Source organism: Artemia sp. Qi Xiang Cuo, chromosome 8, assembly GCF_049724085.1.
Source record: "Artemia sp. Qi Xiang Cuo chromosome 8, ASM4972408v1, whole genome shotgun sequence".
NCBI lineage: Eukaryota > Metazoa > Arthropoda > Branchiopoda > Anostraca > Artemiidae > Artemia > Artemia sp. Qi Xiang Cuo.
Window position 1 is genome coordinate 69,886,584 of NC_142801.1, and position 72,089 is coordinate 69,958,672.

Genomic DNA, 72,089 nt, shown 5'->3' on the forward strand with positions numbered 1-72,089 from the left:
AATATATTGGAAAACTAATAAGTGACAAAACCATTTTCTCCTTAAAAATCTAAAAACAACATCAGTACCCCCTCACTTAGAAAATCATGAAGTTTTTAGGGCAGTGTAATAACTACGCGCAGAGGCGTTTTTCATTGACAAATGTAGATTGTTGAGTCTATTTCTTGTATAAAGTTTGTCATATCATATTTTATTATGATACCGTATCCTAGACCCAGCGAATATTGGTTTACACCAGCCAAGGGTGTACCCAGAATTTTTGTTCGGGGTGATGTTTTTTCCCGCTGGGGTTACATTGTTTAATTTGTTTATAAGCATGTTTGTTAGATTCTTCCGATTCGGAATTTTTTTTCGGGTAGAAGTCAAACTCGGAACCCCCCTCCCCATCCTCCCTGGATACGACCTTGATGCCACTATATATACGGAGATAAAAAAGGAGAAATGGAGAAAAAAGCAGAGAAATAATCATAAACAACGAATAAAATAGACTACGTCACGAAGGAAAGAGAGAAGTGAGCAAAAAAAAGGTAAACAGAACCTACCGAGGCTCAGGCAAAGGTACATTGGGATACAAGCCAACTTATTCAAGTAAAAATCAGAAGAAAAGGATTGATCATACAAAATTGTTTCAACTTATAAGCAACTGATATGAGGACGCCTAAACAAGTTTTACATTTTCAGGATTCAGTCGTGTTAAAAAATATTTTTTGAAATTAATTTTTTTTTTAAATTCACTTTACTGATCCATCTAAAAAAAAGTCCCTATAGGCGTAGCATTTTTTTAGTTTTATGCAAATTCACAGTACAAAAAAAGAAAAGAAAACATGGCCGTAACTTACTTCTGGCTTTCTCATTTTTATTACTTTCTATAAATCAAAAATATTAACCTGCTTCACGAAATTATCTGCTGGCAAGATTCTGAAATACTAGCTAGGACACAAGGGAAATCCTTGTGTGACTGGAGGAATAGCGGTTTCGAGTTAGTCATTTCCACCTTCAAAGAAACAAAATTTGAAGATTCAAGTTCAAAAATGCACTCATTTAAAAACGCTCCTTCTTCTATTCTGATCTTCCAAAAGTTTACAATTTCATTCAATTATGATGCAGGGGTCTTTCATTTCAGTCTGTGTGAGTAGATTTCCTATCTTAGTATCAAAAAATATATACATATCTCGCCTCGATTATATAAAACAACTCTTTAAACAAAGAAAAAAAAATTGGGCTCATTCCCCAGGATTTTCCGCTTGAGCATTGTGTGGTTGGTTTTCTGAACGACGAATATCTCCTCTCTTGTTTTTATTATCAGCACTTAAAGTTTCGTGGCACAAAGGACATTTATCCTGAACGTACAACCACTTTCTCAGGCATACACCATGAAAATAATGTCTACACCGGGTAATTTTAGCGGTTTCCATATCATGAAAACAAATCGCACATGCATCACCACGCCTCTGTAATTCCTCGCTACTTGCCTCTGGTAAACTTGCGATTTTGTCAACGGCTGTTTTTCTTCTTACAAAGACTTTCCATCCTGAACGCGCTTCACACCAAATATTAAAATAAGCGTGAATACAGATCATGGCAGCTCGAATACAACCGCCGGATTCAAATATCATTATAAACGCTCCATTCAGAAATAATAAAATCCCGAATATGAATTCAATTGCGTTGCCTGTGGATTTCACCCAGTAGACATAATCATCTAGATCTTCCCAATAGTCATCATGTCTCGCATCAAGTAGAAATAAACCATAAATTGTTAAAGATATGAACACTTTGATAATAACTTCAACATTGAATGCTGTAACAGCGAATATCCATGTACTGAACTGGTGAGATATGTGTAAAACGTAAATCATGTAAGCAGGAAAAATAATCAAAAATAGACAGACTATCCAAGACCGAGCATGCCGTTGAAATGACGGATTCCTCGATGTACACAGAGACATTAATACCGGATTCAATGTAGAATGTATGAAATGTAACATACATGTTAATAGTAAACAAGAATTCCGGAAGAGTCGGACAATTCGCTTTTTGGGGGGCAGCGTTGTCAAACCATTTTGCATAGCTAATAGAACAAAAAGTATTGCCGAAATAGTTCCAAATGAATCCTCTTCTTCCGTAACAAGCAAAACAGATTGGAAAAAGCTACATATTTTTCCTGACACATAGGAGTAAACACTAGACATTCCTAAAACAGCCAAATTTGTATCACAACCGGTTGCCAAAATGGATTCTAACAGTGGCGTAAACATACCAGTTGGGTTTGATGAGAATTCGGAATACTGCGCTCGAGTAAATAGGTATGTATTGATAAGCATTCGTAGTACCCAAAAAGATCTGAATAAATTAGGCACATCCAGTCGATGCCATTCCGTTTCGATAAATGTATTCCAGCCAAAATTTTGCACCATCCTTTTTCCGTAGTGAAATCTTTCAAGAATTATATCCATAATAGTTTCAGAACTTAAATATGTAATTGCAATTAGGAACAAAAATGGTATTAAAGATGCATAAACTGCTGCATGCTCTCTCAAAGCGGCTGATATTGGCAACGCTGCAAAAACTACAGGAATCGCAAAGCTGGAGACAATCGATTTTTTCACTGAATTGTTTTTCACGATCCCTTGCGCCTCCCAAAAACACTTTCCTAACACTAACTGCTGCACTAAATAGTAGAAAATAATTTGAAAATGTTTTGACAATTGAGAAAAATTCAATTGGAGTAAATTCTCATAAATATTGGCTGTTTCAAGGTCACTATTCAAAGCATAACGATTCACTTTGTGGGAATAAAACATTATAATAACTGAGGCCATGAACCGGTAGAGGCTTAGCAGCTGCTTTGTCCATAAGGTCAGAATTCCCAAAAAGATGGACGTACCTAATAATATATGAACATTAAAATACTATTTTCTAAATATAAATAGAACTAATTTTAGACTAAGAGGTCAAATAAGAGAATTAATGAAATATAAATAAACACTTCGAGAATATATTCAGACCTGAATAACTCCGCTCCATGAAAATATTTCTTGGGAAGAGGGGTGAGAAATGTCAAACATAAAGCTTAGGATTATAATTGTCACATTTTAAAGGGAATTTCAAAGAATGAATATTGTCTTAGGGATGCCACCCACCCATTAATTATTTGAAGGGTCACTCTGGGCCAAAATAAGTCCTTTTTAAGGCTTCATTCCAAAACCAACCAACGTTATTCAAAACAAACTTATTTTCTTTTTTTAAAAATTTTTATTTGACACTACGATAAGGCTATTAGATGAGAGATTCAAAGAAACGATTTTACGTTTTCGGATGAAAGTAATATATACAAAAAGGAAGTAAAGTGTTAACCCCAAAATAGGATTCCCCCCTTTTTTTACTATTGATGGGACGATGCTACAATTCCAAATTCCGGTTCTAACTCCTATTACACCTCAATGCCCCGATTCCGACTCGATTTTAAAAATACAATTTTTTACGATATTGATAACAAACACAAGACTTCTGAAGACGATATCATCTAATCAAGTTAATATTCAATGGATTGCTGATACAAAAATTTAAAATGATAACACGAAAATTATCTCAAAAGCTAATCACTTGTTAAAGGGCTGAGGTTCGCTTTCATCAATAATACAGCTAGGAAGACCCCAAGGCCTGTAATTTTTGGTTTCTGTTATATTCAAAAATCTACTTGCTTTTTGTGCTAAAATGGGCTGTGCCTCCTAGCTTTATTATTGATTTACATTTTTTTTGCATTCAGCCACTGCAATTGATTCCATTTATAAGTTAATTGTATTTCAAGTAAAAGTTAAAATACCAGAGGGGGTTGAGTAGACCCCCCGGAGCGTAATTTGATATGGGGCAGTTGTCTTCAAAATATTGTCAAAACTAAGAAAGGCTTACATAATTCAAGAATCCACAGATACAGATCAGTTTTCTTCAGTATACTTTTGCCTTTATGGTACTATATGGCTCATTTTCACTTGACTTGGAAAATTGGCTCAAACTTTGCCCCCCCCCCCTCAGAGAAGAACAATTTGTAGAATCGTATCAAAAGGCCAACTCTCACGTAGGCGACAACTGAACTACTCATCACCCCCCCCCCCCGCCGTCTTCGTTCAAACTATTTATTTAAGAAAAAGGTGGATTTCTTCATCTAGCTGGATGTATACCAAAAACAAAAATCCATCTTAACAGACCTCTCAATTTACGTGGAAAATTATGATGAAAATCAGACAGAAAAAAATCAATGGTGTACGCTACCTGGTCTACAAAATGTTTTATTTGAATAGAGATTATTGCCACTTTATTGCACACCCTTAGTGCATACAAGCAACACAACGTCTTCTCAGCGCTTTGCTATGGTTCTGAAACTTGGCACATAGACCCAAGGCCGTGCCCGGGATTTTTTTTCGGAGGGGGTTTTCCTCAAAAAATTTTCGGGGGGGGGGGGAGTTACACAAAAAACCTCAAAAAACGCTTACAAAATTTGTTTATATCCATTTTTGTTACGTATTTACGAGTCAGACAAACATTTCGGGGGGGGGGGGGGAGGGGGTTCAAAACTCCCTAACCCCCCCGCTGGGTTCGGCCTTGCATAGACCAAATGCTTGAAAAGAAACTTATCGAGTTCAAAAACATGTATTTAAGGCGCATTCTAATTATCCACTGGTCCAAAAAGTAACAAACGCTACTATACGAAAGAAGACATCTCAGCCACTGATAAGTGATAACCAAAGTGATCAAATATAGGAAGTGGAAATATCTCGGGCATGTGATGCACATGCCCAAAACTCGAATACCTAAGGTCGTCCTTTAGTGGCAGCCACATGATACCAGAAGAAGAGGACGCCCCAAAAACACCCTACGACGCAGCTACCGGGCTGACCTCACCAACCTCAATCCAATCCGAATGGGAAGATGTCTGGGCAGCTGCAGCGATGAGAGATGACTGGCAACTCTTCTTGGATGCCCTAAGCGCCTCTGGAGGCACAGGAGGATCTAAGGCGAGACAAGTGCATACAAGCAAAAAAAAAAAGAAAGATGACCCAGCCTTTTGATGTCGGTTGACTGAAAGCACAAGTGCAACTCTCGTCCTCGTAAAAATTGGCCCTAAGCCAATAATGGCCCTAAACAATCTTTCTATTTTTCTTCAGCAAGATTTTCCCAGCGCTTTTCAGAAAGTTTAAGTTCCTTTTCATCAATGATATATCTACGAAAACAAAACACACGAGACTGTGACCCGCTAAAGGGCTATATTTTTGCACTCATTTATCAGTACATTCATTTGCTTCCTCCGCTGAAACAGGCTGCTTCTGTAGGAACAGGCTCAACGATTTACGTGTTTTTTCTTTTTTGTATTCAACAACTTTAATTAATTCTGAATTTAAATTAATTGTATTTTAATTAGAAGTTAAGGTACCAGCGAGAATGGGGCAACCCCCCCCCCCCCATTTCGAGTTTTCTAGTCTTTGAGCTAGAGATCCGGAAACACTAACAGAAACTGATCTCAGCAACAACAAGTATTTTTTCTTCTTTTTTTCCATCGGGAATTTTAACAGAACTTCATGATCGTTGAACTAGAGAATATGTCAGAACAAACAAATATTTGCTAAAATTTAAATTCCAATTAAATTCCTAAGTTTATTTGGATTCAACTTTAAACAGTCTCAAAGTAAGCACAGTATTTTGTTCTAATTTTTCTTTTACGAAACCTTTATGCTTACCAAAAACTGTTCCAAAATTTTATAAAAATAGTAGCAAAAATAAATATATAAAACCTAAAACAATTCTTTAAGTAACTAAAAAGTTGGGACTAGGTTATAGTAGGTAACACCCTACCTTATAAAAATGGGCACAAATGTGCACTTTTGCCCGTATTGCAAAATGGATAAAGCAAAAGTAAAACAGAGATAAAGAAAACAGATACACCAGGAAAATGTATGATAAATGAAAACAAGTATCATTTCAATAATGTGTTGCCAAGTGACTTTCGAATGTTTGCTCACAGTTTCGAATTGCACAATTATGGCCACAGTGCCTAAGAATAATAAAACAATCTTCGCTGTTTCGCAATACATTGCTATCAGGTGTCTGTTTAAAACATCCGATTCATAAACTAAAATTTATTTAGCGATTTTATTATTATTTTGCAAGTCTAGAGCTATTCTCGAGTAAAGGGTTACTCACTAAAAAATTTGATGTACACCAAGAGAAAAGGAGCTGTGCTGGAGGCAAGCGAGAGGCAGGGTCTGAGTAGTACGTGGTTGGAGAAGTGGAAGTCACAGTAGAAGCAACAGTAGGAATGGATGCTTTCAGCACAGCTACAATTCTATTGGTGCTAGTGTATCATAGCTACCACACTGTTGTTCTTGATCTGTTGTAAAATCGGTTTCTCTGTGTCTCAGAGATAATTAGCTTAGCCTATGTGAGATAAACTACTATGCAGGTATATTTTAATTAAATATTTAATATATAGGGTTGGTTAGGATAGGTATTTAATAAAATGCGTTCTGGGCAGCCTGCTTTCCATAATTCTCTGCTGTAGTTTTCATAATTTTGTAAATAAAGTATTATATTTTCATCATATTTTGGAATATTTCATTATGATTAACTTAAAATTGGTATAATACATAAGTACCATTCTATTTTTGCTGGTAGGATATTTTTAGTAAAGCTAAATTCCCTAATTTCATATTGTAACTCAATTTATTACATCTTATTAATTTTTAATTATCAATATTTAATTATTTAGAATTGTCCTCTAAATGACGCCTCAATAGTCACGATTTAAAAGAGGCCCAGCATATTTATATTCAAAGCTGAAGCGGGATGGGATAGAGGGATTGTACCGACTTTAGGCGTTCATTTGAACACAGTAAAAATTCTTGCGTTCTGATTTCAATAAAGTTTAACATGTCCAACTTCCTACAAATGCACAATGTGCATTCAAAAAATACATTTATAGCAACACCCATTCAATTTGTATCCCCCGGAACTGAACAGAAGAATCGGCTCAAATTTTGTATCACGGGTTCGTAACCAATGGAACCATCTTCCAGAGGATGTTGTACATTCCGGAAGTTTTGGAGAATGTAACAGCTCAATACCCAATAGCTATTTTCACCAGTATGAATATGAGAATCCTAGGTTTAGTTTTGAAAACGGCCCTGAGGTGTCGTCGTTTTTTCTTTTTGTTGCATTGGTATTTTATCATATTAGATACTGCAAGTGCTTTTAAATATATTTGTATTTATGCGCGAGAACTTTCTACATTGTGACAATAATAAATAAATAAATAACAACTGTGTTTTGAAATAGGCTATTTGCACAATGTGATACTTTGTCTCCGGGGCTGCACGTCTTGCACATTTTTTTTTTGTGAAGATGGCTATCTGCAAACGTTTATTGCATACCATGAGGACCAAAAGAAGTCAGCAGCTGGGCAATTTCTGACCCATTGTCACTCCAAAGCACACTGGATCTCATAATCTGCAATTAAATAAGCCCTCTTCCAAATTTTTAAAACAATCAATTCTAAATAATGAGACAGAGAAAAAAAGAAAACAAAATAGGAGATACATAACTCTTTACCAAGTCTAAGCTATTATACTATTGCTAAGAGCATGATAAGAGTAACAAGCTATTTGCAACTTACTTTAGCACCAGGTATGATTAATTTCTTTAGGGAAAAGTGTTATTTGTTGTGGCTACTCCAAGCATTCTCCAAACATTTTCTTGGGAGAGAAACCGCTGTTTCTTTTTCTGTTGGGGGGGGGGACATTTGTTGATACTTTACATTTTTTATGATTAACTCATAAGTCTTTAAAAATGTATATTACTTCACTGGATAACAAGAGAATAATAGTGCATTCCATTGGTCATTTTTCTTAACTATTTTTAAGGTGAGATTCAAATTCTTTGAAATTCAGGAGCTAAACTTATGAATATCCACCTTATTACACAAAACCTTACCCTTACCTTATACACCTTAATACAATTTACACCTTAATGTACCTTATTACAATTGTCAGATATTGAAATAATCATCACCTTGTAATAATGCAATCAGTTTGACCAAAGCAGCAGGTACTGAAAACATCCACTCTGACACGCCTGACCAATCATCTGGCTCTGTGACAGTTGCATTTAAACTGATATCTACAATATCATCAACGAAATCAGCAGTAAAAGCATCAAAATCTGCCTCTTTATGAATGGGAAGAATGTACGGAATTCCAAGGTCGAATGAAAGAAGAATATCTATTGCAAACAATGGTGGCAACCTCAGCAGAATTCCGAGGAAGTTGGATAGTGGATAAACAAGGTCAGGATGAACCTCCATTTCTAAAAATAATACAATTAAGAATTTTTATAAGAACACTAGATCACAGTAACATTACATTATGCCTTATTCTCCTCTCTCTAGTTTTTGAAAATATCTTTTTGTATTTTCATTGAAAAAAAAGCAAGAAAACTTACCCTCCCCATAGATTTTGATAAATTGGCGCCACTGCGACCCAATGAAACAATAAAAAAATAGTGTCCAAAAGTACTCTTTTCTTTTTTAATTTTGAACATCTACCCATTAAAAATACTCCAATACCAGTAGAGGCTCGAGGAAGCGGAGGGGGGGGGGCTTACTTGGGTACAATTTAATTTGTGCACTTCTTACCCTGGATTTATACAAACCAGACAGTCAAAGGAAGTAGCCCTTTGTGGGGCTAAGTAAATAATTGGAGGAACCCGAGCAGGGCCAAGGGGGCCAAGCCCCCTTCCCTTAACATCATGCATGTTTTATTTACATATCTGTCAACACTTTACTATCCAGAAATTACTTTGGCAATGATCCTCTATGACTAAATTTTAGCAATCAATAATTAGCTGGATTAATAATTTAAGCAAACTTTTAATTATTATTTTTTTACACTGGGAGTCCCTTGGCCCAGTGTTTTACAGATGTTAGTTTCACGTCGATTGGAAAAAATAGCTTTTAGGCCACCCCAACCCATTTTTTTTTTTTTTTTTTTGTATATTGGGGTTTCCTTTATTTAAGGACTTTTGGTTGCAAGTTTCAAGCCATTTGGGAAAACAGTGATTTTCACCCCTTTTGGGCTCTATTTTCAGGCAAGACAACATTCTTTTAAGTTGTTTCTTGGTACATTGAGATGTCTTTCGTCCAAAGACTTAGAAAAAAAGGAAAAAAAAAAAGAAATCAGCCAAGTCAAGACAGCTACGGTCCTCTATGTCATGCATGGAACACCAACTTGAATTGAAAATAGTCAGCAATGAAGAATATTTGCACTACCAAAACCAACCAACAGGGTAAGACAACCTTTATAATAATAAACCCTCTAAACTCTTAAACACCTTGAAGAGGGATAGACAACCTACATTTAAAGAAAACCCCATGGTATCTGGAAAAGAGGTCAAGCTATGTCTGCCAAAAATAATCAATTGCATAATATTCAGACTGAAGGGGAATCTCTGCTTTGCTACAATGTGGTTTATGTATCCAACAGTGACCACCTCAATAACCACCTTTTCACCATTATATAATCGACTAGAAAATACAAATAATTAGAGTAAAGAACACATCCACACGACCAGAATGAGAGACTCTTGGATGAACCAAAGAATTCTCAATCTATGATGGAAACCAAAAATTCTAGACTATCCACTGTCTGTGAATCCATACCAAGACATCATACAACAGAAACACTACTTAATCATAACTGAATCAGTTGACTGTTAACCAAATCAGACAGTCAAAGCTATATTACTCTTGTAACATAAGAAAGCTATCATTCTCATATGAAGATGAATACTTCTTGCATGTGTATTGTAGTTACAGTTTCATTCTGAAGTGGTGTTTGTGCATATGCTTACATGTATATCTGTCATAAGTAGTGTTTTGCTCATAAGCTTACTAAGCATTACTTTTATATGTGCTTTTTTATATTACTGTGCGAAGCTTAGGCCTACTTGTGATATGTACTTGCTCAGTCAAGTTGCTTATCTCTTATAGATACCTGGTTTGAAACCAAGCATCTTGTTTGTAATTAATTGTACCCAGCTTATCATTACACAGATAACAAAACCCGTGGTCAGCCACTTTTCTTTTGCAAGGACCTTGTGCTCTCAAAACAATCAGGATGGGACTTACAGCGTGGCTCTAGTGGGGGCAATGTCTCCACAAGTACCAGTACCCAGCTGTAATAGCAAGAGAGACCATGCTGCCTTTCCATAATGCAAATAATGGCTGATGAGCTGTCATCAGCAAAGCACAGATGACTTACAATAAAATATGTGCCAATATGTATGCAGTTTAATACAAGCAAATTAAAAATCACGAATTCCCTAAACTCTGGTAAAGATGAGACCAAAGTAACTCATTAAAGAGTGGTGTCCACCAAGATTTGGAAGCCACCTGCAAAACCATAGGGATAATATAACCAAGGCTTTAAATTCTAACAGTGTTCCTAATTCGTTTGATTCTGCTCTAAGCAGCCATATTTTCTAATGTTTTACTAAACTTGCTTCCTCTGTCTGTCTCTCATCTGATTTGGCTCAAAATTTGTATATAGCTTTGCTTTACGTAACATTTTAATATTTTGCTATGCTTGAATCTCAAAAATACTTAATAGTCCTGTACTTTAAAAATTTAAGAAAATTGTAGCCCAAGTGTACCTTTGCCACTGCGGATGTGGGCGTTTCTAATAGACAACACACTCAAGCATTCATTGGACAAGCATTCTATCCTTTAAGCTATTTTCACATAGGAGCAGTGAGCCTGGATATTCATTGCACACTAAATATACTATGAAGGCCTATTGAAGAACTAAGTACGCACAATTTACAAAATTTAAGACCAAAAAGAGTTAAAAACAGTTAAATAAATACTTTATAAAAAAAAAAAATATTAAAAAAACATGTTTTACGGTACTTCGGCATTAACCGTACTCTTTTCCTGCTTTGATAGGTTAATGACTATATTGTATCCTGTTATCTGTATACGTTGTTCCATCAGAGGGATAGTAGTCCTTTCAGGTTTCACTTCACAGAAGGCATAAATGCCTGAAGTACCTGATGTACAACACACGTGATTTCTTGAAACTTGAAAGTTAGTCAGTCAACATTGCTGAAGATAACCCTAAGGCAACTAGTCTTCCCATTGCTTTTACTGTTGGAGGGGGTTGATGATCTTTCATAACTTGGTAAATCAATGTATTGTTCAGATGTAGCACTGTAAAAACTGTTGTCCGACTCCCTGCCAGAGAAACTATCATTTACATGTAATAATGCACTAGAAGGGAAACTATGTACAGGTTTTGGCTGCCCACTTAAAGTTCTGTCTGAGTTGGAGGGGCAGGAGGTAGAAAGTTTTCTGATACTATTTTGACAGCCTGAATCACAATATGTCTCACCATTTGCTTGCCAAGCTTGGATCTCTTCATACAGCTTGGGTCTTTTAGTCTAGTCTGCTTTGGATATGTTGTTTCTGGACAAAATTCTGCCAGTTCTTCTTGTTTCATATGACTTCTGGAGAATGTGTTTCAAGGTTTACAATAGAAAAAAATGATAGGTGAGTTTGAGTTAGTTGTTAGCTAAGTGACAGGGATTTATCATGGATGTTTGGGAGGTTATACTCTTGGAACTGATACTGCTGAATAAACTGTCCATCATCTGATTGTGCCAGCACTCCAAACACAGCAAGGTTCAGCTTGTGTCTATGTCTTCAACTATCAACTGCTTCATTTTGCTCTCTAAATGGCAATTGATAGAGAGGTAGTAGAAATTAAACTTAAATTAAGTAATAATACTTTAAATAGAAATTTGGGGGGTATTCACTCAACATATTATACATAAATCTCATTAAAAATGACTTTAAAAATTACATTGTAAGATCAATAGTTAATACCAATAGTCCTGTATCAGAGACCTTTTAGGTTAGCAGCCAAAAGCGAGAATCAAATAAAAACATGTTCTTGATTTGTTTTTTATCAGAATCAATTGTCTTGTTTTGTGTTTTTTCTTCAGTCCTGGTTGAATTTCCTTGAAGTTGTGATTCTAGGACTGTTTTAATTTTTAAATTTAGTTTTAATAACCTTGTGTATTTTATTCTACATTTATCTGTTCTTTACTGATGAGAGCTCTTAGATATAGAGCCATATTCAGTTAGATATATTTTCACTGCCTTAGAATAATTCTTCATTGTTTTAACTTTTATTCTTTGTAGTAGCCAGCTAAGTATGACAATGAAAAACAAACAAAATTAAAGTTGCATAGCCTATGCTGAATCTGTTCTAATCAATGTCCATGATAGTAATTTTTTTGAAAAGTCACTGAGGTACTGACCCAGTGATACACTGTAGAAGATATTTGATGGAGAGGTGTAACTGAAGCCTACCTGGTAACAGAGACAAAAAGATAAGTATGGCCCCAAGAAACCGTACCATTCTCAAGTAGCTAAAAGCCAACACTGCTGCACAAAATACAAATTCAGATAAAGTATGAAATATGGTTGGGTATGATAAGTAGGATCAAACTCTAAGCAAGATACTCTTATGCAGATCTGGCATTAGTTGCCAGCTGGGAGGGATGAAATGCCCAACTCATACTTCTATGGCTTATTGTTCTGATCTCTGTAAAGTCTTGACTTGAAAAATACAGTAGTGGGTTACTACTGCTGCTACTCTTTTGTCTTGCAGGCTGTTTTACTCTTTACAATATACCCAGTTAAAGAATTTTGGCCAAAATGGATTGATCAATTTTAAGATAAAGAAGAGGTTTGGCCCCTGGACCAATTTTGGAAAAGTTTTATTCAAATACCATAAGTCAGCTACCTCTAAATATCAGCTAGGCTACCAAAAAGTCCACCGTCTAGATCTCTACTGAACAAGACAGGGCTGGTGAAATAGTATCTAGCAGGTAACTCACAACTTTGAGTAAATATTAAAGAAAGTAGTAGCTGAAAAGTCAAACTGTCTTTATTTAATCTCAAAACCTGTTTTTATTTTTAAGTACGCTAGATATTGTCTTGGCATCAAAAACTTTTTCTGAACTAAACACTATAATTGCAAAATAGTAATATCAATCTACTCTCCACTCAACACTTTTTCCAAATATAGCAGTTGCTACAATAGCAATTGTTAGATTATCTTTTCTGAACTAAATGATGTGATAACAAAATAAGAATACCAATCAATTGGCCATTCAAAACACAATTTTGTCATTATAGTATTTAACCCTGCTTTCTAGAGCTATGAGAGAAAGGTTGAAATGGCTAGGACAAATTCTGCATATGAGGGATGCCACCTTGCTGAAGATAATCCTTGTTGGTCAACTAACTAGGGTCAAACAAAAAGCAGATTGTCCCAAATTGGGCTGGGAGGATGTCATAAGGAAAAATTTAAGGGGAATTGGGAATTCTTGGGAGGGTGCAAAGAGGGAGGGTTTAAATAGATTGGGATGGAGGAGAATCATGTGTAGCTGTGTTGGTCTTAGGCAGCTTGGTGTTGTTAGTGGTGGTAGTAGGCTAATTACAATAGAAAAAAAGTAGGCTGAGTAATCTTGGTGCAAGATTCTTTTTTCCAAACTAAACACTACAGTAACAAAAAATTAATCAACTTCCCCAATATTAAACTGTCCTCCCAGATGCTACCTATCTCCTCTACTTCTGATAATATTTTCAAAAGGCTAAAGAAGTTTGATGTAAATAAAGCAGCCAGCCACGAAAACCTACCCCCATGGTTTCTTAAAAAATCTGTCCATTTCTAGTGCTGTTTCACTTACTTTTTACATGTCAAGTTAAAAAAAAGAGCTGCCCCAAGTTTGAATGGAAGCACACATTAAACCAATCTATATGAAACAAAATAACAGTTCTGCTGAAATTACAGACCAATTAATCTAACCTCTGCAACCTCCAAACAATAGAAAGCATTATCAATGATGCTTCTGATCTACTTAGAGAATAAGAAATTACTTATTGACTCTCAACATGGTTTGTAAGGGCAGGTCAACTGGAAAAAAAAATTAATTCAGTTATATGACATGATAAATGAACTTTTGAGAACTGGTAGAAATTATCCTACATGATCAGACAAAAGCATTTGATGAAGTAGAACAGTCATTCCTAAATCTGAAATTGAGACTCTATTAAGCAGTGGAAGATCTGAGAAGCTTATGGTGTATGATGATGCTTGCAATATTATCTACTCAACCCTCTCCAGTTATTAGTGGTGTTCCACAAGGGACCATTCTAGGATAAGCTCTGCTCAGCATATACATAATTGATTGCACAGTCAACCTGAGCCCCTCACCTCATATGCTGACATTTCTAAACGATCTGGCGCTGTTGAGACTGAAAAGGGAACCTTCCCACCTACAACAAGATTTAGACATACTAGCCACATGGTCCTCCATTTTATCTCCATTTTTATCTATGCAATTTAATAGCCCAAAATTTGAAGTTTTGCATCTTGGGCACAAAAGCCTCACCATAGTTACTACAACAGAGATGATGAGCCTAAAAAACAACCGAAGAGAAGGACCTTGAAGTTACAATTATTAACAAAGTGAAATTTCATAGAAACACATGAGCCAAAGTAAGAAGCCCTTCTTCATTTTATTGTCTTTTTTCCCTTCTACTGGCTGCAGATCCATTTTTTTCGTGAGATTTTTCTCTCTTTGTCTTGTTATGACTTGCAAGTTGTTGAACATATGAGTATAAGTTCACTTTTCTCCCCACCCCTCTCTGGTGCCACAGGTCTCCAGAAGTCAGCAACACAAGCATCAGGACTTCTATGCAGTTCACTCTAAGACTACCAAATCTTTCAAGGAGGATGTCAATTCTCCAAGGGGAAAAATCTTTCAAGGGGATGCTACCAAACCTTGATGCACTCACATCCCTAGCAAGATTCTCTACAGGAGTTTCAACACTGCCATATCTTGCTGGTCATGCAATTTAAGGTAATAAAATAAAGAAGGAATAATAATTAATAGAATAGAATAATGAATATATATATATATATATATATATATATATATATATATATATATATATATATATATATATATATATATATATATATATATATATATGAAAATATTGAATAAGAAAAGAATCATGTTACTAAAACACATTTGAATGTATAGAATCAAGTGAAGTCTATATTTATGAGGGAGGGAGGGGGGGGGGTAATGTAATGTAATACACTTTTAGGTATGACATGAGTAAATATTTATGATTGTTTCAAGGTATGTTACTTTTCAGATTTTCTTATTACTATTTTCTATTAAGGAACATGATGCTATAATAAACTTTTAGTGGTTGACCATGTCTAAAGAAAATACATTAAGAAGATAAAAGTACTACCATTAGCTTCCGTATTTTAAGTTCTTTCTAATCATCATGGTTGCTTTTCTGATAATGTAAACCCTGATGGTCCCATATATAGCCATAAATAATATATTTATTTGTTATTTTGGTATAAGGCTAGAATGGGGGTTATTGAGAAGGAACATGTCAAGAAATCAATTCTTACTTTGTAATGTGCAGCAAAGTTGTAGTTAACAAATTTTGAGAGTGATTCCATTAATCTTTACCCCTATCCCCCTCTTAATTTGTAAATATATACCTTAAATTATACACTTCTCTTGCATTCTGCCATGCATCACTCATGTTTCAACTCATGTGTCCATAAATTGGAATCAACATTAGCAAAATTAAGAAACAGAAAATGCCTGGGCTATATATAATCTGGGTACTTGTTAATTATACAGAACACACCCAAGAAGTGAAGTTAGGTAAATCCCAATGAAATATACCACAATATGATGAAAATGTATAGGCCTACTTTGTTAACAAAATTATGGAAACTATGACATAGAATTATGGAAATTAACCTAACTAAAATACTAGCTATATATTAAATAAATAACTAAAATATACCTGCAACATAGTTTTTCCACTGAGCCTAAGCTAATTGTCTCCAAGTAAAGGCAGCTAAACCAGTTTTTCTCAGATCTTACATATAAAAGTTCTTGAGTGTGTTCTGGATAATTAGCAAGTACCATAATTTGGGTTAAATATTTGAACGTTAGTGAGAGGGGGTAAAGTATAGTGGAAGCATATTCCTAATTTTACTACAATACATCTGCATATCATGAAGTAAGAATTGTTTTCTTAACATGTTCCCTTCTCAACAGCCCAACTTCTACACTTATACTGTTAATTTCCATTTTGCAGTATATCTTGTCTTGTTAGAAAACCTGTTTATCACATTATTGACCAGATTGAAAACAAACCTGGTTCTGTCTAAGTAATGCCAATAGAATTGTTAGATAAAAATATCATTTTAAATTCCAAATATAATGGACACAGCAAGATAAGTCTGATTAACAGGAACATACTGTATGTTGTACAGTAAGAATTTTAGTTGTTTAAGTGTTTTCGTTTACTTTTGTATATATTCTAGGGCTATATCTGGGATCACTAGGGGGAGGGGTGTTTCACTGTCAGAGAAGAAACAATGAAATTTGGAAAGAGCATAAAAAAAGGAATCCAATAGTACTACTTCCATTTAATTGACATGTTTCCTTTAGAAGTGGTTAACCACTAATATATTACTGGTGTCATATTAAAGGTCTCTTTAATTGCTCAAAACAAAATTTGTGAAGCAAGAAGTTATAATATTTTGAAAGAGCATTAAAAAAAGGAATCCATTTGTATAACTTCGATTTAATTGACATGTTTCCCGTCGAAGTGGTTAACCACTAATATCTTACTGGTGTCACTTTAAAGGTCTCTTTAATGGCTCAAAACAAAATTTGTGAAGCAAGCAGTTATAATATTTTGAAAGAGCCATTAAAAAAATGAATCCATTAGTATAACTTCGATTTAATTGACATGTTTCCTTTCGAAGTGGTTAACCACTAATATCTTACTGGTGTCACTTTAAAGGTCTCTTTAATGGCTCAAAACAAAATTTGTGGATAAATAATTTATAATATATGGAAAGATCATTAAAAAAAGGAATCCAATTGTATAACTTCGATTTAATTGACATGTTTCCCGTCGAAGTGGTTAACCACTAATATCTTACTGGTGTCACTTTAAAGGTCTAATTAATGGATAAAAACAAAAGTTTTGAATCAAGCCGTTATAATATTTGGAAAGAGCATAAAAAATTTACGACAAAAGTACTAATTAAATTTTACTGAAATGTTTCCTTTCTAAGTGGTTAACAACTAATATATTACTGATGTCACTTTAAAGGTCTCTTTAATGGCTCAAAACAAAATTTGTGAAGCAAGCAGTTATATAATCAGTGAAATAGCAAAAAAAAATGAATACATTTTTATTACTTCCATTTAATTGACATGTTTCATTTATAAGTGGTTAACAACTAATATCTTACTGATGTCACTTAATTGGTCTCTTTAATTGGCTCCAAACAAAATTTGTAAAGCAAGCAGATGTAATATTTGGAAAGAGAATAAAAAATAAATCCATTTTTACTACTTTCATTTAATTGAAATATTTCCCTTCTAAGGGGTTAACCACTAATATATTATTGGTGTCACATTAAAGATCTCTTTAATGGCTCAAAACAAAATTTTTGAAGCAAGCAGTTATAATATTTTGAAAGAGCAAAAAAAAAAATCCAATAGTACTACTTCCATTTAACTGACATGTTTCCTTTAGGAAAGGAAACATGTCAATTAAATTGAAGTAGTAAAATTGAATTCCTTTTTTCATGCTCTTTCCAAATATTATAACTGCTTGCTTCACAAATTTTGTTTTGAGCCATTTTTTTTTTTGTTTTGTTTGAGTGGTTAAGCACTAATATATTACTGGTGTCACTTTAAAGGTCTCTTTAATGGCTCAAAACAAAATTTGTGAAGCAAGCAGTTATAATATTTGGAAAGAGCATAAAAAAAGGAATTCAATTTTACTACTTCCATTTAATTGACAGGTTTCCTTTAGAAGTGGTTAACCACTAATATCTTAATGATGTCACTTAATAGGTCTCTGTAATGGCTCAAAACAAAATTTGTAAAGCAAACAGTTATAATATTTGGAAAGAGCATAAAAAAGGAATCCAATTTTACTACTTCCATTTAATTGACATGTTTCCTTTAGAAGTGGTTAACCACTAATATCTTACTGGTGTCACTTTAAAGGTCTCTTTAATGGCTCAAAACAAAATTTTTGAAGCAAGCAGTTATAATATTTGGAAAGAGCATAAAAAAAGGAATCCAATAGTACTACTTCCATTTAACTGACATGTTTCCTTTAGTAAAGGAAATCTGAAAAATTAAATGTATGTGCAATAATTGAGTCCTTTTTTCATGCACGGTCCAAATTTTCTCACTTTGTGCGAAACAAAGTTATAAGAGTTCAACAAAATAGGAATCGAATTATTAATCATTGAGCGACTTGGATTAAAAAAATAATCCATGGCAACAGAAAAAACAATTCTACTTAGTCAACTGGTACTCCTTTTTTTATGCACATTACAACTATAAAAACGTTTTGATTCACAGTGGTTAACCACTAATATATTTCTGGTGTCACATTAAAGGTCTCTTTAATGGCTCAAAACAAAATTTGTGAAGCAAGCAGTTATAATATTTTGAAAGAGCATTAAAAAAAGGAATCCATTTGTATAACTTCTATTTAATTGACATGTTTCCCGTCGAAGTGGTTAACAACTAATATCTTACTGGTGTCACTTTAAAGGTCTCTTTAATGGCTCAAAACAAAATTTGTGAAGCAAGCCGTTATAATATTTGGAAAGAGCATAAAAAATGGAATCCAATAGTACTACTTCCATTTAAATGACAGGTTTCATTTAGAAGTGGTTAACCACTAATATCTTACTGGTGTCAATTTAGATGTCTAAATTCTTGAAAAACAAAAAATGCGTTTATCAATATTTTTTTTTATTTTGATCGTGGCTGAAAAAAGGAATTAATTTGTATTAACACATTATAATTTTAAGGATTCATTTATTATATTTGATAAAAACAATGATTAAATGTTAAAGTAATAATGTAAAATATATTGAAACATTCACTCATTATTACGAACAAATAGGTAATATTGTGATAGAGAATAAAAAAAGGAATCATAATGTAAAAAGTCATTTTTATTTTAAGGTGTACTTGCTAATGTTATATCAAAAATTATATTAATGATTTCACAATAGATGTTTATTTATTTGATAATATAAAAATTTTTTTCGCACGAAGGAGTCAAATATGTACAGAGCATAAAAAAAGTAATCAAATTTTAATACTTCGATTTAACTGACATGTGTACTTTAAAAGTGGTTTACCACTAATATCTCACTGGTGTCAAATTAAATGTATCTTTATTTGCTCAAAACAATCTTCGTGAAGAACGAAGTTATAATAGTTTGAACTATAATGAAAAATGTAAATAATGTTTACTAATACCATTTAATTTACTGTTTTTCTTTATAAGTGGTGAACCACTAATATCTTACTGTTGTCACTTTAAAGGTCTCTTTAATGACTCAAAACAAAATATGTGAAGCAAGCAGTTATAATATTTGTAAAGAGAATAAAAAATTAATCAAATATTAATACTTCAATTGAACTGACATGTTTCATTTATAAGTGGTTAACCACTAGTATTTCACTTTTGTCACTTTAAATGTCTCTTTAATGTCTCAAAACAAAATTCTTGAAGCAAGCAGTTCTAATATTTTTAACGATAATGAAAAAAGGAATAAAATTTTACTACTTTCATTTAATTGACAGGTTTCCTTTAGTAGTGTTGAAACACTAATATATTACTGTTGTCAGTTAATAGGTCACTTTAATTGGCTACAAACAAAATTTATAAAGCAAACAGTTGTAATATTTGGAAAGAGCATAAAAAATAAATCCAATTTTAATAATTTCATTTTATTTAAATTTTTAATTTATAAGGTGATAACAACTAATATATGTTTGATGTCACTTTAAAGGTCTATTTAATTACTCAAAACAAAATTTTTGAAGAACTCCGTTATAATATTTGGAAAGAGAATAAAAAAAGGAAACAAAAAGAAATAATACAATTTAACTGACATGTGTCATTTAAATTTGGTTAACAACTAATATATTACTGGTGTCACATTAAAGGTCTCTTTAATTGCTCAAAACAAAATTTGTGAAGCAAGCAGTTATAATATTTTGAAAGAGCATTAAAAAAAAGGAATCCATTAGTATTACTTCGATTTAATTGACATGTTTCCCTTCGAAGTGGTTAACCACTAATATCTTACTGGTGTCACTTTAAAGGTCTAATTAATGGCTCAAAAAATTATTGTTGAATCAATCTTGTATTATTAATTGATAGTTCCAAAAAAAAGGAATAAACAAGAACTCAGAAAATTTAACTGACATGTTTAATTATTAAGTTTTTATCAACAAGTATACGACTGATGTCCATTTACAGTTCTAAGTAGTGTATAAAAAAAATAAACTTGTATCAAGCAGTTTATAAATTTTTAAAGATAAATAAAAATGTAAACCAATAGTACGAATAAAATTAAAATTACATGTTTAATTTATAAGTGGTTAACAAATATTATCCAACTGATTTAACTTTTAGGTTCTAATTAGTGGCTCAAAACAAAATTTTTGAAGCAAGCAGTTATAATATTTGGAAAGAGAATAAAAAATGAAATACAATTGTACTACTTACATTTAATTGACATATGTCCTTTAGAAGTGGTTAACCCCTAATATCTTACTGGTGTCACTTTAATTATCTATTTATTGGCTCAAAACAAAATTTGTGAAGCAAGAAGTTGTAATATTTGGAAAGAGCAGAAAAAATGAATCCAATCTTGCTACTTTAATTTAATTGAAATGTTTACTTTATAAGGGTTTAACAACTAATATATTATTGCTGTCACATTCAATTTCTATTTAATTGCTCAAAAAAAAATTCTTGAATCAATCATTTATAATTATTTGAAATATCATAAAAAATGGAATCCATTATTATTAATACCATTTAATTGAAATGTTTCCTTTATAAGTGGTTAACCACTAATATCTTACTGATGTCAGTTAATAGGTCACTTTAATGGCTCAAAACAAACTTTTTAAAGCAAAAAGTTGTAATATTTGGAAAGAGCATAAAAAATAAATCCAATCTTACTACTTTCCTTTAATTGAAATGTTTCCTTTAGAAGTGGTTAACCACTAATATATTATTGGTGTCACATTAAAGGTCTCTTTAATGACTCAAAACAAAATTTTTGAAGCAAGCCGTTATAATATTTGGAAAGAGCATAAAAAAGGAGTCCAATTGTACTTCTTCCATTTAACTGACATGTTTCCTTTAGAAGTGGTTAACCACTATTATATTACTGTTGTCACATTAAAGGTCTCTTTAATGGCTCAAAACAAAATTTGTGAAGAAAGAAGTTATAATATTTGGAAAGAGAATGAAAAACGAATTCAATTTTACTACGTACATTTAACTGACATGTTTACTTTATAAGTTTTTAACCTATAATATATGACGTATTTCACTTTACATGTATAATTAATTTAAAAAAAAACAATTTGTGAATATAAAATATATAATATAATGACAGATAAAACCAAGTAAAAAAATTAGTAAAAATAAACTTTAACTTTCCTTTGTACGGGCTTATATTGTTAAAAATATTATCTCACGGGGTTCTATTTCTTTGTATCTTTAAATTATCAATACACTATTTTTTAATAAATAAGTGCTAATATTTGTAACGAGAAAGAAAAATTTAATAAATGTTTAATCATACAATTTAAATGACATGTTTTATTTAGAAGTGGTTAACCACTAATATCTTACTGATGTCACTTTAAAGGTCTCTTTAATGGCTCAAAACAAAATTTATGAAGCAAGCAGTTGTAATATTTGGAAAGAGCATAAAAAAGGAATCCAATATTACTAATTACATTTAATTGACATGTTTCCTTTAGAATTGGTTAACAACTAGTATCTTACTGGTGTCACATTAAAGGTCTCTTTAATGGCTCAAAACAAAATTTGTGAAGCAAGCAGTTATAATATTTGGAAAGAGCATTAAAAAAAGGAATCCATTAGTACTACTTCGATTTAATTGACATTTGTCCTTTAGAAGTGTTTAACAAATTATATAGTTATGATGTCAATTTAAATGTCTATTTAATGGCTCAAAACAATATTTTTGAATCAATCCTTTATAATATTTGTACATATAATAAAAAAAGTAATAAAATAGTAATACTTCAATATAAATGACATGTGTCATTAATAAGTGTTTAACAACTAATATCTTACTGATGTCACTTTAAAGTTATCTTTAATGGCTCAAAACAAAATTTGTTAAGCAAGAACTTATAATATTTGGAAAGAGCATAAAAAAGGAATAAAATAGTAATAATTCAATTTGACTGACATGTTTAATTTATACGTGGTTAACCACTAAAATCTTACTGATGTAACTATAAGTGTTTATTTAGTTGCTAAAAACAAAATATTTGAAGAAAAAAGTAATAATATTTGTAAACATAATAAAAAAGGAGTCCAATTATAAGACTTCCAGTTAACAGACATGGGTCCTTTATAAGTTGTTAAACAATAAAATCTCAATTGTGACACATTATTTTTCTATTTAATTTATAAAAACAAAATGTGTTAATAAATAATTGATTAGATTATTATATAGACTGCAAATTTTAATAAATGTGTATTAATACAATTAAATGTAAAGTTTTAATTTATAATTGTTGAACAACAATTATATTAATGATGTCAATAAGTAGGTCTCTATAATGTCTCCAAACAAAATATATAAATAAAGCAGTTGTAATATTTGTAAACAGAAAAAAAAATGAATCAAATTTTAAAACTTCCATTTAAATGACATGTTTACTTTATAAGTGGTTAACCACTATTATATCACTGGTGTCACTTTAAAGGTCTCTTTAATGGCTCAAAACAAAATTTGTGAAGCAAGCAGTTATAATATTTGGAAAGAGCATAAAAAAAGGAATTCAATTTTACTACTTCCATTTAATTGACAGGTTTCCTTTAGAAGTGGTGAACCACTAATATCTAACTGATGTCACTTTAATGTTCTCTTTAATGTATCCAACCAATATTTTTGAACAACGCAGATGTAATATTTGTAAAGAGAATAAAAAATTAATACAATTTTAAATAGTAAAATTTAGTTTAAGTTTTACTTTCGAAGTTGTTAACAAATAATATATTACTGGTGTCTCTTTATAGGTTTCTTTAATGGCTCAAAACAAAATTTTTGTAGCAATCAGTTATAATATTGGGACAGATCATAAAAAAAGGAATCCAATATTACTTCGTCCATTTAACTGACATGTTTACTTTAGAAGTGGTTAACAAATAATATCGGACTGATGTCACTATAAGGGTTTCTTTAGTGTATAAAAAAAAAATTTTTTAAGATTGATGTTATATTATTTTTAAAGAGAATAATAAAGGAGTCAAAATTTACTACTTACATTTAATTGAACGGTGTAATTTAGAAGTTTTTAAACAATAATATATCTCTGGTGTCAATTTATATTTCTATATAATTTCACAAATAAAACTTGTTGTATAAATCATTTATTATCTTTTTAAATATAAAGAAAATTTTTATAAAAAATAACTCAGAAAAAATTCATTAATGTTAACATTAATAATATTTAAAAAAAACGATGAATAATTGTTTCAATATCAAGTTAAATTTATTTGATCAAAAAAAAATATTTGAAGAAATAAGTTGTAAAATTTGGAAACAGCATAAAAAATAAATCCAATCTTACTACTTTCATTTAATTGACATGTTTCCTTTAGAATTGGTTAACCACTAATATATTACTGGTGTCACTTTAAAGGTCTCTTTAATGACTCAAAACAAAATTTGTGAAGCAAGCAGTTATAAAATTTGGAAAGAGTATAAAAAAGGAATCCAATTTTACTACTTCCATTTAATTGACATGTTTCCTTTAGAAGTGGTTAACCACTAATATCTTACTGGTGTCACTTTAAAGGTCTATTTAGTGGCTCAAAACAAAATTCTTGAAGCAAGCAGTTATAATATTTGGAAACAGTGAAAAAAATGAATACAATAGTACTACTTATATTTAATTGACATGTGTCCTTTATAAGTGTTTAACCCCTAATATCTAAATAGTGTAACTTTAAATGTCTATTTAGTGGCTCAAAACAAAATTCGTTAAGCAAGCAGTTGTAATATTTTGAAACAGCATAAAAAAGGAATCCACTAGTACTACTTATATTTAATTGAAATGTGTCCTTTAGAAGTGGTGAACCCCTAATATCTAACTGGTGTCACATTAATTGTCTATTTAATGTCTCAATACACAATTTTTGAAGCAATAAGTGATAATATTTTTAACGAGCATAAAAAATGAATAAAATCTTAAAACTTCCATATACTTTACTTGTTTCATTTATTATTGTTTCACAACTAATATATTACTGTTGTCACTTTGAGGGTCTATTTAGTGGCTCAAAACAAAATTTGTGAAGCAATAAGTTATAATCTTTGTATACATAATAAAAAATGAATAACAACTAAAAAATTAAATTTAAATTACATTTTTACTTTATAATTGTTTAACAACTAATATCTATCTTGTGTAACTTTAAATTTCTATTTAATGTCTCAAAACAAAATTTTTGAAGCAAGAAGTAATAATATTTGGAAAGAGCATAAAAAAGGAATCAAATAGTACTACGTCCATTTAACTGACATGTGTCCTTTAGAAGTGGTTAACCACTAATATCTTACTGATGTCAGTTAATAGGTCTCTTTAGTGGCTCAAAACAAAATTTGTAAAGCAAAAATTTGTAAAATTTGTAAACAGCATAAAAAAGGAATAAAATCTTACTAATTCAATTTAATTGAAATATTTCCTTTAGAAGTGGTTAACCACTAATATATAACTGTTGTCACATTGATGGTCTATTTAGTGGCTAAAAACAAAAGTTGTGAAGAAATTAGTTGTAAAATTTGGAAACAGAGTAAAAAAGGAATCCGATAGTAATACTTCCATTTAATTGACATTTGTCCTTTAGAAGGGTTTAACACCTAATATATAACTGTTGTCACTTTAAATGTATATTTAATGGCTGAAAACAAAATTCTTGAAGCAAGTCTTTATAATATTTGGAAAGAGCATGAAAAAAGGAATCCAATTAGTACTACTTACATTTAACTGACATGTTTCCTTTATAAGTGGTTAACCAATAATATCTTTCTGTTGTCACTTTGAGGGTCTCATTAGTTGATAAAAACAAAAATCGTGAATCAACAATTTATAATATTTTGAAACATCGTAAAAAATGAATCCAATAGTAATACTTACATTTAATTGAAATGTGTTCTTTATACGTGGTTAACCCCTAATATCTAACTATTGTCACTTTAAATGTCTATTTAGTGGCTCAAAACAAAATTCTTGAAGCAAGCAGTTATTATCTTTGGAAACATAATAAAACAGGTATCCAATAGTACTACTTACATTTAATTGAACTGTGTCAGTTATAAGTGGTGATAACCTAATATCTAACTTGTGTCACTTTATATGTCTATTTAATGGCTCAAAAAAATATTTGTGAAGCAAGCAGTTGTAATATTTGGAAAGAGTATAAAAAATGAATCCAATCTTGCTACTTTCATTTAATTGAAATTTTTCCTTTAGAAGTGGTTAACCACTAATATCTTACTGGTGTCATTTTAAAGGTCTCTTTAATGGCTCAAAACAAAATTTGTGAAGCAAGCAGTAATAATATTTGGAAAGAGCATAAAAAAGGAAATCCAATATTACTAATTACATTTAATTTTCAGTTGTCATTTAGTCGTGGTGAACCACTAATATCTTACTGATGTAACTTTATAGGTCTCTTTAATGGCTCCAAACAAAATTTATGAATAACGCAGTTATAATATTTGGAAAGAAAATAAAAAAGGAATACAATTTTACTACTTCCATTTAATTGACATGTTTCCTTTATAAGTGGTTAAACAATAATATCCTACTGATGTCACTTTGAGGGTCTAATTAGTGGCTCAAAACAAAATTCTTGAAGAACGAAGTGTTAATATTTGGAAACAACATAAAAAAGGAATAAAATAGTAATACTTACATTTAATTGAAATTTGTCATTTAGACGTGGTGAAACACTCATATCTAACTATTGTCACTTTAATGGTCTATATAATGTCTTAAAACAAAATTTGTGAAGCAAGCAGATATAATATTTGGAAAGAGCATAAAAAAGGAATACAATAGTACTACTTCCATTTAATTGACATGTGTCCTTTAGAAGTGGTTAACCACTAATATCCTACTGCTGTCGCTTTCAAGGTCTCTTTAATGGCACAAAACAAAATTTGTGAAGCAAGCAGGTATAATATTTGGAAAGAGCATAAAAAAGGAATACAATTTTACTAGTTCCATTTAATTGACATGTTTACTTTATAATTTGTTAACCACTAATATCTTAGAGATGTCACTATCAAGGTCTATTTTATGGCACAAAACAATATTTTTGAATCAATAAGTTATTATATTTTTTAATATAATTAAAAAATTAAATAAATATAACAAATTCAAATTAATTGCAAGATGAACTTTTTAATTGTTTAAACCCTAATATATAAATGTTGTCACTTTAAATATCTATTTAATTACTCAAAAGAAAATTTTTGAAGCAAGCAGTTGTAATATTTGGAAAGAGCATAAAAAATGAATCAAATCTTGCTAATTCCATTTAACTTACATGTTTCCTTTTGACGTTTTTTACTTATATGATATTACTTGTTTCAATATAGATTTCTCTATTAGGTATCCAAACAAAAGTTGTGATGAAAGCATATATAAAATAATTAAACAGAGTAAAAAAGGAATACAATTATTACAAATACATATTACTTTTACGGTTTCATTACTAATATTTGAAAAAAACGTATATTACTGGTGTCACTTTAAAGGTCTCTTTAATGGCTCAAAACAAAATTTGTGAAGCAAGCAGTTATAATATTTGGAAAGAGCATAAAAAAGTAATCCAATAGTACTACTTCCATTTAATTGACTTGTTTCCTTTAGAAGTGGTTAACCACTAATATCTTACTGTTGTCACTTTAAAGGTCTCTTTAATGGCTAAAAACAAAATTTGTGAAGCAAGCAGTTATAATATTTGGAAAGAGCGTAAAAAAAGGAATTCATTAGTACTACTTCCATTTAATTGACATGTTTCCTTTAGAAGTGGTTAACCACTAATATCTTACTGATGTCACTTAATAGGTCTCTGGTGTCACTTTAAAGGTCTCTTTAATGGCTCAAAACAAAATTTGTGAAGCAAGCAGTTATAATATTTGGAAAGAGCATAAAAAAGGAATCCAATAGTACTACTTCCATTTAATTGACCTGTTTCCTTTAGAAGTGGTTAACAACTAATATCTTACTGGTGTCAATTTAATTGTATCTTTAATGTATAAAAAAAAAATTTTTTACGCAAGCAGTTATAATATTTTTTAACATCATAAAAAATGAATCAAATATTACTAAGTACAATTATCTGACCGGTTTAATTTAGAATTGTTGAACAACTAATATCTTACTGGTGTCACTTTAAAGGTCTCTTTAATGGCTCCAAACAAAATGTATGAAGCAAGCAGTTATAATATTTGTAAAGAGCATAAAAAATGAATACAATTTTACTACGTCCAATTAACTGACATGTTTTCTTTATAAGTGGTTAACAACTAATATCTTACTGATGTCAGTTAATAGGTCACTTTAATTGGCTCAAAACAAAATTTTTAAAGCAAGAAGTTGTAATATTTGGAAAGAGCATAAAAAATAAATCCAATTTTGCTACTTTTATTTAATTGACAGGTTTCCTTTAGAAGTGGTTAACCACTAATATCTTACTGATGTCACTTTGAAGGTCTCTTTAATGACTCAAAACAAAATTTGTGAAGCAAGCAGTTATAATATTTGGAAACAGCATAAAAAAGGAATCCAATTGTACTACTTCCATTTAACTGACATGTTTCCTTTAGAAGTGGTTAACCACTAATATATTATTGGTGTCACTTTAAAGGTCTCTTTAATGGCTCAAAACAAAATTTTTGAAGCAAGCAGTTATAATATTTGGAAAGATCATAAAAAAGTAATCCAATAGTACTACTTCCATTTAATTGACATGTTTCCTTTAGAAGTGGTTAACCACTAATATCTTACTGTTGTCACTTTAAAGTTCTATTTAATGGCTAAAAACACAATTTGTGAAGCAAGCAGTTATAATATTTGGAAACAGCGTAAAAAAGGAATCCAATAGTACTACTTCCATTTAATTGACATGTGTCCTTTAGAAGTGGTTAACCACTAATATCTTACTGATGTCACTTTAAAGGTCTCTTTAATGGCCGAGAACAAAATGTGTGAAGCAAGAAGTTATAATATTTGGAAAGAGCATAAAAAAGGAATCCAATTGTACTACTTCCATTTAACTGACAGTTTTAGTTGATATTTTTTTAAACACAAATATATAACTTATTTCAATTTGAGTGTATCTTTAGTGGCTCAAATAATAAATCGTTAAGCAAAATTTAATTATATATGTAAACATAGTAAAAAAGGAATAAAATAGTAATAATTACATATTATTTTATGGTGTCATTAATAATTTGTGCAACCAACAATTATTAACGGTTAAACTATAATTGTAAAGTTATTTGAACCATAATCCATTCATGATGCAAGCTGCAGTAATATTTTGAAAGAGCGTAAAAAAAGGAATACAATATTACTACTTCCATTTAATTGAAATATTTCCTTTATAAGGGGTTAACACCTCATATCTTACTGATGTCACTTTAAAGGTCTATTTAGTGGCTCAAAACAAAATTTGTTAAGCAAGCTGTTATAATATTTGGAAACAGAAGAAAAAAGGAATACAATAGTACTACTTACATGTATGTGAAATGGGTACTTTATAAGTGGTTAACACCTAATATATAACTGGTGTCACTTTATATATCTATTTAATGACTCAAAACAAAATTTGTGAAGCAAACATTTGTAAAATTTGTAAAGAGTATAAAAAATAAATCCAATCTTGATACTTCTATTTAATTGAAATGTGTACTTTATAAGTTGTTAACCCCTAATATATAATTGATGTCACTTTAAAGGTCTCTTTAATGGCTCAAAACAAAATTTGTGAAGCAAGCAGTTATAATATTTGGAAAGAGCATAAAAAAGGAATCCAATATTAATACTTCCATTTAACTGACTTGTTTCCTTTAGAAGTTGTTAACAAATAATATATTACTGATGTCACTTTAAAGGTCTATTTAATGGCTCAAAACAAAATTTGTGAAGCAAAAAGTTATAATATTTGGAAAGAGCATAAAAAAGGAATCCAATAGTACTACTTCAATTTAATTGACATGTTTCATTTAGAAGTGGTTAACCACAAATATCTTACTGGTGTCACTTTAAAGGTCTCTTTAATGGCTCAAAACAAAATTTGTTAAGAAGCAGTTATAATATTTGGAAACAGCGTAAAAAAGGAATCCAATAGTACTACTTCAATTTAATTGACATGTTTCCTTTAGAAGTGGTTAACCACTAATATCTTACTGATGTCACTTTAAAGGTCTCTTTAATGGCTCAAAACAAAATTTGTGAAGCAAGCAGTTATAATATTTGGAAAGAGCATAAAAAATAAATACAATTTTAATACTTTCATTTAACTGACATGTTTTATTTATAAGTGGTTAACCACTAATATCTTACTGATGTCACTTAATAGGTCTCTTTAATGGCTCAAAACAAAATTTTTAAAGCAAGCATTTGTAATATTTGGAAAGAGAATAAAAAAGAAATCCAATTTTACTACTTTTATTTAATTGACATGTTTCCTTTAGAAGTGGTTAACCACTAATATCTTACTGGTGTCACTTTGAAGGTCTCTTTAATGTCTCAAAACAAATTTGTAAAGCAAACAGTTGTAATATTTTGAAAGATCATAAAAAAGGAATCAAATATTACTACATCCAGTTAATTGACATGTTTAATATATAAGTGGTTAACAACTAATATCTTACTGGTGTCACTTTAAAGGTCTCTTTAATGACTCAAAACAAAATTTTTGAAGCAAGTACTTATAAAATTTTGAAAGAGCATAAAAAAGTAGTCCAATAGTACTACTTCAATTTAATTTAAATGTATCCTGTATAAGTGGTTAACCACTAATATCTAACTGGTGTCACTTTAAAGGTCTATTTAATGGCTTAAAACAAAATTTGTGAAGCAAGCAGTTATAATATTTCGAAACAGCATAAAAAAGGAATCAAATAGTACTACTTCAATTTAATTGACATGTGTCCTTTAGAAGTGGTTAACCACTAATATCTTACTGATGTCACTTTCAAGGTCTCTTTAATGGCTCAAAACAAAATTGATGTAGATAGATGCTGTTATAAATTTAAAGATCGTAAAAAAGGAATCAAATTGTACTAATTCCATTTTATTTTATGATGTCACTGCTTATGTTAGTTAAAAATAGAAAGTACTGATTACACAATGAATGTCAAATGAATTGAACAAAAAAAAATTCTTTTCGCACACCGTAATAAAAAATTTAAACTTCATAAAAAGGAATAACAATTAAAAAATAACAGTATTTTTACAGTTTAAATTTAGTCTTTTTTAAAACCAAGTATACCACTGGTGTCACATTAAGGGTCTCTTTAGTGGCTCAAAAAAAAAATTGTAAAGCAAGAAGTTGTAAAATTTGTACACAGCATAAAAAATGAATACAATCTTACTACGTCCATTTAATTGAAATGTTTCCTTTAGAAGTGGTTAACCACTAATATATTATTGGTGTCACTTTAAAGGTCTATTTAGTGACTGAAAACAAAATTTTTGAAGCAAGCAGTTATAATATTTGGAAACAGCGTAAAAAAGGAATCCAATAGTACTAAGTATATTTAAGTTAAATGTGTCCTTTAGAAGTTGTTAACCCCTAATATATTACTGTTGTCACTTTAAATGTCTATTTAATGGCTCAAAACAAAATTTGTAAAGAAACAGTTGTAATATTTGGAAAGAGTATAAAAAATAAATCCAATCTTGCTACTTCCATTTAACTGAAATGTTTCCTTTATAAGTGGTTAACCACTAATATATTATTGGTGTCACTTTAAAGGTCTATTTAATGGCTCAAAACAAAATTTGTGAATCAAGCATTTATAATATTTGGAAAGAGCATAAAAAAGTAATCCAATAGTACTACTTCCATTTAATTGACTTGTTTCCTTTAGAAGTGGTTAACCACTAATATCTTACTGGTGTCACTTTAAAGGTCTCTTTAATGGCTCAAAACAAAATTCGTGAAGAAGAAGGTATAATATTTGGAAAGAGCATAAAAAAGGAATCAAATAGTACTACTTCCATTTAATTGACATGTGTCCTTTAGAAGTGGTTAACCACTAATATCTTACTGATGTCGCTTTCAAGGTCTCTTTAATGGCTCAAAACAAAATTTGTGAAGCAAGAAGTTATAATATTTGGAAAGAGCATAAAAAAGGAATACAATTTTACTACTTACATTTAATTGACATGTTTCCTTTATAAGTGGTTAACAACTAATATCTTACTGATGTCAGTTAATAGGTCTCTTTAGTGACTCAAAACAAAATTTTTAAAGAAAAAAGTTGTAAAATTTGGAAAGAGCATAAAAAAGAAATCCAATTTTACTACTTTCATTTAATTGAAATGTGTACTTTAGAAGTGGTTAACCACTAATATATTATTGGTGTCACTTTAAATGTCTCTTTAATGACTCAAAACAAAATTTTTGAAGAAAGCATTTATAAAATTTGTAAATAGCTTAAAAAATGAATCCAATCTTGCTACATCTATTTAAGTGACATGTTTCCTTTATAATTGGTTAACCACTAATATCTTACTGCTGTCACTTTGAAGGTCTCTTTAATGGCTCAAAACAAATTTGTGAAGCAAGCAGTTGTAATATTTGGAAACAGTATAAAAAATTAATCCAATTTTACTACTTACATTTAATTGAAATATTTCCTTTAGAAGTGGTTAACCACTAATATATAATTGGTGTCACTTTAAAGGTCTATTTAGTGGCTCAAAACAAAATTCGTGAAGCAAGCAGTTATAATATTTGGAAACAGCGTAAAAAAGGAATCCAATAGTACTACTTATATTTAATTGAAATGTGTCCTTTAGAAGTGGTGAACCCCTAATATCTAACTAGTGTCACTTTAAAGGTCTATTAAATGGCTCAAAACAAAATTTGTTAAGCAATCAGTTATAATATTTGTAAACAGCATAAAAAAGGAATCCAATAGTACTACTTCCATTTAATTGACATTTTTCCTTTAGACGTTGTTAACCACTAATATCTTACTTTTGTCACTTAAAATGTCTCTTTAATGGCTAAAAACAAAATTTGTGAAGAACTAAGTTATAATATTTGGAAAGAGCCGAAAAAAGTAGTAAAATAGTAATACTTACATTTGATTGACATGTGTCCGTTAGAATTGGTTAACCCCTAATATATTACTGGTGTCACTTTAAATGTCTATTTAATGGCTCAAAACAAAATTCGTGAAGAATAAGTTATAATATTTGGAAACAGCGTAAAAAAGGAATCAAATAGTACTACTTCCATTTAATTGACATGTGTCCTTTAGAAGTGGTTAACCACTAATATCTTACTGATGTCACTTTCAAGGTCTCTTTAATGGCTCAAAACAAAATTTGTGAAGCAAGCAGTTATAATATTTGGAAAGAGCATAAAAAAGAAATACAATCTTACTACTTTCATTTAATTGACTTGTTTCCTTTAGAATTGGTTAAACACTAATATAGTACTGTTGTCATTTTAAATGTATATTTAATGGATCAAAACAAAATTTTTGAATCAAGCAGTAATAATATTTGGACAGAGAATCAAAAAGGAATCAACTAGTACTACGTACATTTATGTGACATGTGTCCTTTAGAAGTGGTTAACAACTAATATCTTACTGATGTCACTTTATAGGTCTCTTTAATGTCTCAAAACAAAATTTGTGAAGCAAGCAGTTATAATATTTGTAAAGAGCATACAAAAGGAATACAATTTTATTACCTCCATTTAACTGACATGTTTCCTTTATAAGTTGTTAACCACTAATATCGGACTGTTGTCACTTTGAGGGTCTCTTTAGTGGATCAAAACACAATTTTTTAAGAAAGAAGTGGTAATATATGTAAACATAGTAAAAAAGGAATCCAAAAGTACTACTTACAGATTATTTAAATGGGTCCTTTAGACGTGGTGAACCCCTAATATCTAACTGGTGTCACTGTAAATGTCTATTTAATGTCTCAAAACAAAATTCATGAAGCAAGCATTTATAATATTTGTAAACAGCGTAAAAAATGAATCCACTCGTACTACTTCCATTTAAGTGACATGTGTCCTTTAGAAGTTGTTAACCCCTAATATATTACTGGTGTCACTTTAAATATCTATTTAATGGCTCAAAACAAAATTTTTGAAGCAAACAGTTGTAATATTTGGAAAGAGTATAAAAAATAAATCCAATCTTACTACTTTCATTTAATTGAAATGTTTCCTTTATAAGTGGTTAACCACTAATATATTATTGTTGTCACTTTTAAGGTCTATTTAATGGCTCAAAACAAAATTCGTGAAGCAAGCAGTTGTAAAATTTTGAAAGAGAGTAAAAAATGAATCAAATAGTACTACTTATATTTAATTGACATGTGTTCTTTAGAAGTGGTTAACCCCTAATATATAACTGTTGTCACTTTAAGTTTCTATTTAATGGATTAAAACAAAATTTATGAAGCAAGCAGTTGTAACATTTGTAAACAGCGTAAAAAATGACTCAAATAGTACTACATATATTTTATTGACATGTGTACTTTAGAAGTGGTTAACCCCTCTTATCTTACTTTTGTCACTTTAAATGTCTATTTAATGACTCAAAACAAAATTTGTAAAGAAACATTTGTAATATTTGGAAAGAGTATAAAAAATGAATACAATCTTGCTACTTCCATTTAACTGACATGTTTTCTTTATAAGTGGTTAACCACTAATATATTACTTATGTCACTTTATAGGTCTATTTAGTGGCTCAAAACAAAATTTTTAAAGCAAAAAGTTGTAATATTTGGAAAGAGCATAAAAAATAAATCCAATCTTACTACTTCCATTTAATTGAAATATGTACTTTATTAGGGTTTAACCCCTAATATATTCTTGTTGTCACTTTAAATATCTCTTTAATGACTCAAAACAAAATTTTTGAAGAAAGCATTTATAAAATTTGGAAAGAGTATAAAAAATAAATACAATCTTGCTACGTCCATTTAATTGACATGTTTTCTTTATAAGTTGTTAACCACTAATATCTTACTGATGTCACTTAATAGGTCTCTTTAATGGCTCAAAAAAAAATTTTTAAAGCAAGCAGTTGTAATATTTGTAAAGAGAATAAAAAAGAAATCCAATTTTAATACTTCCATTTAATTGAAATATGTCCTTTAGAAGTGGTTAACCACTAATATCTTCTTGTTGTCACTTTAAAGGTCTATTTAGTGACTCAAAACAAAATTTTTGAAGCAAGCAGTTATACAATTTGGAAACAGCGTAAAAAAGTAATCCAATAGTACTACTTCCATTTGATTGACATGTGTCCTTTAGACGTGGTTAACCACTAATATCTTACTGTTGTCACTTTAAAGGTCTCTTTAATGGCTCAAAACAAAATTTGTGAATAAAAAAGTTATAATATTTGTAAAGAGAATAAAAAAGGAATAAAATACAAATAAGTAAATGTAAATTAAATGTGTCCTTTAGAAGTTGAGAACCACTAATATCGAACTGGTGTCACTTTAAATGTCTATTTAATGTCTGAAAACAAAATTCGTGAAGAAGAAGTTGTAATATTTGGAAAGAGCGTAAAAAAGGAATCCAATAGTACTACTTCCATTTAATTGACATGTGTCCTTTAGAAGTGGTTAACCACTAATATCCTACTGCTGTCGCTTTCAAGTTCTCTTTAATGGCTCAAAACAAAATTTGTGAAGCAAGCATTTATAATATTTGGAAAGAGCATAAAAAAGGACTACAATTTTACTACTTTCATTTAACTGAAATGTTTTATTTATAAGTGGTTAACCACTAATATCTTACTGTTGTCAGTTTATTGGTCACTTTAGTGTCTCAAAAAAAAATTTTTAAAGCAAGCAGTTGTAATATTTGGAAACAGAATAAAAAAGAAATACAATTTTACTACTTTCATTTAATTGACATGTTTACTTTATAAGTGGTTAACCAATAATATCTTACTGCTGTCACTTTAAAGGTCTCTTTAGTGGCTCAAAACAAAATTTTTAAAGCAAACAGTTGTAAAATTTGGAAAGAGCATAAAAAATAAATCCAATTTTACTACTTTCATTTAATTGAATGATTTCCTTTATAAGTGGTTAACCACTAATATATTATTGTTGTCAATTTAAAGGTCTCTTTAATGACTCAAAACAAAATTTTTGAAGCAAGCAGTTATAAAATTTGGAAAGAGAATAAAAAAGTAGTCAAATAGTACTACTTACATTTAATTGAAATGTTTTCTTTATAAGTGGTTAACCACTAATATCTTACTGATGTCACTTTAAAGGTCTCTTTAATGTCTCAAAACAAAATTTGTGAATCAAACATTTATAATATTTGTAAAGAGCATAAAAAAAGGAATCCAAGTTGAATAATAAATTTTAATTTAACGTTTTACGATAGAAGTGGAGAAAAAATAGTATATCTCTGGTGTCGGTATCAGTGTTAAATTAGTGGCTCAAAAAAAACTTTATGAAGAAAACAGTGGTCAAATTTGTACACAGAATAAAAAAGGAGTCAAATAGTACTAATTCCATTTAACTGACATGTTTCCTTTATAAGTGGTTAACAACTAATATCTTACTGTTTTCAATTTAATGGTCTCTTTAATTGCTCAAAAAAACCGGTTTTACGCAAACATTAATTCTATTGTTAATCATAGTAAAAAAAGGAATACTATATTACCACTAACATTGGTCTTAAAGGTGTCATTTATTAGTGTTGAAATCAAAATCAATTAAATGTTTCACTTACGATGTAAATTGTGGTGAAACCTACAAAATTTATAACGCACAAAGTTGTAATATTAGTAAACATCGTAAAAAAGGAATTAAAGTGAACATAGTCCTGTATTTTTAATTATGTCATGATTAAGTTTAGAAAAAAAAAGAGAGTACTGATTTAACATAGAGTGACAAATGAGGTGATCCCCCATAAATTCGTGTAGCACACAGTAGACCACATTTTTCACTTCGTAAAAAAGGAATCAACTTTAGAACATAACCTTAAATATTATTGAGACATTTATTCTAGGGGCTATCAACATCTATAAATGGTGTCACTATAATTGTCTATTTAATGGCTCAAAACAAAATTTGTGAAGCAAGCAATTATAATATTTGGAAAGAGTATAAAAAATGAATCCAATTTTACTACTTCCATTTAATTGAAATGTGTCCTTTATAAGTGGTTAACCACTAATATATTATTGGTGTCACTTTTAAGATCTCTTTAATGGCTCAAAACAAAATTTTTGAAGCAAGTAGTTATAATATTTGGAAAGAGCATAGAAAAGTAGTACAATAGTACTACTTCAATGTAAGTTACTTGTTTACTTTATAAGTGGTTAACCTCTAATATCTAACTGGTGTCACTTTAAAGGTCTCTTTAATGGCTCAAAACAAAATTTGTGAAGCAAGCAGTTATAATATTTGGAAAGAGCATAAAAAAGGAATCCAATAGTACTACTTCCATTTAATTGACATGTTTCCTTTAGAAGTGGTTAACCACTAATATCTTACTGCTGTCACTTTAAAGGTCTCTTTAATGGCTCAAAACAAAATTTGTGAAGCAAGCAGTTATAATATTTGGAAAGAGCGTAAAAAATGAATACAATATTAATAAATACAATTAATTGACATTTTTCCTTTATAAGTGGTTAACCACTAATATATTACTGCTGTCACTTTAAAGGTCTCTTTATTGGCTCAAAACAAAATTTTTAAAGCAAACAGTTATAATATTTGGAAAGATCATAAAAAAAGGAATCCAATATTTCTAAGTCAATTTTTTTGAATTTTTTCCTTTATAATTGTTTAACAAATTTTATCTTACTGTTGTCAGTAAATTTATCTATTTATTGACTAAAAAAAAATTATGTGAAGAATGAATCAATAATATTTTGAAATAGCGTAAAAAAGTAATCAAAAATTACTTCTTCCATTTAATTGACATGTTTCCTTTAGAAGGGGTTAACCACTAATATCATAATGATGTCACTTTAAAGGTCTCTTTAATGGCTCAAAACAAAATTTGTGAAGCAAGCAGTTATAATATTTGTAAACATCATAAAAAATGAATCCAATTTTACTACTTTCATTTAATTGAAATGTTTACTTTAGAAGTGGTTAACCACTAATATATTATTGGTGTCACTTTAAAGGTCTCTTTAATGACTCAAAACAAAATTTTTGAAGCAAGAAGTTATAAAATTTTGAAAGAGCATAAAAAAGTAGTCCAATAGTACTACGTCCATTTAATTGACTTTTTTACTTTAGAAGTTGTTAACCACTAATATCTTAATGGTGTCACTTTAAAGGTCTATTTAATGGATCAAAACAAAATTCGTGAAGCAATCAGTTATAATATTTGTAAACAGCGTAAAAAAGGAATCAAATAGTACTACTTACATTTAATTGACATGTGTCCTTTAGTCGTGGTTAACCACTAATATCTTTCTGATGTCACTTAAAAGGTCTCTTTAATGGCTCAAAACAAAATTTGTAAAGCAATCAGTTATAATATTTGGAAATAGCATAAAAAAGGAGTAAAATTGTACTACTTCCATTTAATTGACATGTTTCATTTAGACGTGGTTAACCACAAATATCTGACTGGTGTCAATTTCAATGTATCTTTAATGTCTCAAAACAAAAATTGAGAAGCAAGCAGTTATAATATTTGGAAAGAGCATAAAAAAGGAATCCAATAGTACTACTTCCATTTAATTGACATGTTTCCTTTATAAGTGGTTAACCAATAATATACTACTGATGTCACTTTAAAGGTCTCTTTAATGGCTCAAAACAAAATTTGTGAAGCAAGCCGTAATAATATTTGGAAAGAGCGTAAAAAAGGAATCAAATTTTGCAAATTCCAAATAATTGACATGTTTCATTTAGAATTGGTTAAAAACAAATATATTACTGTTGTCACTTTAAAGGTCTATTTAATGGCTAAAAACAAAATTTGTGAAGCAAGCAGTAATAATATTTGGAAAGATAATAAAAAATGAATCAAAGCGTAATAATTACATTTATTTTTCATTTGTCATTTATAAGTTTTTAACCAATAATATCTTAATGATGTCAATTTATAGTTATATTTAATTTAAAAAAAAAAAATTTTTGAATCACTAAGGTATAATATTTTGAACTAGAATACAAAATTGAAGAAATTTTAACAAACAAAATTTAATTTAAAGTTTTCATGTATAATTGTTGAACAACTAATATATTAATGTTGTCACTTAATAGGTCTCTTTAATTGCTCCAAACAAAATTTATAAAGCAAGCAGTTGTAATATTTGGAAAGAGCATAAAAAAGGAATCCAATAGTACTACTTCCATTTAATTGACATGTTTCCTTTAGAAGTGGTTAACCACTAATATCTTACTGGTGTCAATTTAAAGGTCTCTTTAATGGCTCAAAACAAAATTTGTGAAGAAGCAGTTATAATATTTTGAAAGATAATAAAAAATGAATAAAATAGTAATAATTACAATTAATTTACCTGTGTACTTTAGAATTGGTTAACAACTAAAATCTTACTGGTGTCACTATACAGTTCTATTGAATGGCTCAAAACAAAATATGTGAATCAATCATTTATAATATTTTGAAAGAGCATAAAAAAGAAATCCAAATTTACTACGTCAATTTAATTGAATTGTTTCATATATACGTGGTTAAAAACTAATATCTTACTGATGTCATTTTTAAGGTCTATTTAATGGCTCAAAACAAAATTTTTGAAGCAAGCAGTAATAATATTTGGAAAGAGCATAAAAAATGAATCAAATATGAAAAATTCCAATTATTTTACGTGTGTCCTTGAGAAGTTGTTAACTACTAAAATATTTCTTATTTCACTTTATAGGTCTCTTTAATGTCTAAAAACAAAATGTGTGAATAACTATTTAATAATATTTTTAACTAGAATTCAAAATTTAATAAATAATTACTAACAAAAATAAATTGAAAGTTTACCTATATACTTGGTGAACAACTAATATCTTAATGATGTCACTTAATAGGTCTCTGGTGTCAATTAATTGTTCTATTTAATTGTATCCAAACAAAATTTGTAAAGAACTAAGTTATAATATTTTTAAAGAGCATAATAAAGGAGTACAATAGTACTACTTCCATTTAATTGACATGTTTCCTTTAGAAGTGGTTAACCACTAATATCTTACTGATGTCACTTTAAAGGTATCTTTAATGGCTAAAAACATAATTTGTGAAGCAAACAGTTATAATATTTGGAAAGAGCATAAAAAAGGAATCCAATAGTACTACTTCCATTTAATTGACATGTGTCCTTTAGAAGTTGTTAACCACTAATATCTTACTGATGTCGCTTTCAAGGTCTCTTTAATGGCACAAAACAAAATTTGTGAAGCAAGCAGTTATAATATTTGGAAAGAGCATAAAAAAGGAATACAATTTTACTACTTTAATTTAATTGACATGTTTAATGTATAAGTTGTTAAACAATAATATATTTCTGATGTAAGTTTCATTTTCAATATTATTGAAAAAAAAAAAAATTTTGTATCTCTAATTTATCATAATTTTACAGTTCCTAAAAAATTGAAGCAAAAATAACTACTACAATTTAAATGAAATATGTCATTTATAATTGGTTAACCCCTAATATATTTCTGTTGTCACTTTATAGATCTCTTTATTGACTCAAAACAAAATTTTTGAAGCAAGCAGTTGTAAAATTTGGAAAGAGCATAAACAATGAATCCAATTTTGCTACTTCTATTTAATTGACATTTTTAATTTATAAGTGGTTAACCACTAATATCTTAATGCTGTCACTATGAAGGTCTCTTTAATGGCTCAAAACAAAATTTGTGAAGCAAGCAGTTGTAAGATTTGTAAACAGAATAAAATAGGAATAAAATATTACTACGTCCATTTAATTGAAATTTTTCCTTTAGAATTGGTTAACCAATAATATCTTATTGGTTTCACTTTAAAGGTCTCTTTAATGGCTCAAAACAAAATTTGTGAAGCAAGAAGTTATAATATTTGGAAAGAGCATAGAAAAGTAGTCCAATATTACTACTTCCATTTAATTGACTTGTGTCATTTAGAAGTGGTTAAACAATAATATCTTACTGTTGTCACTTTAAAGTTCTATTTAGTGTCTCAAAACAAACTTTGTGAAACAAGCAGTAATAATATTTGTAAACAGCATAAAAAAGGAATCCAATAGTACTACTTCCATTTGATTGACATGTGTCCTTTAGACGTGGTTAACAACTAATATCTTACTGTTGTCACTTTATAGGTCTCTTTAATCGCTCAAAACAAAATTTGTGAAGCAATAAGTTATAATATTTGGAAAGAGCATAAAAAAGGAGTCCAATATAACTACTTCCATTTAATTGACATGTGTCCTTTAGAAGTGTTTAACCACAAATATCTTACTGTTGTCACTTTCAAGGTCTATTTAATGGCTCAAAACAAAATTTGTGAAGAAGCAGTTATAATATTTGGAAACAGCATAAAAAAGGAATCCAATAGTACTACTTCCATTTAATTGACATGTTTCCTTTAGAAGTGGTTAACCACTAATATCTTACTGATGTCACTTTCAAGGTCTCTTTAATGGCTCAAAACAAAATTTGTGAAGCAAGCAGTTATAATATTTGGAAAGAGCATAAAAAATGAATACAATTTTACTAATTCCATTTAATTGACATGTTTCCTTTATAAGTGGTTAACCACTAATATCTTACTGTTGTCACTTAATAGGTCAATTTTATGGATCAAAACAAAATTTTTGAATCAAACAGTTGTAATATTTGGAAAGAGAATAAAAAAGAAATACAATTTTGCTAATTCTATTTAATTGAAATTTTTCCTTTATAAGTGGTTAACCACTAATATATTACTGATGTCACTTTGAAGGTCTCTTTAATGGCTCAAAACAAAATTTGTGAAGCAAGCAGTTGTAATATTTGGAAACAGCATAAAAAAGGAATCCAATTTTACTACTTCCATTTAAGTGACATGTTTCCTTTATAAGTGGTTAACAACTAATATATTACTGTTGTAACTTTAAAGGTTTCTTTAATTGCTCAAAACACAATTTGTGAAGAAAACAGTTATAATATTTTGAAAGATCATAGAAAATGAGTCAAATAGTACTAAGTCACTATTATTGAATTTGGTAATTTATAATTTTTGTAACAAAAATTTATTTATGGTGTCTCTTTAAATTTCTATTTTGTGTCTAAAAACAAAATTTGTGACGCACGCAATAGTTCCAGTTGTAAACAGAATAAAAAAGGAATCCAAGTTAACGAATAACTTATGATTTAAAGGGTACCTTTATAATTTGAGAACCAATAAGATCTTACTGATGTAGGTTAAAATGTCAATTTAGTTTCTGAAATCAAAATTTATGAAGATCAAAATTGTACTAAATGGACACACAGTAAAAAAAGGAATAACATATTACAAATTCCAGTTAACTTTCCGGTTTAATTTTTTAGTTGTTAACAACAAGTATATTATTGATTTCACTTTGTATGTATCTTTAGTGTCTCAAAACAATATTCTTTAAGCAAACTTGAGTTATATTTGTTAACTTAATAAAAAAAGGAATAAACGATGTATTATACGATGAGACTTTAAGGTGGCAGTAATAATATGAGAAATCAAAGTAAATTAAGTGATTCACAAACGGTGTAAAAATTGTGGAACCCAACAAAATTTATATTGCACAAAGTTGTAATAATTGTACACATCGTAAAAAAAGGAATAACCAATTACATATACACTGTAATTTAACGAATTCAATTTTAAGGTTGTAACAACTATTATATTACTGATGTCACATTGAATGTTTCTGTAATGAATAAAAACAAAATTTTTGAAGAAAGCAATAATAAAATTTTGAAAGAGCAAAAAAACACATCTAGTGGTATGTTCATCTTCTATCTAACTAGGTAATGGATAAAAACAGCAAGATAATATTCTAGATTAAGGGCTGCTCAGAAGCAGAGATCTTAACAAAATAAGAAGATTTAATCCACTTCAACTGAGTACAGTGCCATCTACATTTGTCATTCTGTTCAAAGAATTGGCCTACCTAGCTTTGCTACTTACTTTGATGAGTTTCCTGCGTGATAGTGCAAAGAATCGAAGAATTAGTCCTTCTAGCTTCATTTTGTGAACTTGTCATGACGATTCGGTATGAAAAAGCCACCTTATACGAAGCCAATTCATCCAGTTTGGTAGCAACACCATCTACCTTCGTCAGTCTGTGGTTGTTCGGACTTCTTCGGAAGCCACCAGGGGACTCTGTGTGTACGGTACGCAAGACTAAACGTAGATGGCGAGAAATGAGAGGCGGACGACGATGCCAGCAAAGTAGTATCCCTGTTCTCGTATCCAAAAGGAAATCAAAACCCCTGAGAAGTGCAAGACAATAGCTGTGATTCATTGTGAACCTCCTTACGAAATCATACCCATACTGAAGTCCTGGTATTCTGACCCAGTATTACCAACTGACATGAGCCCTCCTTCTCTTGAACCACTCAGTTTCTCTGCAAAGAACAAGCTACCCAATTTTTTACTATGTAATGCTCGGTCATTAAGCAATACAATGGATAAACTGGATGTCCTTGTTCAGCAGATTGCCTGACCTTTCGTAGAAATAACAGGGAGTTGGGGAATGATAGACGTAAACTAGGCTTATCAAAGGCTACATAAGTCTTTTTAACAAAAAACGAGACCGGGGCTTGGAGCGCCGTGGCGGAGGTGTCAGACTATACATCCAGCAGGAGTTACCATGCAAATTACTAAGTGAGCCAACAGATTCCTGCTAAGAAGTGATCTGGGCTGAGTGTAGACCGAGCTTTCTTTCCAGACACTTCTCGTGCATTTTAACAGCAGTTGTTTACTACCCAGAAAGTAATAAGAATAGGAAGGAGCTTAAGTACCTTCAAACAAGCATTGACAATTTTCGCCAACAGTACGCAGAACCTGCGTTCATAATAGCTGGCAACCTTAATAAAAGCAATAATCTATGGGTGTTGTCTATGCTTGACTTAAAGCAAACCGTTACTATTCCCACCCATCAGAGGGGTAGCATATTGGATATTTTCACGAATCTAGCCAATCACTAAAAATCCCCGCGCTCTCTTGGCCCACTCCAAAACTCAGATCACTTTGTTCTTCTGTGGGAAGCTACAGCTAATTTTCCAAAGCCAAAAAAGATACGAATTACCTGACCCCTGTCCAAAGAATCTATATGTTCCTTCGGACGCTGGATTGGGACTTTCAGCTTTGAGGAAATCAGTTCAGTGACAGACCTGAGCCTGAAAGTGGAATTACTTTATTCTCTGCTTTTAAACAAGTATCACGAACATTTCTCCAAAAAAATCATGGTTGTCAGTGAAAGCAACAAACCATGGGTGATGCAGGAAATTAAAACCATGATCAAGACCAACTGCCAGCTTCACTACAGCGGTCAGTTACCTGCAGTGAACAAACTGAGAAACCATATAGTGATTTCTCATGGTTGAAAACCAAATCATGGCTGTCAGTGAAAGCAACAAACCATGAGTGATGCAGGAAATTAAAGCCATGATCAAGGCCAGCTGCCAGCTTCACTCCAGCGGTCAGTTACCTGCAGTGAACAAACTGAGAAATCATATAGTGATTTCTCATGGTTGAAAACCAAATCATGGCTGTCAGTGAAAGCAACAAACCATGGGTGATGCAGGAAATTAAAGCCATGATCAAGACCCGCTCCCAGCTTTACTCCAGCGGTCAGTTACCTGCAGCGAACAAACTGAGAAATCATATAGTGAAGGTAAACAGAGATGCTAGGAAACGTTACGTTCGCGAGAAAGTGTCCCCACTGTTGAATATCGATCCTCGGAAATGGCATTCTGAGGTCAAATGCTTGACCAGAAAGAAAATAACTGGCAACATTAAAATATATAAAGATAACAGAACACTGGTGACATCTATTGAAGTAAACACGTTTTTCTCAACAATCTGCACAACTTACCCTTCCATCAGTGACTGTGAAATTGAGACACTGATAAGAGATTTTTCTGAAGAATCAATCATTGAAATGACCTAATATTTGGTGTTCAAGGAGATGAAAAAGTTGAAAAAGAACTGTTCTTCATATCCTGGAGAAATGCCAGCAAAGTTCCTGATTGAATATGTAGTTTTCCTTGCCGAACCCCTCAGTTCAGTGATTAGCCAGTGTTTTAAGGAACAAAGATTTCCTTGGGCATGGAAGACTTATGAGTTATACTGAAAGTAAAATGTCCCAAATTGTGCAACCAACTAAGGCCAATTTCAATTATTCCCAACCTAGCTAAAGTGACTGAATCTTTCATTTACCACAAACTTCTTTCTCAGATTAGCCCTTCCTGGACCCCTTTCAGCATAGTTGTCTGAAGGGAAGTAGCACTACTCACTATTTGGTGAGACTATTTCACCTCATAACTGAATGGCTAGATCAAAGAAATACTATTGTAGACTTGCTCTTAGCTGATTATTGGAAAGTGTTTGACCTAATCCGCCATATTACCACGGCTGAGAACTTGAAGGTGATGGGTGCAAAGAAGCAGATTCTGCTACTTGTTATCGATTTTCTTTGTAGCTGTTATCAGTGTGTCTGTGTACTCTTCCTGGGAGATCTTGATTCAGAATGGGCCAAAATTACATGTGGTGCACCTCAAGGCACCAAACTTGTAGCCCTACTATTTCTAGCAGTGATAAATTTCATGCTTTTGGGAGTTGATGATCAGTTTAAATATGTTGACGACTTATTTAACCTGCTAAAGTACCATGTTGACAAGCTCCAAGTTGTTCCACAGTTCAGTAGTGACCCCAAGTCAACTTTTGTCAGCCAGTAAGACATGTATGTGCTGCAAATCAACAAACGTAAAACAAAAGTGATGAGGTTCACCTCTAAAATGTGATCTCTCCTGTCTTGAATCTTGGTACCCAACCACCTCAACCTCAGTTATACTTGGTGTCAATTTTAGCTCAGACAGCTCCTTTAGCCCACATGTTGCAAATCTAGTGAAAAAAAGCAAATTATGCCTTAAGTTTATTAGTGACTTTGTGGTGTATAGGTTTTTCTACAACACAACTCAGACTGGCATATTTGTGTTATGTGCAGCCATTACTCCAGTACATATGCCCATTCTGGGGCCCAAAAGTGCACAATACTGAATACCTAAGTAGTGACATTGAAACTGCATAGAAACATGCAACAAAATCATACTTGGTCCAAATCATGTGTCTTATGAGTCTGCTCTTGAGTTGCTGAAAATTTCATCTCTCTGTAAGCACTAATATGAACTAATGCTCAAGTTTGGACATTCATTACCCACACATGAGAAGCACCATTCATTACTACCACTTCCTTGTACAGAACGTGTGAATACCCGGAGCGAAATCAAGCTTGAACCCCCAAGGTGCATACAAATCATTTCATGAACTCTTTTGTTAGTGCATTTAATTGTTCGTGCATTTAATTGTTCGGGCATTTAATTGTTCGTGCATTTAATTGTTAGTGCATTTAATTGTTCATTTTGTTAGTGCATTTAATTGTTCATTTTGTTAGTGCTTTTGTTAGTGCATTTAATTGTTTTGTTAGTGCATTTAATTTAAATTTTTTTTTCACTTTAGCAACCAATGTTATAAAAAATAGCGTTATTTAATTGCAGCTTAGGCTAGAACTATGAAAGCTTTTATTATTAAATAAATCTATTCTATTCTATAAAACTAGTACCATTAAATGCTCTCATTTCATGCTCTTTTCCAATTCATACTAGCATCTCTGATAATGTCCCCTCCCCCCTGATCCCATATTGTCCTAATATAATTTCTTTCTTTATTGTTATTATCTTATGATGCATTGTAAAATGGATAGCTCTAGCCTTTGTTGAATAAACTTTCTCTTGACTTCAATCTGATGACTACAATCAGACTGGGCATGAAATTTTATTTAAAAAGGATTAAAAAATGTGGACAATAATGGAAGGAGACATCATAGAATAATCTACTAAATAGAAACATGCTACATAGGAAAATATAAAGCAAGAATTTTATATTTTTCTTATATACTAGTTTAATCTATATACTAGGGCTATACAGGGGGTCATTAGGAAAGTGTAGTGACTTTTCAGAAATGCAAATAAACCTATGCCATTTGGAAGGAGCATACAATATGGAATCTAATGGTAGCCCTAGGCTACTACTTTATTTTTATTAAAATGTTTCCTTCTGAGGAGTCCCTAATCTAGATACATAAATAAAAATTCAAATAGGGATTAAATCCTTTTAATAGACAGTGTTTCACAAACAGTGATAGAAATTCACAAAAATACCAGATATTTTGGTCACATATGCAGTGACCATCATCAGTAGTAAAACTAATGTCTTACTACTGTCATCAGTCAGTTTTACTACTGACAATGGTCACTGTATATGTGACAAAAATATCTGGTATTTTTGGTGAATTTTTATCACTGTTTATGAAACATTGTCTATTAAAAGGATTTTATCCCTATTTGAAATTTTATTTATTGTCATGGAAAGGCAGCGTGGTCTCCAAAATTATTTAAATCTAGATACAGTATCAATGCACAATTGGGGTTAAGCTATTGAGAAGGAAACACCAAAAAATTCTGAAAACAACTTTAAAAATCCTAAAACACTAAAATCATAAAAGTATGTCATGGGAAGGTCTTCTTCTATTCCACAGCAGGCGGGCTTTTCAGTTGATACTATTGATCCCTTTTCCTTTTGCTTCCCTCTTTGGGCTACAGAGCTACTGGCTTCGTTACCTCTTATTTGTTAAATATTAACAAATATCTTTTAGTAGATGTTTTGACTCAAGGAGTTCAAATATGTGGTAAAAAATATTAATTTCTGTGCTCTGTGTGCAGGTATAGTCGGCTAGGCTCTCGGCTGATAGTGAGATTTTGTGGTGTTTGAAGCACTTTAACAGTTTACAATGCAAGGTATGCTGTGCAGATGTCAGCATATTACATTCAAATAGGCAGTGGTCAATTGTTTCATTATTCATAATACAATACCTGCAAAAAGGGGACAGGGGAACTGAACCCCTTGAATTAGGAAACTGATACGAGAATACAAGAAAGTTTAGTCCATTTGTTCCAGAACAAATTCTATGATAAATTTTAGAAAAATACTTATTGGGAAAGGGGGAAAGAGTAGGATTTTTCTTATTAAACATAATATCTGATAGTCTCCATCGGTAAATATCTCTAATGGGGATTGCTCTCCCACTTGGCTGGTCAATGTTTATAGCATTTTTTGCTATTTCATCAACCTGATGATTACCACTTATACCAGAGTGGCTAGGAATATACTGAAGATAAGTTCTTACGACACTTGAAGCAAGATTATCTATAATACTAAGACAATGATAAGTGTCAATATCCAGCTTATACTGACGAGCTGAAGACAGCAACTCAAGGCTTTATAAAGAGTCAGAATAAACTATAATATTATTTGAATTAGCAATCAAGGGTTTATTTTCCATAAGGCGTTCTAATGCCATGATTATGGCATTTAGCTCTGCAGACATTATAGATACATTATTATACAATCTCTCACCCATTGCAATTTTCAGGTGAGGAAGGAAGGCACCACTTACTACCTTCTCATTCATTTTGGACCCATCAACAAAGATTTGGAAATGGTTTTATAAGTAATTGTAATAAGTTCAGCAAATTTTTCCTGGACAAAAGTGATAGGGGCTAAATCTTTAGCCCACTTTGAGAAATCAGTATTTATTATGGGGATTGACCAATTCCATGGAGGGGATTGGGGGAAAGTAGGTGCAATAGACTTTGTGGGTACAGGAAACTTCTTCTGAATGTTGGCATACTCATCTCCAATGCCTCTATACATGGCTGGATTTCTTAACCAATTATGTAGGGTGTGTGAGCTATTTGATTCAATTTTTGTAAGATGTTTTATTAAGAGAAAGCTACGTATCTCCCTTATTGTTGTTAATCCACTCTCCATAAGCAAAAAATTGGTGCTTGTTGGTTTCCTAAGACCAAGTATGAGACGTATTATATCATTTTGTATTGTTTCAATTTTTTGCATCTGGGTCTTTGCACATGCACCATAGAGGATGAGCCCATAGTCAATATGGGGTCTTATATGTAATTTATAAAACTGGAGTAAGGTTTTCTCCTTACATCCCCAGGGTGTGGAAAGAAGTCATTTTAGTATAATTGTTTTTCTATAGCATTTTTTTATTGTGTTTAAATGTGTAGGTGGAAATTAAGTTTTTGGTCAAGCATATGACATAGGTAATTAATTTTATTATCTTCTGGGATAGTTGTTCCATTTAGAGTTAGATTTTTATTAAAAAGATTTTGTTTACGGTGGCATTGAATTACTTTTGAGTCGGTAGGTGCAATGGACAAATCTGAATGTTGAGATAATTTTTCAAATTGGAAAAGTGACTTTTGCAGCTTTGACTGTGGTATCTCAAAGATGTTGCCAGATGGCCATAGTACAAGATCATCAGAATATTGCAGATTTTTATGGGAGAGGTTCATGTCCCAGATATATAGGGGAATGAGGAGGCAGCTGATGACTGCTCCCTGAGGAAGACCTTTAGTCATTTTCTTTTGGGGTGAAGAGGCTGAGACTGCACAAACAATGAAACTTCGCAATTTTTTGAAAGATTTTGTAAAAGATACTAGCTTGGGGGGTAGTCCAAGGTTTGCAAGTTTAATTAAAAGGATTTGGTGCTTCACATTGTCATATGCCTCTTCAAAATCTAGGAAAGCTGCAACTAGGACATTATTTTTTGAGAATGATTCATTTATTGCATTTGTTAACAATATGAAAGCATGAAGAGGCTGAACCTACACAAACAATGAAACTTCGCAATTCTATGAAAGATTTTATAAAAGATACTAGCTTGGGGGGTAGTCCAAGGTTTGCAAGTTTAATTAAAAGGATTTGGTGATTCACATTGTCATATGCCCCTTCAAAATCTAGGAAAGCTGCAACTAGGACATTATTTTTTGAGAATGATTCATTTATTCAGTAGTAGTTAATTATACTTCTTTTGTAAAAGGCTTATATACTTCTTCTTCTATTTAACATATATACTTCTATTATACTTCTTTCTTCCTTCTTCTTCTTCTATTTCACAGCAGGCGGGCTTTTCAGTTGATACTATTTAGCCCTTTTCCTTTTGCTTCACTCTGTGGGCTACAGAGCTACTGGCTTGGTTGTCTCTTATTTATTAGATATTCTCAAATATCTTTCAGTAGATCTTTCAACTCAAGGAGTTCAAATATAAGATGATAGATATTGATTTCTGTGCTCTGTGTGTAGGAATAGTCAGCTAGGCTCTTGGCTGATAGTGAGATTTTGTGGTGTTTGAAGCACTTTAACAGTTTACAATGCAAAGTATGCTGTGCAGACGCCAGCATATTACATTCAAATAGGCAGTAGTCAATTGTTTCATTATTCATAATACAATACCTGCAAAGAGGGGACAGGGAAACTGAACCACTTGAATTAGGAAACTGATACGAGAATGCAAGAAAGTTTAGTCCATTTGTTCCAGAACGAATTCTGTAATAAATTTTAGAAAAGTACTTATTGGGAAAGGGGGAAGAGTAGGATTTTTCTTATTAAACATAATATCTGATAGTCTCCAACGGCAAATATCAGTAACGGGAATTGGTCTCCCACTTGGATAGTCGATATTTATATAATTTTTTGCTATTTCATCAACCTGATGATTACCATTTCTACCAGAGTGGCTGGGAATATACTGAAAGTAAGTTCTTATGCCACTTGAAGCAAGATTATCTATAATACCTAGACAATGATATGTGTGAATAACCAGCTTATACTGAGGAGCTGAAGACAGCAACTCAAGCCTTGATAAAGAGTCAGAATAAACTATAATATTATTTGAATTAGCAATCAAGGGTTTATTTTCCATAAGGTGTTCTAATGCCATGATTATGGCATTTGACTCTGCAGACATTATAGATACATTATTATACAATCTCTCACCCATTGCAATTTTCAGGTGAGGAAGGAAGGCACCACTTGCTACCTTCTCATTCATTTTGGACGCATCAACAAATATTTGGAAATAGTTTTTATAAGTAATTGTATTAAATTCAGCAATTTTTTTCTTGACAAAAGCAATGGGGGTGAATTCTTTAGTGCACTTTGAGAAATCAGTATTTATTATGGGAATTGACCAACTCCATGGAAGGGATTAGGGGAAAGTGGGTGCAATAGACATTGCGGGCACAGGGAACTTCTTCTGAATATTAGTATACTCATCTGCAATGCCTCTATACATGGCTGGATTTCTTAACCAATTGTGTAGGGTGTGTGAGCTATTTGATTCAATTTTTGTAAGATGTTTTATCAAGAGAGAGCTACGTCTCTCCCTTATTGTTGTTAATCCACTCTCCATAAGCAGAAACTTGGTGCTTGTGGGTTTCCTAAGACCAAACAAGAGACGCATTATATTGTTTTGTATTGTTTCAATTTTTTGTATCTGGGTCTTTGCACATCCACCATAGATGATGAGCCCATAGTCAATATTGGGTCTTATATGTGATTTATAAAACTGGAGTAAGGTTTTCTCCTTACAGCCCCAGGGTATGGAAAGAAGTCTTTAGTATAATTGTTTTTCTATAGCATTTTTTATTGTATTTGAAATGTGGAGGTGGAAATTAAGTTTTTGGTCAAGCATGAGACCTAGGTAATTAATATGATTATCTTCTGGAGTAGTTGTTCCATTTAGAGTTAGTCTTGCATTAACATGATTTCGCTTACGGTAAAATTGGATTGTTTTTGACTTGGTAGGTGCAATGGGTAAATCTGAATGTTGAGAGAATTCTTCAAATTGTGAAAGTGACTTTTGGAGCTTTGACTGTGCTATCTCAAAGGTGTTGCAAGATGACCATAGTACCAGATCATCAGCATATTGTAGATTCATGTGGGGAAGATTCATGTCCCAGAGATACAGGGCAAATAGGAGGCAGCTCAGGACTGCACCCTGAGGAAGGACTCTGGTTATTGTTTTTTGGGGCGAAGAGGCTGAACCTACACAAACAATGAAACTTCGCAATTCTATGAAAGATTTTATAAAAGATGCTAGCTTGGGGGGTAGTCCAAGGTTTGCAAGTTTAATTAAAAGGATTTGGTGGTTCACATTGTCATATGCCTCTTCAAAATCTAGGAAAGCTGCAACTAGGACATTATTTTTTGAGAATGATTCATTTATTGCATTTGTTAACAATATGAAAGCATCTGTTGAGGAATGGTGTTTCCTGAAGCCAGTTTGAGTGTGAGGGATTATTTTTTTCAACAAACCAGAGGAGTCGGTAATAGATTATTTTCTCCATTATTTTCCCCATCACAGGAGTAATTATTATAGGCCTATAGGACTCAGGGTTATTTTTGGGTTTATTTTTCTTTAGTATTGGTATGAGGGACAAACATTTCCAGATATTGGGGAACATAGATGAAGCCCAAGCATAATTATAACAATTTAGAAGTTCCTGTTTGTATGAAGGGGTGAGATTCTTTATTCATGTAGGGTGTATATTGTCATAGCAGCCACTAGTCTTGGTCCTAATAGGATGTATTGCATTGTTCATTTCCTGGATTGAAAATGGGCTGGTTATATACTCAGATCCTGGGCGAGGTTGGTAACTTGGGTTCATGGGAATTGGGGGTATTTTGCTACAATTGTTTGATGTTAGCTTATTAACAAAAAGAGTGGCAAATAGCTTAGCTTTTTCATTATCATGGTCATAATGGGTATTATTATGTATAAGCTCATACAGGAGTTGGTTGGGGGAAGTTTTTTTTCCCACAGATGTGGCTATCACTTTATGTATAATTGGCTCATGTGTTTCTCTGGAGAGATTGTTTGCAAAATTATTCCAGTAGTTATATTTAGCATTTATTATGGTCCTTTTTAAATTCGATTCTGCATGTATTTTTTTTTAATTATTTAGTAGTTGATGGTTTTTTTAAGAATGTTCTCCTAGCTGCCTTTTTTGTTTTCCATTTACTTTGGCAATCATTTGTCCACCAAACTTTGGGAATATGTTTAGGGAAGGTTTTCCAGGGTGTTGTCCTGGGGATAGCATGATTAGCTGTATTTATTAGTAAAGATGCCAAAACTTCAGCATGTGAGTCAGCTGTTGCATTTGAAATGCATGAGTTTTGGGTGAAACTTGTAATTTCATCATTTAGATTATTTTGGAACAAAAGCCAATTTGCTTTAGTGTTGATATATTTGGAGGTATGTGATAGGGTTTCAGCAGGTTCGTTTAGGGAGCAAACTATGGCAAAGTGGTCAGTACATAGACTATCAATTTTATTTATATAAATTTTATTCAAAATATTTAAAGACACAATTTGTAGGACAATTATAGAGAAACTGCCACTTTTGGGGTTGAAATATGTATTCAGGTTTGGAGGGGTAGCAACAGCTAATTCATTATTATTTGAAGTCATATGCTCAATGAACTTACCAGCTTTATTTGCTGGTTTATTCCCCCCACAAAAGGCTGTGGGCATTAAAGTGTCCACAAATAATGATATTTTTCAACATATTAGAATTATTTATATAGCTGAAGAAATCCATGGCATCTGTGGTTTGGCCATTAGGGTTATAAAAGTTTATTTTGTATGTTTTTGTATTATTCAGCCAAATACCGATACCAATTGTATCAACATCATTTAAAAAATCAGGAAAGTTGATGCCACAGAATTGTATTTTATTATTAATTAATAAAGCTACTCCACCTCCTTTTCTCTCTGATGTTCTATCCTTTCTCAGGATAGTGTATCCAAGAGACTTAATTTGTTGATTTTGGGTTAAATGAGTTTCCTGGAGGCAAGCAATATTGATGGAATTATTATTCATAAAAGATATTAATTCATTTAACTTATTTTCTGTAAGTGATCTTACATTCCACTGGAATATTGATATGTGTTGTGTTGTTGTTTTGTTTTTCATATGACTGTGTATCAATGTTCAGCTTTGTTAATAGTAGAGCAAGATCTTTTTTTGCTTGAATGAGCATATGATTAGAGATGTAGATTTTTGCCAATTAAGCAATGATTTTTGTTTTCTGTTGTTGTTGTATATCCATGGCCTGAACTGCATTTCAGTTTAGAATGAATAAGCATATATTTCGGGTTTGTATGTTTGGCTTTGCATCCAGTTTGTCAGCTAAGGGACTAATTCCTGGTAGTGTTTCTTGTTTTTTTTTCGTTGGAAGGGGGTACCAGGCCGACCTCATCTCACTAGGCAAAGAAGTTTGTTTGCTCAGTAATTCTTCCTGAATGAGATATGAGCAGGGGGGCTTAAAGTCGGGTGTTTTGTAAGGAGTGCTCGATGAATTGTGAGTATTTGACTGGGGAGATTTATTTGATTACAATATAGGTTTTATTTTGTGTGATTTGGCAGCATTTGCTTCCATAGCTGCAAAAGGGTATGGAATGGCCCTCTCTGTTGCTATTTGGAGTGTTAGTGCTGTTTTCTTATATGCAGGGCATTGTGATTTATTGGTGGATTCATGTGGGCCTTTACAGTTGATACATGTAGGCTGAGTGTTGTTGCAAGTTGTCAACTCTTTAGGATGGGATCCTTTACAATTACAACAGGCTATGAGAATTTAATTGCATTTATCTGTTGTGTGTTCCTATTTCAAACACTTCTGACACTAGGTAGGCTTTGGCTTGCATTCCTTGTTAGGTTTGATTTGCCCAAATAAGAATAGCCTTTCTGGGATATTAATTTTTTCCTTCAGTGTAAATAGGAAAGATCTATTTGTTTTTAATCCATTAGAGTTGGGTTTACCCAGTTGAGTGACATCTTCTACAGGGATTGTGTTACCAGCCCTATCTGAGAGCCCTTCTTTTAACTCCTTTTTTCTAGGGGAACATTATATACTACTATTTTTGTTGGGGATTGTTTTGGCTTCCATTTAGATGAGTTAATTGGGGTATTCAGAAGAGATTTTAGATTAAGTATTATATCAGCTGATTTCTGATCTTGGACAGCTATTAGCAAAGATCCATCACGGTGAATGTTAAGAGAAAACATTGATTTTAACATTTTGAAAATTGCAACCCTTATTGTAGTAATCTTTGTTATTTCAAAGGGAGTATTTGGAGAAATTTTGAGGTAAATTCCTAAGTTTTGGGAAGGATAATCTTGGAAAGGAGGAGGGGAAATACTTTTGATTGGGGATTTTTTTTTGCTTTTTTGGAGCTCCTAGAAAGGACCTCTTGAAAGCCATTATCATCTATAGTGACATTTGCTCCAACACTGATCATTGTCCTATTCTCAGAATTTCAGCTTTCATGTGAGCTTTGTGATAGGGAGCTTGACCAGCCAGGATGAAGCAAAAATGGATCAATTTCATTAGTATTTGGGGTGGGATCTGGAGGTACCCTTTTTTAAGGGGGAGTTCTTTGCATTGCTTCTATGAATAAGCTTTAAACTAAACAAGGAAAGGATCTTAATATGATATCAAATAGTCTGTACTCTACAGTGGGGAAAACGTCCACAAAAGAAACACCACAGTATGGGCCTGAGAAGGATTTTGAGCATGAGGGATTCAGTACAGCTACTGATTAATCGAGACAATAATTCACAAGAAAGTTATTTTTAAAATTTCTTAAAGTGTTGCTGTTGCTGTTGATATGATGAATAAAATTTTTGAATAAAACTATTTCAAAGTGCAAATATCTTTCTTCTTTTGTATTTTGAAGTACCTACTTCTACTTCTTCTTCCTCTAGAGGGCAGTGACCTTGATGATCTTTAAAAAAATGTTTTACAAAAGTGAACCCTTGCAATATAGATCTTCTAAATGAAGAAATAGATACTTAAATGAAGTACAAGAAAAGTATTTTTGACTACACAACATTGCTCAATCCCAACTTATGGGGTTTCAAAGATCTGTAAATACATTTCCTAAATTTAGAAAATAAAACCTGTCAAGTAGAAAAATTTCTTAGACATATAAATCAGAAGAGAATTAACATAGTAGGGTAAAAACAGTATGCAATTGAACAAAATTATGTAAAACTCAAAATCTCATATCTTGTTACCAAATAGGAATTGAGAAGAATTGTATATATCAATAAATAGCTAAAAATCTAAGCTATACATTGATATGGTTATTATTCAAATTATTTAAGATCAAACACTAGAAATTATTAGTTTATTAACTTACCTAGAAGGACCTCTTTTCATAAATACCAATTAGGCTATCCTATTTTGATATATATATATATATATATATATATATATATATATCCTTTCAGTGTTTCAAGTTTTATTCACATATTAACAGAAAGCTGATTTCCTTTTGATTCTAAAAATGTATATTTATTGCTTAATATTCATTTTATAAATCACAAATATTAAACATGATTTTTTTCTTTTCAATTGCTTGTCAAAATAGAGACCACATTTTGAACATATGATGACAAATTATTGGTGAAAATTCCACCAAGGAGGTGGATAAAAGGCTGGGATCTTGGTACTACACTCACATTATGTCATGCTGTAATAAAATAGGGACAGTCTAAAAATTCATCTTTACTCTCCCAGAATGCCTGAACTTAACTTCCTTCCATCTTTTATATATGTTCTCAGATTATCCTTGCTGTCCACAGGTTTGTTGATAAATAAATTTGTAAATTTTTCATTGTTCATATTATTGACCTACAAATAAATTGAACATATGACTAGATACCATTTTTTTATGCTCTTTCTGAATATAATAATTGCTTTTCTTGCAAATTCAATTTTAATCCATTTTTGAACCCTTGAAAATAACAATTTCATTCAATATTTTTTGGATATGAAAATGGGTTATAACATTTGTTTGAAACTTACTATTTCATTAAAAGTTGTATAATTGACAAATGTTGATTTGTCAAGACTAGTTGATTAAAAAAAATCAAAACAAATTTGTGATGTTTTCATCTTGTTCTATTAGTCTACTTAAAAACTGCTGTTTTTCATATATGTCAAAAAATATCAAAGCTGACAGATAAATCATGGAAGATGGAAAAATGGACCAATTGTTTTGAATATTTTATCCAACTCAATTATGATAAATCAATGCTTGTTGATTATATAACTTTAAAAAATAGATTTATTATCAAATAGTAAGTTTGAAGTCCATGGTTTAGCCTCTTTTTTAACCCAAAAACTAGAATTTTTCTAGTCATTGTCAAAGGTTCAAAAAGCGATTTGCAAAAGAAGTGATTATTACATTCACAAAGAGCATAAAAAAAGACATTGATACTAAAAGTTTACAGCAAAAATAATTTCATGGAAGAAGAGTCTAAAATCAGAGGCCATGCTATAGTGTTGCCTATAGTAAAGGCCATATGGCTCCAATGTTTTATTATTATTATTACTTATTATTATTTGCTTTATTTGTAAGTCAATAATATGAACAGCACAAAATTACCCATAAATTTACAGTATAGGCCTATGTTTTACCTCATCATGGAATTAAAGTGATATCCTTGAATATATTTTTAACAAAAAATAGGCTATTACTTCCATGTGTTATTTCCTGAGTATGTTTTATAGAAGATTGATTAGATTCCCAAAAGAAAGGTGGTGTTTTCCAAAAACAGGTAATTTACCCTAGCTTGGCCATAGCCTACCTTCTAAGAGCATGTTTTTGGCCCTGGTTTCATTAGCCTACTGAAAGTTTGATTTTCCTAGCCTAACAACTTCCCTGTAGCAAAAAGTGGCTTGTCTAGAATCTACCTATAGTTCTAGAAAAAATTACAGGAAAAATTCTACTTTAGCTACTTGTCACTATCTTGGAAAGGGGTTAGGTTAGGAAACAAAACCTTCAGTAATGAATCCAGGGCCAAAAACATACTTGGGGGAGTTATTGCCAAGCTACTATACTAACTCTCTTCTGATTTCTAAGTCTTAGAAATTTGCCTACTTGACAGTTCTATAGCCTACCTATTGAAATTTTTATGAAACAACATTTAACCTTAATTTTCTGTTATCAGTTTCCTTTTCTCTGGTTTTAGTTCTGAAAATGCAATTCTTGTTCTTTCAGTAGAATTTTACACCATAAATGGGTTTTCCTAAATTTAGGAAATGTGTTTACAGATCTTTGTAACCTCATAAATTAGGATTGAGCATCATTGTGAAGCTTAACACAGTTTTTTTGTACTTCATTTAAGCAGATTTGTTTTGTAAGGTTTCACTTTCATAACACACAGATTTTAAAGGTCATCAAAGGTCCATGGGCATAGGGTGGGGGGCAGCTGCCCCCCCCGAGACCTTTAAATTTATATTGGATATGGCTGAAAAAGCAGATGGTTGGAAAAGTAGTTGATAAAAGGCCCTCCATCACACTATTGACTGCCCCCCCTAGACAATATGCTGCCTATGCCCATGCAAAGGTCACTGCCATTTATAGGCAGGGGTGTCCTGAGGCTCATTTTATTGGGGGAGGGGGGCGCAATCTTCATAAATTTTACCAAATTACTACCTGATTCATTCTGAATTTTTGGTGGAAATCAAGAATTTTGCTAAATTTCAGCCAAAATTTTCACCTTTGGTGAAAATTTTACCAAATGCAAAAAAGTTGGGGGGCGGTGTGCCCCTCCCTGCCCCCCTCAGGACACCCCTATTTATATGAAAAAGAAGTAAAGGTAGGTACTTCAAAATATCTTCCTGGGACTTACTTTAGCCTGTAGACATATCCCTGAAGGTTTTAGCCTTATTTCCTAACCTAACCCCTTTCCAAGATAGTGAAAAGTATCTAGCCTAAACTAGAATTTTAGGTTGACCGAATTTTACCCATTTACATACTAAGTGAGGGTGGAGGGGGATAAAATAAAGTGAAATACTTTTAGTAATCATCAGTGGTAGATCTAGCTTGACTCTTGAAATTAAGTTCCTTTTTATTTTAGACTATATTACACCGGTGCTACTAAGGTACCTTATACCCCCCCCCCCCAGATAATGAAGCCTAAAACAACTAGACTATTGAGAATAATATAGGCCTAGATAATTGAGTAGGCCTAGGCTAGTAAAGATTTTGAATAGGCTAGTTGTTTTCAGAATTTTTCCTTTCCAATACCCCTAGTTGCGCACTGAAACTCTAAAATACTAATGGAAAAAACACAAAATTTACGGCATACAAAATCAGCAGTTGGGCATAGGCTAGTCAAGGAAATTAAATGGTAGGCCTATATGCCTACTTATTCTTTTGCCATCTGATTTCTGTGGCAGTTACCAAATGATTTTAACGTCTCCAAAACCAACTAAGTAACAAATTTTTGCTCCTATTCTTACCTTATTTGAAGAAAATAAATATTCCTAAAATCTAAAATTTGCTTTTCTGCTGTCAGATTTAATTTCTATTTCTTTCATAAATAATTCACGTACATAGCTACCGAGCAATTAACTTTGCCCTTATCTCAGCTCGAAAAAAATGGTAATCCCAAAACTTGGTTATTTATGCATCCAATACAGACCCTTTTTAGAGTGGTGTAGTAACGTCAGGTATTCCCCATAGATTTATAATTTTAAACATGTAATAACTTAATAATACGTCTTTGATATTCCCCAAAGTCCTCTATTATAACTACCAAGTATTTCACTTATTTTTTATTTAGTGCGGTAATTATCGAGGCATTAGTTTGGTCTCTGTAGGTAGCAAATTACTTAGTAATATGATAATTTTTAGACTGAGAGATGCCGTAAACAAAGTTTTAAGAGAAGAACAGTGCGGTTTTAGAAAAGGCAGAGGATGTGTCGACCAAATTTTCACTCTTAGGTTAATAATTGAGAAGTGCCTGAGTTGTCAAACATCTTTGGTCCTTAGTTTTATAAATTATGAGCAAGCGTACGATTCTGTTGATAGAAGAGCTATAGCAAAGGTTTTATTCTTGTATGGTATATCAGAAAAATACATTGAAGTGATTAGTACTATGTACGAGATTAACACGGCTGCAGTTAAGGTAGGAAATGAAATGAGGTTAGCAGTTGGTTTTGCATTAAATCAGGAGTTAAGCAGGGCTGTGTTCTATCTCCCTTTATATGGATTATTTTGATGGATTTTGTATTAAGGAGCACAGGAAAGGCAATGGAAGTCTGGAAACCAAGATTAGAATATTAGAAGCTACAGTGATGGCAGTAGTCAAATATGGCTCTGAAGCATGGGCGCTTCGAAAAGCAGATGAAGATTTGCTAGATGTATTCCGGAGAAATTGCATAGGGATTATTCTGGGTACACGGATGACTGACCGTATTTCAAACAATAGGCTGTACGAAAAATGTGGTTCAATACCACTCTCTAGGGCTATAATGAAAGAAAGGTTGAGACGGCTAGAGCACGTTGTAAGGATAAAGGATGACAGATTGCCGAAGATTGTTCTTTTCGACCAACCGTCTACGGCTAAACGGAAAGCAGGTCGTCGTCGTCTGGGGTGGGAGGACGTCATAAACAAATATTTAAAGGAAATGGGAACTTCGTGGGAGGGTGTAAAGAGGAAGGCTTTGAAAAGATTGGGATGGAGGAGGAGCGTGCGTAGCTGTGTTGGCCTCAGACGGCTTGGTGCTGTGGTGAGTTGTTAGTAGTAGTAGTAGTAGTTTATATTAGGGTCAGTAATAAGAATTCCAAGTAAATTATTGTAAATACGTAAGTACATGGCTTCCAGGATTTTTATATGGTAAGAAATAGAGTCTAAACAGAGTTCAATATAAGAACATGAACATGTAGTTAAAGATAAACCAACATTAGTTATTCTACTACGGTGGAAAATTGAAGAGAAATAGGTAGCGCATAGGTAGCCATAGGTAGCGCAATAGCGCTGAAACTTTGCACAGAAACTTCGAAAAGGGTATATTTGATTGGAAATTCGAAGGGATGGTGCCCTTTTTAATGGTTGAAAGTGTTTGGGGCAGTTAACACGCCTCCTATACCCCATTTTCCTAAACATATCCAATAAAAATTTTGAGATAGCGATTTTGTTCAAAGTAGTTAAAAGATCCAGTAATTATGTTTTTGAAGATGACAACCCTCCCCCCAAAGCCCTCAGGGCAAGGGTTGTAAGCTATGCACTGGGGGCATAAAAGATCTATATAGAAGGGGCATCCCCCCCAACACTTTGTATTTTTCCAAAATGTATCTGATAGAAATTGTGAGATGGCCATTTGTTCTCGTAAAAACTTCAAAAACAGCCCATTCAATGGGAAATTGAAAGCGCCATTTTTAATTGTCAAAAGTGATTGGAGGATAACATACCCCTGCCCCTTACGTCCATCAATTTCCAAAACATATCTAATCGACATTTTGAGATAGCCATTTTGTTCAGCATAGTAAGAAGGTCTGGAAATTATGTCTTTGAGGATGACACCCACCCCAGAGCCCTTAGCGCAAGGGTTATAAATTTTACCCCGAGGGCATATAAGGATTTTATGGAAAGGGTGGTCGAACTTTGAAGGGGGCTCATTTTATTAGAAATCAGATGTTCTAGTTCCCTTTAAGAGTCAAAGTGATTTCGGGCAGCTGCCCCCCCTCCTTTACGTTTTATTTTCCAGAAATACATCCAGTCAAAATTTTAAGACAGTCATTTGTTCAAAAATAGTCCAAAGATCACACAATAAGGCCTGTGGGGTTGACAGAAGCCACTAGAGACTGGGGGTAAGGGTTATAAATTATGCCCGAGGGGCATATAAGGTTTTTGCAGAAGGGGTGGTCGTGTGAACTTTAGGAGAGGCTCATTTGATTTGAAATGTATAGTTGTAGTTACCTTTTAAAATTCAAACATGATGGAGAGCAACTAGCCCCTTCCCTGACATCCTCTTTTCCCAAAACACATTTCATTGAAATTGTGAGATAACCATTTTGTTACAAATAGTCCCAAAATCATATAACAATTCTTTAGGGTTGACAAAATCCCCCAGAACCCATCGGCAAGAGTTGTAAGTTATGCCCAGGGCATATAAGGTTTATATGGAACGGGTAGCTGCATAAAATTTGGATATGGTAGAGCTCCTTTGATTGAAAGTTGGAACTTTTACTGCCATTTTTAAGAGTCAAAAGTGTATGGAGGGACGTCTGACCTCCCCTTTCAATCCTATCATTCCTAAAAATATATCCGATCGAAATTTTAAGAGAGCCATTTTGTTCAGCATTGTTGAAAGGTCCAGTATAGGAGATGTCAACCTCCCCACCGTCTTAAGGATAAGGGCTGTAACTTAGGAAATTTGTTCATTGTTTAAACATAATTAATCAACAAACTTTTTGCATAAAACAAGTATTTCAAAAAAAGTAAAGAACTCCGTTAAACCAGAAATGAACAAAAATCAAATCAAATAATCTACCAAGCATACAACTACCACAAACCAGTATCAATAAATAAATGAAAACCAAAACAAACAGATATTAAAATAAGTCAAATTCAAAACGAGCAGAAATTAATCTGAGTAGGGTTCTACATCTTTTGTTTTCTAAAAGTCAGAATACAGTTTGTACTCTATTGAAGAAAATTCAAATGAATTTACTGAAAAATATGTGCATTGTCAGTTTAATATACGTAAGCTAATATTTATTCCTTAAAATCTTAATTAGTTTTTGTTTTCTTAAAGTTATAAGTAAAAACATTTAAAATAATTTTTTTCAGTAAAGTCCAATTTATATTCTAGCTTTTAGAAAGCATACGGATTAGAGCCCTACTCAGACTAATTTCTGCTCTTTTTCAGTTTGACTTATTTTAATTTGTGTTTGTTTTGGGTTTCATTTATTTATTGTTACTGATCTATGGTAGTTGTATGCTTGGTAGATTATTTGATTCTATTTTAGTTCATTTTTGGTTTAATGGAGTTCTTTACTTTTTTTTGAAAAACTTATTTTGTGCAAAAAGTTTTTTCGATTAATTTCTGTTTGTTTTATATTGACACAGTCTTTTTCAGTAAGAAAGACTGATCTCTTCTGAAGTTAAACAACCATTCCTTCCATAAGGACCTTTAATACCCCCTGGGCATAACTTAAAACCCTTGCCCCTAAACTCTGGGGTTCTTTTTAAACCCAAAAGTCTTGTAATATGCTATTTAGACTATTTTGAATAGAATGGTTATTTAAAAATTTCTATTAGACACTTTTCGGGACAATATGACGTGTGTGTAGGGGTGATAGGGTAGCTGCCTTCTGATCACTTTGACTCTTAAAAAGAGCACTAGAGCGGCTTATCACCAATTCAATAAGCCCCCTTTGAAGTTTATATGACCACACATTCTATAAAAACCCTATATGTCCCAAGCACACAGCTTACAACCCTTGCCCTGAGGGCTGGGAGGATTTCTTATCCTCCAAAACATACTTTCCAGACCTTTCTGATAGGCTTAACAAAATGGCTATATCAAAATTTGGATTGGAAGTGTCTGGGGAAATGATAGGCATGGAGGGTGACATTTGCCCTCTGATCACTTTCGACTAATAAAAAAAGGCACTAGTTCATTCATTTTCCAATCGAATGAGCCCCTTTTGAAGCTTCTACGACAAAACTTTCTATAAAAATATTATATGCCCCAAGGGCATAACTTACGACCCTTGTCATAAGGGCTATAGGAGGAGGGTTGTCGTCCTCAAAGCCATAATTTCCAGACCTTTCAACTACGTTGAACAAAATGGCAATATAGATGTGTTGATCAGACATGTTTGCGGAAAGGATGGGCGTTGGGGGGGGGGGGGCCAGATTCTACTTCGGATTACTTTTGAGTATTAAAAAGGGTAATAGCCGTCTAAATTTCCAATCGAAAGAGCCCTTTTTAAAGTCTTTAGAAAAACATTTTCTATATGACATTATATGCCCCCAGGGCATAACTTACAACCTTAGCCCTGAGTACCTTTTGGGGTTGTCATACTCAAAAACATAATTTCCGGACCCTTCAACTATATTCAGCAAAATTGCTATATCAAAATGTTGATATGAAGTGTTTGGGGAAATCACGGGCGAGGGGAGGGGGTACTCACTCTCCCATCACTTTTGACTATTAATAAGGGCACTAACCCTCTCAATTCCCAATTGAATGAGTCCTTTTTGAAGTTTTTACGACAACGCTGGCAAAGACCTAATTTCATAGGGCACTAGCGCTTTCAATTTCCAATTGAATGAGCCCTTTTTGAAGTTTCTACGATAACGCTTTCAATAAAACCTTATATGCCCCCAGCGCACAACTTCCAACCCTTGTACTGAGGACGGGGGGGGGGGGGTGTCATCCTCAAAGACATAATTTGCGGACTTTTCAACTGCGTTGAACAAAATGGCTATCTAAATATTTTTATTGGATGTTTTTGGGGAAATGGTGGGCGTGGAGGGGTGTTAGTTTTCCTCCAATCACTTTTGACTATTAAATAGGGCACTAGCCCTTCGTAGTTTCTATTAAAACGCTCTATAAAAACCTTATATGATCCAGGGCATAACTTAAAACCCTTCCCCTGAGGGGTGTGGTGGGGGGGGGGGGTGTTGGGTTGATCATCCTAAAAGACATAATATCCAGAACTTTCAACTGCGTTGAAAAAAATGGCTCTGTCAAAATTTTGATTGGGTGTGTTTGGGGAAATGGTGGGCGTAAGAGAGAGATTAGTTGCCCTTCAATCTGTTTCGACTAGCCTATCAAAAAGGGCACTAGCCCTTTCAATTTCAAACTCAATGAGCCCTTTTTTGAAGTTTCTACGACAATATTTTCTATAAAAAACCTGACATGCCCCCAGGGCATAGCTGACAAACTCAGACCTAAGGGCTTTGGGGGGAGTGTCATACTCAAAGACCTAATTACCAGAAATTTCATCTACGTTAAAAAAATTGCCTTCTTCATATTTTGATTGGATGTGTTTGGGGAAATGGCGAGCTTGACAGGGGGGCTAGTTACCCTCCAATCGCTTTCGACTATTAAAAAGGGCACTGACCCTTTCAGTTTCCAATCGAAGGAGCCCTTTTTGAAGTCTCTATGAAAATGATTTCTATAAAAACGTTACATGCCCACAGGGCGCAACTTACAACCCTTGCCCTGGGGGGTAAGGGGGATTTGTCATCCTCAAAATAATTTCCAGATACTTTCAACTACGTTAATCAAAATGGCTATCTCAAAATTTTAATTGAATGTGTTTGGCGAAATTGTGGGCGTGAGAGGGGGGTTAGTTGCTCTCCATTCACTTTGGCAACATCCCTTTCAATTTCTAATCAAATGAGCCCTTTTTGAAGTTTCTACAACAATACTTTCTATAAAAACCTTATATGCCCCCAGGGTATAGCCTAAAGCCCTTGCCCCGAGGGATCTGTGGGGGTTGTCACCCTAAAAGACCTAATTTCCAGAACTTTTAAATACGTTGAACAACGAGATATCTCAAAAGTTTGATTGGTTGTGTTTGGGGAAATGGTGGGCGTGAGAGGTGATTAGTTGCCCTCCAATTACTTTCGACTATTGAAAAGGGCACTAGCCCTTTCAATTTTCAATCGAATGAGTCCTTTCTGAAGTTTTACGACAACGCCATCTATAAAACCTGTGGGGGGGTTGTCATCCTTAAAGACTTAATTTCCAAAACTTTCAATTACGTTGAACAAAATGGGTATCTAAAAATTTTGATTGTATGTGTTTGGGAAAAACGTGGACATGAGAGGGGGTTTAGTTGCCCTCCAATCACTTTCGACTATTGAAAAGGGCACTAGCCCTTTCGATTTTCTATCGAATGAGCCCTTTCTGAAGTTTTACGACAACGCTATCTATAAAACCTCATATACCACAGGACATAACTTATAATCCCTGCCCTGAGGGTTGTGGGGGGTTGCCATCCTCAAAGAAATAATTTCCAAAGCTTTGAACTACGTTGAAAAAATGGCTATCTCAAAATTTTGATTATATGTGTTTGGGAAAATGGTGGGCGTGAGAGGGGGGTTAGTTGCCCTCCAATTACTTTCGACTATTAAAAAGGACACTAGCAATTTCAATTTCCAGTGGAATGATCTCTTTTTGAAGTTTCTACGACAACGTTTTCTCTAAAACCTTATATGCCCCAAGCCATAAGTTATAACCCTTGCCCTGAGGCCTGGGGGGGGGGGTTGTCATCCTTAAAGACTTAATTTCCAAAACTTTCGACTACGTTGAACAAAATGGCTATCTAAAAATTTTGAGTGTATGTGTTCGGGGAAAAGGTGGGCATGAGAGGGGGATTAGTTGCACTCCAATCACTTTTGACTATTGAAAAGGGCACTAGCCCTTTGAATTTCCAATCGAATGCGCCCTTTTTCCAGTTCTACGACAAAACTTTCAATAAAAGCCTTATATGCCCCCAGGATATAGCTTATAACCCTTGTCCTGAGGGCTCTGAGGAGGTTATCATCCTCAAAGACCTAATTTCCAGATCTTTCAACTACGTTGAACAAAATGGATATCTCAAAATTTTAATTGTATGTGTTTGGATAAATGGTGGGAGTCGTTGCCTTTCAGTCGTTGCCAGTGTTAGTTGCCTCTCAATCTCTTTCGAGTATTAAAAAGGGCAATAGCCATTTCAATTTCCAATCGAATGAGCCCCGTTTGAAGTTTCTACGACAACGCTTTCTATGAAAACATTATATGCCCCCCGGGCATAACTTAAAAACCTTGCCCTGCGGGCCCTGGGGGGGGGGGGAGGGTGTCAACCTCAAAGACAGAAATGTCAGAACTTGCAACAACGTTGAACAAAATGGATATCTCAAAATTTTTATTGGATGTCTTTGGGAAAAAGGTGACCGTGAGAAGGAGGTTAGTTGCCCTCCAATCACTTTCGATAATTAAAAAGGTCACTAGCCCTTTGAATCTCCAATCGAATGAGCTTTTTTTGAAGTTTCTACGACAACAGTTTCTATAAAAAGCTTATTTGCCCACAGGGCATAACTTACAACCCTTGCCCTGAGGGTTGTGGGGGAGTGTCCTCCTCAAAAACATAATTTCTATCTGGAAATCAACTACGCTGAACAAAATGGCTATCTCAAAGTGTTGATTGGATTTGTATGGGGAAATGGTGGGCGTGGAAGGGGTGTCCAATCACTTTCGACTTTCAAAAACGGCACTAACCACTCCAATTTCCAATTGAACGAGCACTTTTCGAAGTTTCTGCGAAAACCCCTTCGCATACGAAGTGCCCTGCCCCCCCCCCCAAAAAAAATAATACATTGTGCCAACATCGTTCTTTACTTAGGGAGCACGATTGCGCTGCCTATGATATGCTATTGAGAAAGTACCTTCCAATCCCTTTCGACTATTAAAAAGGGCACTAGCCCTTTCAGTTTCCAATCGAATGAGCCCTTTTTGAAGTCTCTATGAAAATGATTTCTATAAAAACGTTACATGCCCACAGGGCGCAACTTACAACCCTTGCCCTGGGGGGTAAGGGGGATTTGTCATCCTCAAAATAATTTCCAGATACTTTCAACTACGTTAATCAAAATGGCTATCTAAAAATTTTAATTGAATGTGTTTGTGGAAATGGTGGGCGTGGATGGGGTGTTAGTTTCCTTCCAATCACTTTCGAATATTAAAAACGGCACTAACCACTCTAATTTCCAATCGAATGAGCCCTTTTCGAAGTTTCTGCGAAAACTCCTTCGCATGCGAAGTGCCCTGGGCCCTCCCCCCCCCCCAAAAAAAAAATACTACATTGTGCCAGCATCGTTCTTTACTTAGGCAGTGCGATTGCGCTGTCTATGATATGCTATTGAGAAAGTATGCATGTTTGAAGTTTACTTTCCAAGAAGACGAAGGGTATTCAGTTGAGCCATTTAAAGAATTTTGAGGGGAGTGTTGAACTAAGTCAAACTTTTAACTACGTTGAACAAAATGAATATCTCAAAATTTTGATTGGTTTTGTTTTGGGAAATGGTGGGCGTGAGAGGTGATTAGTTGCCCTCCAATTACTTTCGACTATTAAAATTGCACTAGCCCTTTCAATGTTCAATCGAATGAGCCCTTTCTGAAGTTTTACGACAACGCTATCTATAAAACTTCATATACCACAGGGCATAACTTACAACCCTTGCACTGAGGGCTGGGGGGGGTTGTCATCCCCAAAGACATAATTTCCACAGCTTTCAACTACGTTGAAAAAATGGCTATCTCAAAATTTTGATTGTATGTGTTTGGGAAAATGGTGGGCGTGAGAGGGGGGTTAGTTGCCCTCCAATTACTTTCGACTATTAAAAAGGCCACTAGCCATTTCAATTTCCAGTGGAATGATCTCTTTTTGAAGTTTCTACGACAACGTTTTCTCTAAAACCTTATATGTCCCAGCCATAACTTACAACCCTTGCCCTAAGGGCTGTGGGGTTGTCATCCTTAAAGACTTAATTTCCAAAACTTCAACTACGTTGAACAAAATGGCTAATTAAAAATCTGATTGTATGTGTTTGGGGAAATGGTGAGCTTGACAGGGGGGCTAGTTACCCTCCAATCGCTTTTGACTATTAAAAAGGGCACTAACCCTTTCAGTTTCCAATCGAATGAGCCCTTTTTGAAGTCTATATGAAAATGATTTCTATAAAAACATTATATGCCCACAGGGCACAACTTAAAACCCTTGCCCTGGGGGGTATGGGGGATTTGTCATCCTCAAAATAATTTCCAGATACTTTCAACTACGTTAATCAAAATGGCTGTCTCAAAATTTTAATTGAATGTGTTTTGGGAAATTGTGGGTGTGAGAGGGGGGTTAGTTGCTCTCCATTCACTTTGGCAACATCCCTTTCAATTTCCAATCAAATGAGCCCTTTTTGAAGTTTCTACAACAACACTTTCTATAAAAACCTTATATGCCCCCAAGGTATAGCCTAAAGCCCTTGCCCCGAGGGATCTGTGGGGGTTGTCACCCTAAAAGACCTAATTTCCAGAACTTTTAAATACGTTGAACAAAATGATATCTCAAAAGTTTGATTGGTTGTGTTTGGGGAAATGGTGGGCGTGAGAGGTGATTAGTTGCCCTCCAATTACTTTCTACTATTGAAAAGGGCACTAGCCCTTTCAATTTTCAATCGAATGAGTCCCTTCTGAAGTTTTACGACAACGCCATCTATGAAACTTGTGGGGGGGTTGTCATCCTTAAAGACTTAATTTCCAAAACTTTCAACTACGTTGAACAAAATGGGTATCTAAAAATTTTGATTGTATGTGTTTGGGAAAAACGTGGACACGAGAGGGGGATTAGTTGCCCTACAATCACTTTCGACTATTGAAAAGGGCACTAGCCCTTTCGATTTTCTATCGAATGAGCCCTTTCTGAAGTTTTACGACAACGCTATCTATAAAACCTCATATACCACAGGACATAACTTATAACCCCTGCCCTGAGGGTTGTGGGGGGTTGCCATCCTCAAAGAAATAATTTCCAAAGCTTTGAACTACGTTGAAAAAATGGCTATCTCAAAATTTTGATTATATGTGTTTGGGAAAATGGTGGGCGTGAGAGGGGGGTTAGTTGCCCTCCAATTACTTTTGACTATTAAAAAGGCCACTAGCAATTTCAATTTCCAGTGGAATGATCTCTTTTTGAAGTTTCTACGACAACGTTTTCTCTAAAACCTTATATGCCCCAAGGCATAAGTTATAACCCTTGCCCTGAGGCCTGGGGGGGGGTTGTCATCCTTAAAGACTTAATTACCAAAACTTTCAACTACGTTGAACAAAATGGCTATCTAAAAATTTTGAGTGTATGTGTTCGGGGAAAAGGTGGGCATGAGAGGGGGATTAGTTGTCCTCCAATCACTTTCGACTATTGAAAAGGGCACTAGCCCTTTGAATTTCCAATCGAATGCACCCTTTTTCAAGTTTCTACGACAAAACTTTCAATAAAAGCCTTATATGCCCCCAGGATATAGCTTATAACCCTTAACCTGAGGGCTCTGAGGAGGTTATCATCCTCAAAGACCTAATTTCCAGATCTTTCAACTACGTTGAACAAAATGGATATCTCAAAATTTTAATTGTATGTGTTTGGATAAATGGTGGGAGTCGTTGCCTCTCAGTCGTTGCCAGTGTTAGTTGCCTCTCAATCACTTTCGACTATTAAAAAGGGCAATAGCCATTTCAATTTCCATTCAAATTAGCCCCTTTTGAAGTTTATACGACAATGCTTTCTATAAGAACATTATATGCCCCCAGGGCATAACTTATAATCCTTGCCCTGAGGGCTCTGGGGGGGGGGGGAGGGTGTCATCCACAAAGAAATAATTTTCAGAACTTTCAACTACGTTGAACAAAATGGCTATCACAAAATTTTTATTGGATATCATTGGGAAAAATATGACCGTGAGAAGGAGGTGAGTTGCCCTCCAATCACTTTCAACTATTAAAAAGGTAACTAGCCCTTTGAATTTTCCATCAAACGAGACTTCTTCAAAGTTTCTACAACAACGGTTTCTATAAAAATCTTATGTTCCCACAGGGCATAATTTACGACCCTTGCCCTGAGGGCTATGGGAGAGTGTTCTCCTCAAAAACATAATTTCTATCTGGAAATAAACTATGCTGAACAAAATGGCTATCTCAAAGTGTTGATTGGATTTGTATGGGGAAATGGTGGGCGTGGAAGGGGTGTCCAATCACTTTCGACTTTCAAAAACGGCACTAACCACTCCAATTTCCAATTGAACGAGCACTTTTCGAAGTTTCTGAGAAAAACCCTTTGCATACGAAGTGCCCTGCCCCCCCCCCCCACAAAAAAATAATACATTGTGCCAACATCGTTCTTTACTTAGGGAGCACGATTGCGCTGCCTATGATATGCTATTGAGAAAGTACCTTCCAATCCCTTTCGACTATTAAAAAGGGCACTAGCCCTTTCAGTTTCCAATCAAATGAGCCCTTTTTGAAGTCTCTATGAAAATGATTTCTATAAAAACGTTACATGCCCACAGGGCGCAACTTACAACCCTTGCCCTGGGGGGTAAGGGGGATTTGTCATCCTCAAAGACATAATTTCCAGATACTTTCAACTACGTTAATCAAAATGGCCATCTCAAAATTTTAATTGAATGTGTTTGAGGAAATGGTGGGCGTGGAAGGGGTGTTAGTTTCCCTTCAATCACTTTCGACTATCAAAAACGGCACTTTTAATTTCCAATCGAATGAGCCCTTTTCGAAGTTTCTGCGAAAACTCCTTCGCATGCGAAGTGCCCTGGCCCCCCCCCCCCCCCAAAAAAAATACATTGTGCCAGCATCGTTCTTTACTTAGGCAGTGCGATTGCGCTGCCTATGATATGCTATTGAGAAAGTATGCATGTTTGAAGTTTACTTTCCAAGAAGACGAAGGGTATTCAGTTGAGCCATTTAAAGAATTTTGAGGGGAGTGTTGAACTAAGTCAAACTTTTAACTACGTTGAACAAAATGAATATCTCAAAATTTTTATTGGTTGTGTTTGGGGAAATGGTGGGCGTGAGAGGTGATTAGTTGCCCTCCAATTACTTTCGACTATTAAAATTGCACTAGCCCTTTCAATGTTCAATCGAATGAGCCCTTTCTGAAGTTTTACGACAACGCTATCTATAAAACCTCATATACCACAGGGCATAACTTACAACCCTTGCACTGAGGGCTGTGGGGGGTTGTCATCCCCAAAGACATAATTTTCACAGCTTTCAACTACGTTGAAAAAATGGCTATCTCAAAATTTTGATTGTTTGTGTAGGGGAAAATGGTGGGTTTGAGAGGGGGGTTAGTTGCCCTCCAATTACTTTCGACTATTAAATAGGCCACTAGCAATTTCCCAGGCATAACTTACAACCCTTACCCTAAGGGCTGTGGGGTTGTCATCCTTAAAGACTTAATTTCCAAAACTTCAACTACGTTGAACAAAATGGCTAATTAAAAATTTGATTGTATGTGTTTGGAGAAAAGGTGGGCCTGAGAGGGGGAGGGGTGTTAGTTGTCCTCCAATCACTTTCGACTATTGAAAAGGGCACTAGCCCTTTGAATTTCCAATCGAATGTGCCCTTTTTCAAGTTTCTACGACAAAGCTTTCAATAAAAGCCTTATATGCCCCCAGGATATAGCTTATAACCCTTGCCCTGATGACTCTGAGGAGGTTATCATCCTCAAAGACCTAATTTCCAGAACTTTCAAATACGTTGAGCAAAATGGATATCTCAAAATTTTAATTGGATGTGTTTGAATAAATGGTGGGAGTCGAAGGGGTGTTAGTTGCCTTTCAATCTCTTTCGAGTATTAAAAAGGACACTAGCAATTTCAATTTCAAATCAAAAGAGCCCCTTTTGAAGTTTCTATATCAATACTTTCTATAAAAACCCTAGATACCTCCAGGGTATACCTTACAACACTTGCTATGAGGACCGTGGGGGGGGGGGTGTCAACCTCAAATACCAAATTTTTAGAGATTTAAATTATGCTTAAAAAAATAGATATCTCAAAATTTTGATTGGATGTGTTGGGGAAAAATATGGCCGTGAAAGGGAGGTGAGTTGCCCTCCAATCA

General features: G+C 32.9%; 1 protein-coding gene across 1 annotated transcript; it reads right to left on the minus strand.

Annotated features, from left to right (window-relative positions):
- Positions 1 to 839: 839 nt before the first annotated feature.
- Positions 840 to 58,998, minus strand: LOC148949756 (protein TRC8 homolog). Its single transcript, XM_089093727.1, has 3 exons — positions 58,921 to 58,998; positions 8,062 to 8,355; positions 840 to 2,887 (listed from the first exon to the last, which is right to left on the minus strand). Exons 2-3 carry the CDS (start codon positions 8,351 to 8,353, stop codon positions 1,224 to 1,226), a joined length of 1,956 nt encoding a protein of 651 aa, XP_088949853.1. The 5' UTR covers positions 8,354 to 8,355; positions 58,921 to 58,998; the 3' UTR covers positions 840 to 1,223.
- Positions 58,999 to 72,089: the final 13,091 nt, after the last annotated feature.

What these genes read in the sequence shown, in the direction of transcription:
- LOC148949756 (XM_089093727.1), bottom strand. Translation starts at nt 8,353, where the DNA reads ATGGAGGTTCATCCTGACCTTGTTTATCCACTATCCAACTTCCTCGGA. An exon ending in ACTGATTGCATTATTACAAG is followed by an intron (nt 2,888 to 8,061) that starts GTGATGATTATT and finishes ATATATTATTAG; the next exon opens with GTACGTCCATCTTTTTGGGA.